This window comes from Piliocolobus tephrosceles, chromosome 6 (assembly GCF_002776525.5).
Source record: "Piliocolobus tephrosceles isolate RC106 chromosome 6, ASM277652v3, whole genome shotgun sequence".
Taxonomy (NCBI): Eukaryota; Metazoa; Chordata; class Mammalia; order Primates; family Cercopithecidae; genus Piliocolobus; species Piliocolobus tephrosceles.
Window position 1 is genome coordinate 26,063,591 of NC_045439.1, and position 72,089 is coordinate 26,135,679.

The window sequence follows — 72,089 nt, forward strand, 5'->3', positions numbered from 1 at the left end:
ACATAGCACAAAGGCCATTGGGTTGTGATGTCATTTAACAACAAAACAAGTCAACTCTTTATTGAACACTTACTCTGGACAAATCATTGTGCTTGGTACTATGAAATGATCAAAAAAGAATGGGAGCCTGGGAAGGGCAGTGGGGAGGAGTGTATGAAGAGAAGTTTATTAATGGGTACAAATACACAGTTTGATAGAAGAAATGAGACCTATATGTTAGATAGATCAGTAGGGTGACCATAGTTTTCAATAATCTATTGTACATTTTCAAATAGCTAGAAGAGAAAAATTTGAATGTTTTTAGCATAAAGAAAAGACAAATATTTACTGTGATAGGTATCACAAGTATGTTAATTTGATTTTTACAGATTATATGAATGTATTAAATTATCACATGTCCTCTGAAATTATGTACATCTATAATGCATAAATTAAAAAATAAATTTTTAAAAAAGAATAAAATAATTTTGCCTGTAACTCTTTACCCTAGCTTCAGATTTAATTAAGGAGCTAAGATTAATAATTTGGAAATTAGAGCATTTATGTCCCTTCTTAATTGTTCCTTGTTTATACCTATTAAACTCTAGAATCCTTGAGGATGGGTTCTCTTTTCGTTATTGTTTTTAAAGTTCTTGTTATTGCTTCTGGCACACAGTATGTGTTCAAAAGTCTTTGTTGAAAGATGAGTGAATAATAAGTTTTCAAAAAAAAACATAGAAGATCAGTGTTGAAAGCACAAAATGAATGGCATTGCCTCTCTACATATTAATGAAGATGAGATGAAGAAACAGTCACTGAAAGAAGATTTGGATCAATCTGAGACATAGGAAGGATTTGAGAAAATTAAGGAAATGATAAAGTCATGTCAAGGATATAGAAACAAATACGAGAAAATGCATTTTATTAGTTAGGTAATGTAACATACTTAGTGTCTTATAACAACAAACACTTATTTCACACTTGTAGAACTGCTGATTTAGGCTAGCTTAGCCAAGTGACTATTTTGGGCTGCAGGTCACCTGAGTTAGGGTTGACTCTGGGTTATGTTTCGGTTTAGGTCTAATCCACGTCTCTCCATCCTTGTGGCTGATGTCTTGGGGAGGGGCTAATTGTATTTTTGATGTGGTAAATACAGGAACAATTATGATCAAGAGAATATGCTGTGGCATATTGATTCATTCATTGTTTACAATTATGTCCCCCTTTCATTCAAATTATGTATTTGCAACTTTTGCCATATGGTTTTGTAATACCTTTCTCTAAAATAAATAGAGTATGTTTCCTAGCCCTACTGATGTTGGAATTGGCCATGTGATTTGATTTGACCAGTGAAATATAGGTAGAAGTCATGGTGTTCCAGTTTCAGGCTAACACCTTATATTAGTTTGTTCTCACATTGATATAAAGAACTTCCTGAGACTGGGTAATTTATGAAGAAAAGAGGTTTAATTGACTCCCAGTTCCACAGGCTTAACAGGAAGCATGAGAGGGAGGCCTCATGAAACTTAAAATCATGGCATAAGGGGAGGCAAACACCTTCTTCCCATGGCAATAGGACAGAGAGAGAGAGAGAGCAAGTGAAGGAGGAAGTACCACACACTTTTAAACCATTAGATTTCATGAGAACTCACTCACTATCATGAAAACAGCAAGGGGAAAATCTTCCCCCATGATGCAATCACCTTCCACCAGGCCCCTCCTCCAACATTTGGAATTACAATTTGACATGAGATTTTGGGTGGGGATACAAATCCTAACCATGTCATTCGACACTTGGCCTCTTCCAAATCTTATGTCCTTCTCACATTGCAAAATAGTTATCCCTTATCCACAGTTCCCCAGTCTTAACTCATTTCAGCATTAATTCAAAAGTCCATAGTCCAAGGTCTCATCTGAAACAAGGTAAGTTCCTTCCACCTATGAGACTGTAAAATCAAAAACAAGTTAGTTACTTCCAAGATACAATGGGGGTGCAGGCATTTGGGTAGATGCTTAAATTCTAAATCTGAGAAATTGGCCAAAACGAAGGGCCCACAGGCCCCATGCAAGTCCAAAACCCAGCAGGGCAGTTATTGAATCTTAAAGCTCCAAAATATTCTCCTTTGACTCTATATCTCACATCCAGGGCATGCTGATGCCAGAGGTGAGGTCCTAAGGCCTTGGGCAGCTCCAACCCTGTGGCTCTACAGTCCCTTTAGCTGCTTTCATGGGCTAGCATTGAGTGCCTGTGGCTTTTCCAGGTCCACAGTGCAAGCTGTCAGATCTACCATTCTAGGGTATGAAAAACTGTGGCCCTCTTCTCACAGCTCCACTAGGCATTGCCCCAGGGGGAACTTTGTGTGGGGTCTCCAACCCCACATTTCCCCTCCACACTGCCCTAGTAGGGGTTCTCCATGAGGACTCCACCACTGCAGCAAACTTCTGCCTTGACATCCAGGTGTTTCCATACATCCTCCAAAGTCTAGGTAGAGATTCCTAAACTTCAACTCTTGTTTTCTGTCCACCTGCAGGTCCAGCACCATGTGGGAGCTTCCAAGGCTTGGGGCTTGAACCCTCTGAAGCTGTACTTTCATCCCTTTTAGCCATGGCTGGGGCTGGAGAGGTTAGGACACAGGGCACCATATTCCGAAGCTGCACAGAGGCCCTGGGCCTGGCCCTCAAAATCGTTTTTTCCTACTAAGCCCTGGGGCTGTGATGGAAAGGTCTGTTGTGAGGATCTCTGACATGCTCTGGAGACATTTTCCCCATTGTCTTGGGTATTAAAATTCGGCTCCTCTTTGTTTATGCAAATTTCTGCAGCAGGCTTGAATTTCTTCCAAGGAAATGTGTTATTCTTTTTACCTCTTGGCTGGACTGCAAACTTTCCAAAATTTTATGCTCTGCTTCCCTGTGAATATAAGTTTCAGTTTCAGATTATCTCTTTGTTCAGGCTTATGGGCATACAATTTTAGAAGCAGCCAGGTTACTTCTTGAATGCTTCACTGCTTAGAAATTTCTTCTGCTGGATATACTAAATCATCTCTCCCAAGTTCAAAGTTCCACAGATCTCTAGGGCAGGGGCAAAATGCGACCAGTCTCTTTGCTAAAACATAGCAAGGGTCACCTTTGCTCCAGTTCCCAGTGAGTTTCTTATCTCCATCTGAGACCACCACAGCCTGGACTTCATTATCCATATCACTGTCAGTGTTTTGGTCAAAACCATGCAATAGGTCTCTAGGAAGTTTCAAACTTTCCCATATTCTCCTATCTTCTTCTGAGCCCTCAAAACTATTCCCCTCTGCTTGTTACCCAGTTCCAAAGTCACTTCCACATTTTCAGGTATATTTATAGCAATGCCCCACTCTTCTGGTACCAATTTTCTGTATCAGTTTGTTCTCACAGTGCTGTAAAGAACTACCTGAGACTGGGTAGTTTATGGAGAAAAGAGGTTTAACTGACTCACAGTTCTGCAGGCTTAACAGGAAACTTGACTGGGAGGCCTCAATAAACTTACAATCATGGCAAAAAGTGAGGGGGAAGCAAGTGCCTTCTTCAAATGGCAGCAGGAGAGACAGTAAAAGAGGAAATGCCACACACTGTTAAACCATCAGATCTCATGAGAACTCACTATCATGGGAACGGCAAGGGGCAATCTGCCCCCAGGACTTAATTGCATCCCACCAGTCCCCTTCTCCAACAGTGGGAATTACAATTCGACATGATATTTGGGCAAGGATGCAAATCCGAACCATATCAGACCCCAAGAGGCATTGTATTTTTCTGTCCACCCTCTTGTGCTCCTGTCTTTTGCTGGTACAGGGAGAATGAAAGACATATAATGTAAATTGCACTGTGATTCAAAGCCCGAAGCCCGGCCAACTACAAACTGAAGCAGATCCTTCCATGGCTGACCCTCAAACTGGGGAGCAAGAAAATTATAGTTTTATTGTTGTAAAACTCTAGGTTTGCAGCAATAGTTGACTAATACAGATGTGGAAGTAGGCAGAGATATGGAGCATTCAGAAATTATGTTGGAAAGAGGGCTAAGGGCTCATTGAATGGAGGCATGAACAGAATATAAGAACGATCACATAAAGAGGTAGCAAGGGAGAAGAGAGTCAAAGCTGACTAAGTGGTGAAGTACAGGTTGAATGCTGGCACTACTGGCTAAAATGACTATTTCGGTAACCATGGAATGGTAAAGCTAAATAGGATCTTGAAATTATTTTTGATATTGCAATCTCCAAGGTAGAATTAGCATGCAGAATTGTTTTGTTTACCTAACATAGATTTTTTTTTAATTTGAATTTGAATGCAGTGGACAGGTCATACATCCTCCTGTTCTTACGTTATCTACTTCTCCTTTTTCACCTTCCATACCTTCAAAAGCATTTGAGATTATGCTCCCTGGCATTCTCATTACCACATATCCCCAGGCACATTAAAGATGACTGAGAGATATGCAAATTATATGATGACAATAGCTGTATGAACTGAACATTTATTATGGGTTCAGACATTGTTCTATGTGATTTATATGTTTCATCTCAGGAATCTTCATTTTGAAGATAGGGCAAAAGGAGTTTAAATGACTTGCCTAAGGTCAACAGTTGGAAGTGGAAGAGCCAAGATTCGAAAAGTCCATTTTATTGAGCAGTTTCAACTTGGTCAGCTTAAACATAAAAGAGATTATTGTTTGGTAAATGCTTTCTGCAGCTAGCCTAATGCATCCTGCTTTGTTTCCTGAGAGCAAATCTCTTAACTGCAACGAGTGATTGCAGAGGATAGGTTTTTATTACACTCTCTTTGTTATATGGCCAAGGTAGAGAATCTACAGGTAAGCTACTTTAAATAATTTTTTTTTATTACTTAAAAAGTTAACTCTTCTGAGTTACTTTTTCTTACATAGCTGAACTGGACAATTACTGTTTTTGTAATATACTGTTAGCAAAACTGTGGGGAAACAGGTCTGATGATTCGTGGGCGTAGCATACAAACCTACATGAACCCTTTGCAGGCAGTTAGTTAATATCTATCAAAATTTCAAATTCATACATCTGCTTTGACTCAGCAAATGCACTTCTGGAAATTTGTTCCACAGAAATATTGCTTAGCTATGAAATGATGTTATTTACAAGGGTATTGTTTGAACAGCAAAAGTCTGAAAATAACCTAAATATCCATCAACTGTGGAGGGCTTAAATAAATATATGTCCATATAGTGGGATATAATGCACCAGTAAAAGACTATTCTTCATGTAATGATGTGGATATTTATAAAAGCTCTTGTTTAAAAAGTAAGGTGCATAAAGGTATGTAGGGTATACTCTTTTTGGTGTAAGGAAGGAGGAAACAGGTCAGGCATGGTGGCTCAGGCCTGTAATCCCAGCACTTGAGAAGGCCAAAGTGAGAGTAGCCAGGTGTAGTGGCACACACGTGTGGTCCCAGCTACTCAAGAGGCTGAGGCAGGAGGATTGCTTGAGCCTGGGAGGTTGAGGCTGCTGTGAGCCATGTTTGCACCCTGCATTCTAGCCCGGGCAACAGAATGAGACCCTGACTTGGAAGAAAAAAAAAAAAAAAAGAAGGAAACATATATATTTTTACTTGCATAATAAAACCCTGGAAGCATACACAAGAAATGAATAAATGTTGTTACCTTAGGATAGAAAGGGACAGGACAGGTGGGGCAGGTGTGGGAGAAAGATCTATACTGCATTTAAAAAATACATTTTTAAACTGCATGGATGTGTTAAAACATTGAAAAACAAAGTAACCGCTGTTATAAAGAGATACATTTTTTAAATGTTAGAAATAGAGTCTGCATTCAATTATTAGATAATTACTCATTTTGTGAATTATCCATTAAAAATGTTGATAGTTGGAGAAAAGCACCAGACTTAAGCATCAGGTGTTTTGAATCTGGGTCTATCAATTACTAATTGTGTGATCTCCAATCAGTCTATTGTTGGAATTGTTTTCTCATTAGGAAAATTTGTTCAGCCAGATGGTTTCTGTTCTAGTTCTGAGTCACTCTTTTCTCCCCCTTAGCAAATGACTAGGGAATGCAACACAATCTTGACATTTCCTTTCAAGAAACTTGATTGGAACGACCACTACTTTTGCATTTTGGCATCAGGATTCTTCATCTGGAAGCAAGTGAAACTGACCCTGTTTAGCTTAGGCACAAAGTAGCTCATAGAGTCAAGGAAGAGCTGGAACACCAAAGAGAAAGTTTGTGTATTTCCTTCCAGGGCACTCAATTGGAGGACTTCTTTTAACTGCCTCGTGCAACTGCATGTTTCCAATAAAGATTCAAATTCCCAGAAGAAAAAAAAAATAAATGGACTCTGAAGTTAAGGGAGCAGGGTTCTGCCATTGAAACCACTTCATGACCTCATGCCATTAGAGATAAATGATGCTGTAACGAAAGGATGTTGGGCAAATAGAAACAATACCTTTCCAGGGAAGCATTCTTCTTGTTGGAGTTGCTCTTCAGCCATCTAGTTGATTGGAACTGATAGACCCTATCTCATGTGTCGTCTTAGTCCCATTGTGTTGCTTAATGGAATACCTGAGGCTAGGTGATTTATAAAGAAAGAAAGTTTATTTGGTTCTGTGGACTGTACAAGAAGCACGGCACCAGCATCCACTTGTTGTGAGGGCTTCAGGCTGCATCCACTCATTGCAGAAGGAGAAGGGGAACCACACTATGCAGAGATCACATGGCAAGAGAGAGGGGGCGGTGCCAGGCTCTTTTCAACAACCAGCTCTCCGGAAAGGTAGGGGGAAACTCTTGCAGGAACTCATGGAGTGAAAGCTCACTCATTACAATGAGGATGGCTCCACAGTATTCATGAAGGATTCACTCCCATGACCCAAATACTTCCCTTTAGGCCCCACCTCCAACAATGGGGATCAAATTTCAGCATGAGATTTGGAGGGACAATTATCCAAACTAGATAATGGCCAAAACAGTGGCGTGTGTGAAAACAGTTAAAGCTTGGATAGATCTTGTTATTGCTGTGAGAAGAACCTGTGTCTCAAGCTGCTATATCATCATGGTAACCTACGGCTAAAGGAAGACTATCCTGGGGCTTGGGGAATAATTCTTAAAACTGGTAAACACGTAAAATTCACAGGTACTCAAAACTGTGACTGTGATATTCATCATCTCAGTGATGGTTAATATTGAGTGTCAACTTGATTGGATTGACGGATGCAAAGTATTGTTCCTGGGTGTGTCTGTGAGAGTGTTGCCAAAGGAGATTAACATTTGAGTCAGTCGACTGGGCAAGGCAGACCCAACCTCAATCTGGGTGGGTACCATCTCTTCAGCTGCCGGTGTGGCTAGAATAAAGCAGACAGGAGAAGTTGGAAAGAGAGACTTGCTGAGTCTTCCAGACTTCATCTTTCTCCCATGCTGGATGCTTCCTGCCCTCAAACATCAGACTACAAGTTCTTCAGCTTTTGGACTCTCGGGCTTATACCAGTGGTTTGCTGGGGGATCTTGGGCCTTTGGACATGGACTGAAGGCTGCACTGTTGGCTTCCCTACTTGTGAGATTTTGGGACTCGGACTGGTTTCCTTGCTCCTCAGCTTGCAGATGGCCTATTGTGGGATTTCACCTTGTGATCATGTGAGTCAGTTCTCCTAATAAACTCCCCTTCATATGTATATATATCCTATTAGTTCTATCCCTTTAGAGAGCCCTGACTCATACAATCTCAATAGTTTTTGAACTGAATTTCTGAAATTCAACAAGTCACTTTTGCAAAAGACTACCATGTGACACAGAAATTTTTGTCCTGAAAAAATCCAGCAGTTGGACTTTTTCACTGAGGTTTGCCCTATTGGTTATTTCCTGGTCTTTCCTGCAATGGTTACTCTTCCAGTTCTTGCTGGAAGTCAATTCAGAATTGTTTTCTGAATGGGAAGCAACATCTCTGATCAACCAATGTAATTCCTGGCTTATATAGTTTTCTCATCTATATAAGCTGAAAACTGAATTCCAGAAAGGTTATATAAATTGCCCCAGGTTACACAGCTAGTCATCCAGTCAGTCCAAGCTCACACAGACCATCAGCCAATGCTAATTTAAGTGCTCATTTTAGGTGGATCTAGCCTATGGATAGAGAGGTAGGGGCCACTCTGACAAATTTCTGAATATATCTCATAGTCCTTGTACTGTTCTTTTTTTCTTTTTAAAAATTTTAACATTTTAAATTTTTATGGGTACATAATAGGTGTATATACTTATGGGGTACATGAGCTATTTTAACACTGGCATATAATGTGTAATAATCACATCAGGGTAGATGGTGTTTCAGTCACCTACAGCATTCATCATTTCTTTCTGGTTATGAACAATCCAATTGTACTCCTGCAGTTATTCTGAAATGTACAAAAAAATTATAGCTGACTGTAGTCACCCTGTTGTGCTATCAAGTTCCAGGTCTTTCTCATTCTATCTAATTATAATTTTGTACCCATTAACCATCCCCATTTCACCCCACTTCCTACTAGTCTTCCCAACCTCTGGTAATCATCTTTCTATTCTCTACCTCCCTGAGTTCAATTGTTTTAATTTTTATTTCCCACAAATAAGTAAAAACATGCAAAGTTTGTCTTTTTGTACCTGACTTTTTTCAATTAACATAACATCCTCCAAGTTAACCCATGTTGTTGCAAATAACAAGATCTCAGTTGTTTTTATGGCTGAGTGCTCTATTGTATATATGTACCACATGTTCTTTATCCTTTCATCTGTTGATGGTCACTTAAGTTGCTTCCAAACCATAGCTATTGTGAATAGTGCTGCAATAAATGTGGAAGCACACATATCACTTTGATATACTGATTTCCCTTCTTTGGAGTATAGACATAGCAGTGGGATTGCTGGATCATATAGTAGCTCTGTTTTTATCTTTTTGAGAAACATCTATACTGTGCTTCACAGTGACTGTACTACTTTACATTCCCTCCAGCAGTATACAAGAGTTCCCCTTTCTCCACATCCTTATCAGCATTTGTTATTACCTATCTTTTGGATAAAAGCCTTTTTAACTGGGGTGAGATGATATCTCATTGTAGTTTTGATTTGCATTTCTCTGATGATCAGTGATGTAGAGCACCTTTTCATATACGTGTTTGCCATTCTATGTGTTCTTTTGAGTAATGTCTATTCATATCTTTTGCCCATTTTTAAATCAGATTATTAGATTTTTTTCCTATAGATTTGTGTGAGCACCTTATATATTCTGGTTATTAATCGCTTGTCAGATGGATGGTTTGCAAAAATTTTCTCTAATTCTATGGGTTGTCTCTTCACATTGTTGATTGTTTCTTTTGCTATGCAGAATCTTTTTGATTTGATATGATCCCATTTGTCCATTTTTGTTTTGTTTGCCTGTTACTTGTATTTCTCAAGAAGTCTATGCCTAGATCAATGTCCTGGAGAGTTTCTTCACAGTTTTCATGTAATAGTTTCATAGTTTGAGGTCCTAGGTTTAAGTCTTTAATCCATTTTGATTTGATTTTTGTACATGGTACAGGGGTCTAGTTTCATTCTTCTGCATATGAATATTCAGTTTTCCCAGCACTGTTTATTGAAGAGATTGTCTTTACTCCAGTGTATGTTCTTGGTACCTTTGTTGAAAATAAGTTAAACGAAGCAGATATATGGATTCATTTCTGGGTTCTCTATTCTGTCCCATTGATCTGTGTGTCTGTTTTTATGTCAGTACCATGCTGTTTTGGTTACTGTAGCACTGTAGAATAATTTGAAGTCAGGTAGTGTGATTTATCCAGTTTAGTTCTTTTTGCTGTAGATGACTTTGGCTATACTGGGTCTTTTGTGGTTCTATATAAATTTTTGTATTTTTTTCTATGTATGTGAAAAAAGTTATTGGCATTTTTATAGGGATTTCCTTGAATCCGTAGGTTGCTTTGGGTAGTATGGACATTTTAGCAGTATTGGATTCTTACAATCCATGACTATAAAATGCCTTTCCTTTTTTTTTTTTGGTGTCCTCTTCAGTTTCTTGAATCAATGTTTTGTAGTTTTCATAGTAGAGCTCTTTCACTCCTTTGATGAAGTTTATTCCTATGTATCTTATTTTATTTGCAGTTATTGTAAATGGGATTACTTTTTTAAATTTCTTTTTCACATTGTCCTCTGTTGGCATATAGAAATGCTACTGATTTTTGTATGTTGAATTTGTATCCTTCAAATTTGCTGAATTTGTTTATCAGTCTAACAGCTTTTTGGTGAAGTCTTTAGGTTTTTCCAAATAGAAGATCATATTATCTACAAACAAGAATAACTTGCCTTCTTCCTTTCCGATTGGGGTGCTTTTTCTTTCTTTTTTCAGATGGCTGTAGATAGGACGTCCACTACTTTATGTTAAATAACAGTGGTGAAAGTTGACATCCTTGTCATTGTTCCAGATCTTAGAGGAAAGGTTTTCAGATTTTCCTCATTCAGTGTGATACTACCTGTGGGTCTTTTGTTTATGGCTTTTATGGTATTGAGGTATGTTCCTTCTAATCTTAGGTTTTTTTTTTTTTTATCATGAAGGGATGGTGAATTTTATCAAATGACTTTTAGCATCAGTTGAAATGATCATATGGTTTTATTCTTCATTCTGTTGATATGGTCTATCACATTGATTGATCTGTGTATGTTAAACCATCCTTCTCTCCTGTGATTAATCTTCCTTGGTCATGATGAATGACTTAAAAAATGTGTTATTGAATTCAGTTTGCTAGTATTCTATGGAAAATTTTTGCATCAATATTGATCAGAGATGTTGGCCTATAGTTTTCTTTTGTTGTTTTGTGTTTATCTGGTTTTGGTATCAGGGTAACACTGGCCTCATAGAATGAGTTTGGAAGTATTCCCTTCTCCTTTATTTTTAGGAGTAATTTGAGTATGATTGGTATTAGTTCTTTAAATGTTTCATAGAATTCAGAAGTGAAGCGATTACATCATGGGCTTTTCTCTTCTCTTCTCTTCTCTTCTCTTTCTTTCTTTCTTTCTTTCTTTTTTTCTTTTTCTTTTTTTCTTTTTTTTTTTTTTAGATCATCTCATTACCATTGCCCAGGCTGGAGTGCAGTGGAATGATCTCAGCTCACTGCAGCCTCAATTACCCAAGCTCAGACGATCCTTCCACCTCAGCCTCCTAAGTAGGTGGGACTACAGGTGCATGTCACCACACCTGGCTGTTTTTGTATTTTTAGGAGAGACAGAGTTTTGACATGTTGCCCACACTGGTCATGATTGAGAATTCCTAGGTTCAAATGATCCATCCACCTTGGCCTCCCAAAGTACTAAGATTATAGGCATGATACACCATGCCCAGCCACATCTGGGGCTTTTCTTTACTGGATTTTTATTATGGCTTTGATTTCTTTGCTTGTTTTTGGTTTGATCAGGTTATGGAGTTCTTCATGGTTCAATATTGGTAGGTTTGTATGTGCCTAGGAGTGTATTCATTTCCTCTATATTTTCTGATTTATTGGCAGATAGTTTCTCATAGTAGCCACTAATGATTCTTTGAATTCCTGGGGCATCTGTTGTAATGTCTCCTTTTTCATCTCTGATTTTACTTATTTGGGTCATCTCCCTTTTTTTCTTAGTTAGTCTGGCTAAAGGTTTATCAATTTTATTTATCTTTCAAATAAACCTTTACATTGATTTTTTATTGTTTTCTTCATTTCAATTTTATTTATTTGTGCTCTAATCTTAAATATTTCTTTTCTTCTACTAGTTTGGGTTTGGTTTGCTCTTGCTTTTGTAGTTCTTTTAGATGCATCATTAGGTTATTTATTTGAAGTTTTTCTTATTTTTAGATGTAGGCACTTATGCCTATAAATTTCTTATTTAGTACCACTTTTGCTGTACCCCATAAGTTTTGGTATGTTGCATTTAATATTTCATTTGTTTCAAGTAATTTTTGTATTTCCCTCTTAATTTCTTCCTTTACATACTGGTTGTTCAGGAGCATATTGCTTAAATTCCATGTGTTTGTGTTGTACAGTTTTCAAAATTCCTCTTGTTATTGATTTGTAAATTTTATTGTGGTCAGAGAAGATGCTTGATATTATTTCAGCTGTTCTGAATGTTTTAAGACCTGTTTTGTGACCTAACATATGGTCTATCCTTGAGAATGATCCATGTGCTGAGGGGAAGAATGTGTATTCTACACCATTGGATGAAATATTCTGTAAATATCTATTAGGTTTATTTGTTCTATAGTGCATATTAAGTCCAGTGTTTCTTTGTTGATTTCCAGCCTGAATAATCTGTCCAATGCTGAAAGCAAGGTATTGAAGCTTCCAGCTATTATTGTATTGATGGTCTATATGTATAATTGGCTCTAGTAATCCTCTTTTGAATTGACTCCTTTGTTACTACATGATGACCTACTTTGTCTCTTTTTACAGGTTTTGTCTCAAAGTCTATTTCGTTTGATATAAGTATAGCTACTCCTGCTCTTTTATGGCTTCCATTGGAATGGAATATACTTTTTCATCCTTTTATTTTTAGTCTATATGTATTTGTGTATGTGAAGTGTGTTTCTTGTAGGCAACAGATCACTGGGTTTTGTTTCTTTATCCATTTAGCCACTCTATGTGTTTTGATGGGATAATTTAGTCCATTTACATTCAGTGATATTATTGATAAGTAAAGACTGACTCCTGTCATTTTGTTGTTTTCTTGTTGTTCTGTGGTCTTTTCTTCCTTCTTTCTTTCCTTCATGTCTTCCTTTTTGTAAAAGCTATTTTCTCTGGTGGTGTGTTTTAATTTCTTGTTTTTAATTGTTTTCTATTACAGGCTTTTTGATTTGAAGTTACCATGAGGCTTGCAAATAACATATTATAACCTATTATTTTAAACTGATGACAACTTAACACTGATTGCCTAAAGAAACAAACAAGGAACAAGAAAACCAACAACAATTTTCACCTTTTTCACCTTTTCTCCCTGCTTTAAAGCTTTTTGTTGTTTCATATTGTCTTTTTGGGTTGTCTGTATCTTGAAAAGTTATAGTTATTATTTTTTATTGGTTGATTGTTTTGTCTTTCTATTTAATATAAGAGTAATTTACACACTACTATTACAGTGGCATAATATTCTGTGCTTTTCTGTGTGCTTACTATTACCAGTGAGTTTTGTACCTTCAGATGATTTCTTATTGCTCATTAATGTGCTTTTCTTACTGATTGAGGTATTCCCTCTTCAAGCAGCTCTGCTTGCCAGCTCAAGAGTCCATGGGGGGTGAGGGGTTTCCTGTAGCTAGGATTCTGGAGGACTATGACATAAGTGGGCCACTTCTTACCTGCTTAACTCACCCCTTCACCCAGGAGCTGCTGGAAACCAGGAATAAGTCTCAGTGCTTGGCAGCTGGGTGCAGGGTTTCCAGCTTCGTCCCCACTTCAGTCTAGGGTCTGTGTCCTCCCTCTGTCCACTCTCAATGCCTTTCCTCCAAAGATCTGTTTAGAATATCAATCTTCCCAATGTCCTGGTCTCCTAATGGGAGATATTCTTTCTGGCTATGTCTGGTCAGCCATCTTGGCTCTGAGTCTTTACTTAAAGTTATTTAACATGCATTGTTAAGTTGTTTATTTGAATTTTTATTGCTTTTTTGATGGAGGTACTTATTGCTACAAACTTTCCTCTTAGTACTACTTTTACTGTATTCCATGAGTTTTGGTATGTTGTTTTTCTATTTTTATTTGTTTCAAGTAATTTTTAAATTTCCCTCTTAATTTTTTCATTGACTCACTGGTCATTCTGGAGTATATTGTTTAATTTCCATGTGTTCATATTGTTTCCAAAGTTCCTTTTGTTACTGATTTCTACTTTTGTTTTATTGTGGTCAGAACATATACTTGATTATATTAGGCCATTCTTGCATTGCTATAAAGAAATATCTAAGACTGGGTAATTTATAAGAAAAGAGGTTTAACTGGCTCATAATTCTGTAGGGTATACAGGAAGCATGGTGCCAGCATCTGCTCAGTTTCTGGTGGGGATCTTAGGATTCTTATAACCATGGCAGAAGGCAGAGGGGGAGCAGGTCCATCATACAGCAAAAACAGAAACGAGAGAGAGAGAGAGTGGGTGGGAAAGTGCCACACATTTTAAAACAACCAGATCTCATGTGAACTTAGAATAGAGCTCACTTATCACCAAAGGGGTGGCCCAAGCCATTCATGAGGGATCTGCCCCCATGATCCAAACACCTCCCATCAGGTCCCACCTTCAACATTAGGAGCTGCAATTCAACATGAGATTTGGGCAGTGACAAATATCTAAACTATATTATTGATGTTGTCAGTTTTTTAAAAATGTCATAAGACTTGTTTTGTGGCCTAACATATGCTCTATCCTTCAGAATGATTCATGTGTTAAGTAAAAGAATCTGTGTTCTGCAGCCATTGGATGAAATATTCTGTAACTATCTATTAGATCCATTTGGTCTATACTGCAGATTAGGTCTGATGTTTCTTTGTTGATCTTTGTGTCTGGATAACCTGTCCAGTGCTGAAAGCAAGGTGTTGAGGTCTATTATTGTATTGAGGTCTACCTCTTTCTTTAGCTCTAATAATATTTGCTTTATACATCTGGGTGTTCCAGTGTTGGGATTGTTAACATCCTCTTGCTGAATTCACCCCTTTACCATTATATAATGACCTTCTTTGTCTCTTCTTATAGTTTCTGTCTTGAAGTCTATTTTGTTTGATAAAAGTATTGCGACTCCTGCTCTTTTTGGCTTCCATTTGAATGGAATATCTTTTTTCATCCTTTTAATTTTCAATCTGTATGTGTCTTTATATATGAAGTGTGTTTCTTGTAGGCAACAGTTCATTGGGTCTTGTTTCTTTATCCATTTAGCAACTCTGTGTTTTTGCTTGGAGAGTTTAGATCATTTATATTCAATGTTATTATTGATAAGTAAGGACTGACTCTTATCATTTTGTTATTTGTTTTCTTGTTGTTCTGTGGTCTTTTCTTCCTCCTTCCTGTCTTTTTTTTAATGAAAGCTGTTTCTTTTGGTGGTATGTTTTAATTTCTTGCTTTTTAAATTTTTTTGTTGCAGGCTTTTTGATTTGAGGTTACCATGAGGCTTGCAAATAACATCTTATAACCCATTATTTTAAATGGATGACAACTCTAATTGCAAAAACAAACAAGCAAGCAAAAATAAAAACAATGAAAGCACTACAGTTTAACTTCATCCTCCCCAGTTTTTAACTTTTTGTTGTTTATGTTCATATCTTATTATACTGAATATGTCTTTATAATTTGTTGTAACTATTATTTTTTGATAGGTTTGTCTTTTAGACTTCCTATTTAAGATATGAGTAATTTATATACTACAATTAAAGTGTTATGATATTCTGTATTTGTCTGTGTACTTAGTATTACCATTGAATTTTGTACTTACAGATTATTTCTTAGTCCTCATTAATGTTATTTGCTTTCAGATTGAACAGTTCACTTTAGCATTTCTTGTAGGTCAGATCTGGTGTTGACAAAATTCCTCAGGTTTTGTCTGGGAAAGCCTTTATTTTTCCTTCATGTTTGAAGGATATCTTCAATGGATATGTTATTCTATGATAAAAGTTTTTTTCCTTCAGCACTTTAAATACATCATGCACTTCTCTCATGGTCTGTAAGGTTTCCATTGTGAAATCTGTTGCAAGACATATTGGAGGTCCTTTATATGTTATTTTTTTTTTCTTTCTCCTGCTGCTTTTAGGATCCTTTTTTTATTCTTAACCTTTAGGAGTTTGATTATTAAGTGTCTTGAGGTGGTCTTATTTGTGTTAAATCTTCTTGGTGTTCCATAACCTTCTTATACTTCAATATTGATATTCTCTAGGTTTGAAAAGTTCTCTATTATTATCTCTTTGTATAAACTTTCTACCCTGATCTCTCTCTCTCTCTACCTCCTTTTTAATGCAAATAACTCATATTTGCCTCTATGAGGCTATTTTCTAGAGCCTGAAGGCAAGCTTCATTATATTTTTTTTCTTTTTTCTGTTGACTTGTCTGTCTGTATATTTTTCAAATAGCCTGTCTTCAAACTCACTAATTCTTCCTTTTGCTTGTTCATTCTGCTGTTGAGTGACTCGTATTCTTTAGTTTGTCAGTTGAATTTTTCAGCTTCTAAATTTCTGCTTGATTCTTGTTAATTATTGCAATCTCTTTGTGAAGTTTATCTGATAGGATAATACCTTCCCTGTGTTATCTTGGATTTCATTGAGCATCCTCAAAACAGCCATTCTGAATTCTCTGAAAGATCACATATCTCTGTCACTTTGGGACTGGTCGCTGTTGCCTTATTTAGTATGTTTGGTGATGTCATATTTTCCTAGATGATCTTAATGCTTTTGGATGTTCAGTGGTGTCTGGCACTGAAGAGTTAGGTGTTTATTGTAGTCTTGAAAGTCTGGGGTTGTTTGTACCCATCCTTCTTGAGAAGACTTTCCAACAATTCAAAGGGAATTGCCATAAGTGAATTAGGGGAACCCCAAGCCCAGTAACACTGTGACTCTTGGAGACTCATAGAGGTACTGCCTTGGTTGTCTTAGGTAAGATCCATGAGAATTCCCTGGATTATGCGGCAGAGTCTCTTATTCTCTTCCCTTACTTTTTCACAAACGAATGGAGTCTCTCTCTCCGTGCTGAGCTGCCTGCATTTGGGGGAGCTGTGAAGCAAGCACCCTTGTGGCCACCACCACCAGGACTGTGCTGGGTCACAGCTGAATCCACCACAGTACTGAGTGTCACCCAAGGCCTGTGGTGACTATTTTCTGGCTACCACTGATGTGTATTCAAGGCCCAATGGCTCTTTAATCAACAGGTGATTAATTCAGCCAAAAGTTAGTCTTTTCCTTCAGTGCAGCAGGTTTCCTTCTGGCCCAAAGTGAGTTTAGAAACGCCATTCAGGAGCTATGGCTGGTGACTGGGGACTTTAGGAATCTGCTTAGTACTTTATTTTGCTGGGGTGAAACTGGTACCCATGTTGCAAGAGTCCTCTTAACTTTTCCCTGTCCTTTTCTCAAGCAGGAGTCTTTCTCCATGGCCCCCACCATCCCAGGTCTGTGGTGAGTATTGCCTGGTTACCACTGATGTTTATTCAAGGAACAAGGGGTCTTTAGTCAGAAAGTGGTGAGTCTTGCCCGACCTGCGTCTTTCCTACAAGGGTAACACATTCCCTTCTGGCCCAAGGTGGGTCTAGAAATGCCCTCCAGGAGCCAAGGCCTGGAACTGGAATCTTTGGGGATCTGCTCAGTGCTTTATTTTACTTTGGCTGAGCTGGTACTCAAACTGCAAGATAAAGTCTTTTTAATTCTTCCCTCTCCCTTCCCTAAACAAAAGGGGTTATGACCACCACAGCTGGAAAAATGCTGGGTCACATCTGAAGCCAGTGAGGTTTTAGGCCTTGCCCAAGGCCCATGGTAACTATTGCCTGGCTACCACTGATGTTTATTCAAGACCCAAAGGCTTTTTAGTCAGCAGGTGGTGAATTCTTAGTCAGCAGGTGATGAACTCTGCCAGGACTGAGTCCTTCCCTTCAGGGCAGTTGGTTCTCTTCTGGCCCAGGGTTGGTCTAGAAATGTCATGCTGAAGCTATGATTTAGAATGGGGTCTTCAGGACTCTACTTGGTGCTTTTATTTTATTGTGGCTGAGCTGGTATCCAAGTTGCAAGACAAAGTCTTCTTTATTCTTCCATCTCCTCCTGGAACTGCAAGCTGAGTTACCTGGAGTAGGTGCAGGGGTTATGCAAGCACTCCTGTGGCTGCCCCAGCTGGTGTCTCACTGAGTCACCTGCACCCCAAGTTCACCAGCTCTAAGCTCAGCACAGCACCAGGACTTGGCCAGGAATTGCAGTCCTTTTTGCCTAGATTGGCTTTCCAGTTTATTCAGAACCCTAGAGCACTTTAGCCCGTGGTGGTAGGGCTAGTGAGAACTCAGGTTTGACCTCTGGGATCGTTAATGCCCCTCCAGCTAGGGTTTCTCTAAATGCTCTCCCCGTGGGAACTGGTGGAATTCTGCCGTATGTTGCTTTCCACTGTGACAGGGCAGTGCTGAGTTGCAATGTAAAGTCTCACAATCACTTCACTCCCCCAAGCACACAGATTCTCTCTCCATGTCATGCTGTGATGTCAGAGGATATGGGAGGAGTGGTGTAGGCAATTCAAGACCCTCTTCAGTGCCTTTTTTCTTGATGTAATGTTAAAACCAGGTACTGTAATTACTCACCTGATTTTTTATTCGTGTGAGGGTGCTTTCTTGTGTGGATAGTTGTTAAATTTGGTGTTCATGCAGTAAGGAACAATCACTGGAGGGTTCTATTCAGCCATTTTGCTCCACCTCCTCCTCCCTTGTGCTCTTCTTAATACATATAATTTTTTTTTATCATGGTCTTAACAACTCTCTTGTCAACATGTTACCAAGTATTCAGAGGTATGATCCTCTAACCTCTACCTGGTTACACTTCTGTACCCTTTTTTTTTTGAGACAGAGTCTCGCTCTGTCGCCCAGGCTGGAGTGCTGTGGCACGATCTCGACTCACTGCAAGCTCCACCTCCCAGGTTCACACCATTCTACTGCCTCAGACTCCCGTGTAGCTGGGACTACAGATGCCCACCACCTCTCCTGGCTAATTTTTTGTATTTTTAGTAGAGACGGGATTTCACTCTGTTAGCCAGGATGGTCTCGATCTCCTGACCTCATGATCCACCCATCTCAGCCTCTTCTGTACCCTTTTTAGCACAGTTTGAAAGCCTGTGTCACCTTGTTTATTATTTTCCTGTATATCATTGGGAAGTAATGCTACATTTCAGTTTTGTCAGCTCTTGCAGCGAAGAGTTGCTTCACTAGACCAAAGTCCTGATTAGAATGATCCTTTATTCCAGAACAAGCATACACAAAATAGGTTACATTTCTTGTTAATGTTTATACAAATTTTCAAAGAAGAGAAAAAGCATGCTTTAGTATGCTTAGCTTTACCTTAATTTTTGATACTTCCTTCAGAGCAGAATCGTATACCATGGAATATCCAGTAGTCAATGTAAATACAACAGGGATCAACAATGTTTGTTAGTATTTCTTTTATTTTCCTTTCTGAAAAAATATTATACTTACCTTGAAAAGACTATCATTTGTATCTCCAGTTATAGAATTCCCATCTTTTCTAGTAGGCTGAATTATTTCTCTTGTCTGTCTAAGCTATGCCTCAGGTATAAGCAACACATTCCCAAATGACTGTCCTTGTGTGTTTTTACATCTTGTCTGCCATGTTAGACATTACTACAGCCACTTGAAATTTCTGGCACATTTTATGCAATTATTCCTGTTGTCATTTTGTTGTTTTTCTGAAGGATCCTATTGAGACTAACATAATGTCATTATAAGAGTTAGATAAAATGCTTTACGTAATATCCTTAAGACAGTGTCTGGTAGACAGTATGCCCTCAACAAATGTTAACCATTATTATTATTTTGGTCAGAATAACCTCAAGTGTCTTACTTGGAAGAAAAAGATTAGAATTTTCAATATTGCACTACCGTTGGCAATGCCTTCCTTATCTTTTGTTCACAATTCATTCTCCAATCTTGTGGCTAACCAGGATAACCAGGATCTCTGCACCAAGTGATTGAGTTAAGGAACCTTTAGTCAGCATAGATGGCTCTATTATTTTCTTCTCATCTTGAGTCTGCCAGGTAAATATCATTTTTCTAAGGTTTATCTGTTTGTTTTTGAAGACTACTGTTCTTAATATATGTCCCCCCTTGATCTGTTTATAATCATACTCCTGTCCTTGATTTAATGGTAAACTTTTGTGTAACTGTGGAGTCACAGATCATGGGCTCTGGTTGGAAGCACCAACTCTTCAGAAAGATTATTGAAAACTTCCTTAAAACCAACTTCAGTGTTTTCATACTGCTTGAAGTCCATGAGAATTTTGCTTTTGTCTTTTTTCTTGCCAGCCATTCATTTGAATAGAATCTTGCAATGTTGTAAGTTTTTGAATTTACCTCTTCCTTGACAACTTTTTTGTACATATTTTTAATACATGTTTCTAAGTTCTAGCATCTTGTTACTCCCTTCAAGCAAGTTTTAGCTACTTCCTATCATAGCTAACACTTTTTTTCACTGCCATACAACTAATTTCTAAGTTTTTTAAGACTCAATTTCAGCTATATTGTCATGTGAACAGAAAAGATAGCCTTTTACATTTCATGTGGCTCCATATCTCTTTCCTTGTATATCCTATTTTTTTTTTGGATTTGTTGATTTTTTTCTATGTGTATACCAGAGCACACAGGGCATCCTAATACTATGTAAAGAGGTACTTTTTAGAGGTTGTGCTCCTGCTGTGTTTTGAAGCTTCTCTAAGATTTCAGCACTTTACTAGAGGCAAAGCTAATATCACTTTCATATTTTTCTTCCAGAGAGAAGTGAGGGCATATGCAATTTCAAACATTTTAGTTTTTTATTATCTACAGTTAAATTCACATTTGTGATCTTTCAGGTCTTCTTGACTTCTTGGGCCAGTGGAGCTTACTTCTCCACTGGACCAAGATGAAGACTAGCTTACTACGTGTCACATGTTTCTCTTTGTATTCAGATTTGTTGTTGTACCAAAGCAACATCAATTAGTTTTTCTTTTCTCAGGCCTAGACCTCTGGTCACCAATATTAATAGCCATTTGTTTTGTATTGCATGTTTCTATTTGTACTTTTTCCATTTTTAATTACTTCATCAAGTCTTCTTTTGAATATCTTATTTTTCTAATAACTTAATCAAGGCTTCTTTTGAATATCTTGTTTTTCTTTTTCTTTTTTTTTTTTCTTTCTTTTTTTTTTTTTTTTTTTTTTGAGACAGAGTCTCACTCTGTCACCCAGGCTGGATTGCAGTGGCACAATCTGCACTCACTGCAAGCTCTGCCTCCCAGGTTTATGCCATTCTCCTGCCTCAGCCTCCCAAGTAGCTGGGACTACCGGCACCCACCACCACACCCGGCTAATTTTTTCTATTTTTTAGTAGAGACAGGGTTTCATCATGTTAGCCATGATGGTCTCGATTTCTTGACCTCATGATCCACCTCCCTCGGCCTCCCTGAATATCTTGTTTTTCTATTTACTTTGCTTCTTCTTACAGTCTTTTTCTATTTATCTCAGGCCTGAGGTACTCCTATCCCTACAGTAGTTCTACCTTCCATTCATTAAACAAATACTGATTGAGTACTTATTACATGCTAGGTGTATTAGTCCATTTCACACTACTATAAAGAACTACCTGAGACTGGGTAATTTTTAAAGAAAAGAGATTTAGTTGACTCAGAGTTCCACAGGCTTAACAGGAAGCATGGCTGGGAGGCCTCAGGAAACTTACAATCATGATGGAAGGCGAAGGGGAGGCAAGCACATATTTACCATGGCAGAGCAGGAGAGAGAGAGCATGAAGAAGCCACACAGTTTTAAACCATCAGATTTTGTGAGAACTCACTCGCTACTATGAGAACAGCAAGAGGGAAATCCGTCTCCATGACCTAATTATCTCACACCAGGCTCTTTCCCTGACACATGGGAAATACAATTTGAGATGAGATTTGGGTGGAGACACAGAGCCAAACTACATCACCAGGCACTGTACAAGGCCCTTGAGACACAAGGGTGAACAAAGTAGGCAGGGTCTCTGCTCTCATGGAGTTTTCATTTTAGTGTGGACAACAGATAAAATCAAGTTAGCAAATACATATTAGTTAGGTGGAAGATTTTTTTTGCCATTACTTTCAATTCAATTGTAGAGAGTAATATATGCTATGAAGTAAATAATATAGCAAACAAAATAGAAAGCTGGGTTTAGGTGAGCATGCAAGCTATTTGGTTGATAGGATGATAAAGGCCTGTCTGAGAAGATAACTGAACTGAGAATAGAATGAAGTAAAACTAAGAGAAGCACATTTCAGGCAGAGAGAAGAATGAAGTCTTTGAGACGAGAAATGGCTGTTCAAGGAGAAAGAAGGCCTTTGTGGTCATTAGCTGAGCTAGAGAGGGTCAGACTGGAAAGAGGTGATGCTGGGGTAGTGAAAACGTCAGATCATATTGGATGCTGTAAGCTTTGATAATAAATTTGGATTATATTCTAAGGTTTATTGGTGGCAACTAGATGGTTGTGAGTCAGGGGAAGATAAGAGTGTAGAGGATCTTTGGCTATTGTGCTATTATGGCTATTGTGTATTATGAGAAGCAAGAGTAGAAGCAAGGAGATAGTTTGGAAGCCACTATTTTTAGGTAGAATGGTGTTTTTGTTTCTGTCTCCTTGTTGCTGTAAAGTCCAAGTAATATAAAAATAACAACCGCTGACTTAAACAAGGACATTTATTATTTTATACCTAAGAAGGTCAGTAGTTGGGTATACTCCAGGATTGGTTGTTTCAGCAATTAAATGGTGTCATCAGGATGTGCCCTCTGCCATTCATGAGTTTTATTTCATGCTAGTAGCAAGATAGTTGCTGTATCGCTAACCTTTTTGCCCCCAAATGACCAAGTCAAGAGATATGAGGAAAATTATTGTATCATGTGGCAATCTCTCTCTCTTTTTTAAAAATTATTATTATACTTTAAGTTCTAGGGTACATGTGCATAACGTGCAGATTTGTTACATATGTATGCTTGTGCCATGTTGGTGTGCTGCACCCATCAACTTGTCAGCACCCATCAACTCGTCATTTACATCAGGTATAACTCCCAATGCAATCCCTCCCCCCTTCCCCCTCCCCGTGATAGGCCCCGGTGTGTGATGTTCCCCTTCCCGAGTCCAAGTGATCTCATTGTTCAGTTCCCACCTATGAGTGAGAACATGTGGTGTTTGGTTTTCTGTTCTTATGATAGTTTGCTGAGAATGATGGTTTCCAGCTACATCCATGTCCCTACAAAGGACACAAACTCATCCTTTTTTATGGCTGCATAGTATTCCATGGTGTATATGTGCCACATTTTCTTAATCCAGTCTGTCACTGATGGACATTTGGGTTGATTCCAAGTCTTTGCTATTGTGAATAGTGCCACAATAAATATACGTGTGCATGTGTCTTTATAGCAGCATGATTTATAATCCTTTGAGTATATACCCAGCAATGGGATGGCTGGGTCATATGGTACTTCTAGTTCTAGATCCTTGAGGAATCGCCATACTGTTTTCCATAATGGTTGAACTAGTTTACAATCCCACCAACAGTGTAAAAGTGTTCCTATTTCTCCACATCCTCTCCAGCACCTGTTGTTTCCTGACTTTTAAATGATTGCCATTCTAACTGGTGTGAGATGGTATCTCATTGTGATTTTGATTTGCATTTCTCTGATGGCCAGTGATGATGAGCATTTTTTCATGTGTCTGTTGGCTGTATGCATGTCTTCTTTTGAGAAATGTCTGTTCATATCCTTTCCCCACTTTTTGATGGGGTTGTTTGTTTTTTTCTTGTAAATTTGTTTGAGTTCTTTGTAGGTTCTGGAAATGAGCCCTTTGTCAGATGAGTAGATTGCAAAAATTTTCTCCCATTCTGTAGGTTGCCTGTTCACGCTGATGGTAGTTTCTTTTGCTGTGTAGAAGCTCTTTAGTTTAATTAGATCCCATTTGTCAATTTTGGCTTTTGTTGCCGTTGCTTTTGGTGTTTTAGACATGAAGTTCTTGCCCATGCCTATATCCTGAATGGTATTACCTAGGTTTTCTTCTAGGGTTTTTATGGTATTAGGTCTAACATTTAAGTCTCTAATCCATCTTGAATTAATTTTCATATAAGGAGTAAGGAAAGGATCCAGTTTCAGCTTTCTACTTATGGCTAGCCAATTTTCCCAGCACCATTTATTAAATAGGGAATCCTTTCCCCATTTCTTGTTTTTCTCAGGTTTGTCAAAGATCAGATGGCTGTAGATGTATGGTAATATTTCTGAGGACTCTTCATGTGGCAATCTCTTAACGGTGTCCTCTTGTCTAAATTTTCTCTATACCACTTTACCCAGAATTAGTTATTCCTGAACCCATTACAGACAGGATGTATGGGTTTATCATTAAGTGCTTGGGCCAATTATTTGTGGGTAGAATAGATAATTGGGAGTCAGCCCCTATTGCTGTAGTCTAGAGAGAATTAAATATGCAATACCTAGCCTAATGTGTGCTATATAGCAGAACCTCAAACCAAAACCAAAATCAAACAGTGTTTTCTGGACACCTCAGAAAAACTTGAGATTTTTCCCTCCGAGGCACCTAACTTCACCTAACTTCAATGCTTATAGAGTGAATATTTGAGTGCCTCTTACATGAACTGCAATATTCTGGGAAGTGTATGTAGGAGAACTGCTTTAGATTTCACAACTATCCTATGGAGTGGGTATTTATAAATCCATTTTATGGAAAAAGCTGTTCCTAATTAAACTGATAATGAAGATCACATAACAATTTTTGTCATTCTCCAAAGGTCATATACATTATTTTATAATTTTAAGAATAAAATGAACATATATTTAGCCACAGTTGGACCTGTATATTTGAGCCTTTTTAAAGGATTCTGAAGGGCTCACAGGCAGTATGAAAAGCAATAATCTTCAAATTGAACAAATAAAGAACAGAAATGATAAATCACTTAGAAGCTGATTCCAGAGACATATCTCTTCTATTTGACAAATCACATGTAAAAAAGACAGTGCCTAATTATTTAAAAAAATAATTTGGTGGGAGGAGGGTGTTGTTTTGTGGATAGTAAAGTGACCATCTCTTTTGAGAAAGGTTTTATGAAAGACAAAATCAACAAAATTATAGACTTTTTCCACTTGAAGGCAAGTTATTTATTGCATTCAGTTTGGAGTTTTGTCTTTGTGTTTTTAACCTCTGCCTCAGTGTGTACTCTTCACTGATATTGACCAAACCAAAGCTGCTGAGATGTGAAATTAGGTGATTTAAAGACTCACTTCTGATTCCCAAGATGTGCTCCAGGGCATACTGTGATGTGCTTTAGGGCATAAAATGATCTCAAGCTGGGCTAAGGGGGAAAGAAAATCTCTACAGTAACAATAAATATTGCATAGTGGCAAGGTGGTTAGAAAATAATGTCCTTAAAAATTTTCAAACAACTATACTTTTTATAAAATCTAGTAAGGCAGGAAACTAAACTATATTAATTGTTGCCTTACACAATGAAAACTCTAAGTTGCTCAATGTGTTGTAAATTGTTCTCATCAGTTCAAAAGTGAAATTTATTTTTTAAAACTAGTTCGGGATCAATATGTCTAGCTAAAAATAAATATAAAACCTCTGAGAGAATTTTGTTACATCCAGATTTTAATTTGCCCATGGTAATGAGGAAAAAAGGAGACGGTTAGTCCTTGAATGTCCACTTCTAAAGAGTGGTGTATTGGTATAGAAAATAAGATAATCTTACCAGAGCTTTGATTGATCTCTAATTTGCATTATCAAGAGTAAGGGATAGTCTTGGAATATGGTCTTCCAAATAACTTTTATCTGTGTTACCAGAAAACAATGAAACATTGACTAAATACTTCCGGAGCGTGTTCCTTTCTATCCTCTGGCAAAGCTTCTGTAAGTGACATGATCAGAAAGTACTGGAGGAAAATAGGCAGAAAGAGAAACAAGGAATCTGGGTTTATTTCCAAACTGAATAATCAGCTTCCTACTAAAAAAGAGAATTGGCAAGGCTGTATGGAGGCTTCCATGATTCCTTCATTCCCATTGTGACAGCAGTATGTAAGCTGGCAAGAGAGACCTGCAAATACTATGGATAAACATAGTCATTTCTCAAAGGCTCACATTTAACTCACTGTAATTTAAGATTACACAGCCCTACTTGCCCTGCATACCTCTTCTTCTGTGTTGAGTCTACAAGTTTGCCTGAAAACCTAACAATCATTGCTCTGAATGGTGTTAACATGGAGTACTTTATAGTTGGTGATATACTTGGGAATTTACAAGCTTAGCCTGGGAAAGAAAATATCTGCCTTCCCTTTCTTGATCTTGGAAAATCTTGGCCCCAAGTCCAGTGGCCCATATCCCCTGATTCACTGGTCCTGCCTTCCTTCCTTTCATGATTAAAAAATTATAATAATAAGTAAACCTACTGATTTGTATTGCTCCACATTGGTACTCTGCAAAGACCTCATGCTCTAGGGCTCATGTCCCAAAGAGCTTACATACTTCCCAATGGAGCAAAGATTATTTGAATTCTTTTAAGAAACCTGTAGATCTGCTATTACTATACTGATTTTATATATAAGGAAGTGGAGCTCAGGGAGTTTGTTTATTTATTTATTTATTGAGCCAGAGTTTCACTCTTGTTGCTCAGGCTGGAGTGCAATGGCGTGATCTCAGCTCACTGCAACCTCCAACCTCCCGGGTTCAATCAATTCTCCTGCCTCAGCCTCCCAAATAGCTGGGATTACAGGCATGTGCCACCAAGCCTGGCTAATTTTGTAATTGTAGTAGAGACAGGGTTTCACCACATTGGCCAGGTTGGTCTTGAACTCCTGACCTCAGGTGATCTGCCCGCCTTGGCCTCCCAAAGTGTGGGATTACAGGCATGAGCCAAACCACTGTGTTCAGGGTGTTTAAATAACTTACCCAAAGTCATACAGCAAGTAGGGGTCAGAGCTAGAATTTGAACCCAGGTTGATGTGATGCTGATGGGCATGGCTTTTCCACTGCTGTGTTCTACCTCTCTGATTTGTATACTGGGAAAAACATAAGTACCAAGAGGGTCAAGAGGAGAAAGTTGTCTTCAAGTAGAGTGATGCTTGGCATGTAGTAAGCATTCAACAAATATTACTTAGATGAAAAAATGAAGTAATAAACAACTGTTTCCTGGATATTTTTTCTTCTTTACACTTGTTAAATGTTTTCAAATTAGCATTTACTACTTTTATACTTACTAAGTAAAGAAAAAAAGCAAGGGAAAAAGAAAAGTTACTCTTTTCTACAGATTCAGAAAATAGTTTCAGGAAAAAAAATTCCTATAAAATGTTTAGATGAGGAATGTTCTTCAAAGTTCAAAGCATCATTATTAGCACTGAGTCAGTTATTGTTGGTTTAGTAAATCCGGTTCTTAGAATGGTCAGTGTCACAAAGTGTCCTTGTAATTGTTTTCCCCTTGGTCTCCCCATCTGTGAACAGATTTAATCCCTGTCACCCATCCAGGAGAATGAGATGTTCTAATAAGGAAGGACATGTAAAGTACTCTCAGCTTTGGATAAAAGGCCCTGTGAGTAGAGAATGGTCTTGTAAGTAAAGTTGCAAGCCAGGACACATTCATCAGTTACTTGATTCATAGCCTAAAAGGCTTTAAACACATTACAGAGAAGTAGAGAAAGAAATGATTGCAGTGTACATCCACAGGCCTTCGTATGTCAAATTACATAATAAGAACTATACTCTGTGAAAAATCAGCCCTTGTCTTTTTAATGTGAGGCATGGAGCTGCACCTAATCTTTGGATCTCAAACCTAAGCAAAAGATGTACACACAGATTTTTGAAATTTAGAAAATAAAAGTTTGGAAGCCAAATCTCCTATCAATGATTTCTAAATTCAGGGATGTACTGTGATGTAAAATACTGGGTTAGGAAGTGAATTTGACGAATCACACATATGACTTAAGACAAAAATGCTCAACTCCTGCACTATAACAGCAATTGTGTGAAAGAGTTGTACCAATGTCTAGAGCAGCATTGCCCAATCGAACTTTCTATATCATGAAAATGTTGTATTCGATTCCATCTAAAATAGAAGCCACCAGTTGCTTGTTCTACTGAACACCTGAAATATGTCTGTTCTGGCTGAAGATTAACATTTTAATTTTACATAATTTTAATTCATTTGAATAAATTTAAATAGCCACATGTGACTAGTGGCAACAGTCTAGACACAAGTTAATATACCAGAAGTTCCTATTTCATGGCCCTTGGCCTGAGCATGGTTCATTCCAATGACCATACTGGCTTATCTAACACAGTAACATCAGGACAGCCTTCTCAGAAACCAGACAGCAGTATTATTCCATGACTGTTATTCCATGACTCTAGAAATTCTTAAGCCAGGATATTCTCTCACAGTAAAGAACCCAAAGGCCCCTTCAAGTGATTGTTGACTTCTTCATTGAGTGGCTACTTCACCATAGATAATGGCAAGGGAGAGATGACACAGGACTTTTTAAGAACATTCCACATGAGTCCCTCTATATCCATTAGTAGTCACATATGCTTTCACTCACTCAAAAAATACTAAGTAAATGGTCTAGTTGCTGTTCTCTCAAAGATAATTTTCCTCTGTTAACATTTTTATGTGTTGCCTTTCACCTTCTTCCCATATACATATCACGGGCAGCGTGGGATGGAGCAAGGAACTTTCGAGCAGACCAGCCTGAAATAACCCTATTTTCTAGGATAGGGGTCAGCAATTTTTTTTTTTTTTTTTGTAAAAAGCCACATAGTAAATGCAGTAGTTGCCACTTATCTGCAGTTAGGCTTTCAGCGGTTTCAGTGACCCACAGTCAACTAACGTCCAAAAATATTACATCACAATTCTTGCACTTTGGGGCCATTATTAAGTAAAATAAGGGTTACTTAAACACAAACACTAGGATGCCGTGATGGTCAATCATCTGATAACCTAGAGGGATACTATGTGACTAATGGCAATCCCAGCAGGACAGAGTAGGATGGCACAAGATTACATCACCCTACCTAGAACAACAGGCAAATTAAATCTTATGAATTATTTCTGGAAGTTTCCACTTATATCAAATGCATGTGTCATTCACTCACTTCATCTTATCACATAGGCATTTTATCAACTCACATCATCACAAGAAGGGTAAGTATAGTATGATAAGATATTTTGAGGGAGACCACATTCACCTAACTTTTATTACAGTATATTGTTGTAACTGTTCTATTTTAATATTGTTGTTGTTAATCTTTTACTGTGCCTGATTTATAACTTAAACTTTATTATAAGTATGAATGTATGGAAAAAAATAGAGTATATAGGTTCTGGTACTATCCATAGTTTCAGGTATCCATTGGGGGACTTGGAACATATCCACTATGGATAAAGATGGACAAGGAGAGAGTACTGTATTTTAGTCTCTGTGGGCCACAAAATTTCTGCCACAGTTATTTAACTGTGCAGTTGCAGCACCAAAGCAACTGTAGAAAATACATAAATAAATAAGCTTGGCTATGTTATAATACAACTTAATTTATGGGCACTGGAATTTAAATTTCATATTTGAAAAATGGAATATGAAATATGAAAAGACAGGATGGTTTGGAAAGTATAAATAATTAAAGATTTTTGCTGTTTATTGCCAGCTTTTTTTCCAAAAAGTCATACAATTTGTATTCCATGAGAGCACTGAGGAGCCTTTTTTTTTTTTCTTTTGAGATGGAGTCTCGCTCTGTCACCCAGGCTGCAGTGCAGTGGCGCAATCTCAACCTCCTTCTCCCGGGTTCAAGCGATTCTCCTGCCTCAGCCTTCCGAGTAGCTGGGACTACAGGTGTGCGCCACCACACCTGGCTAATTTTTGTATTTTTAGTAGAGGTGGGGTTTCACCATATTGCTCAGGCTGGTCTTGAACTCCTGACCTCGTGATCTGCCCACCTCAGCCTCTCAAAGTGCAGGGTTTACAGGCATGAGCCACCACACGTGGCCGTTTTTTAAAAAATGTCTTGAAATTCAACTATTCTGTAGGTAGATTTACAGTTTTAGTATGTAGGATCTTAATACATATTTTTAAAAGTCCTTCAAACCATTTTTTAAAGTTGAGCAGAATAAAATATCCTAGCTATAATTTTCCCAAACAACTGAAAAAGTGATTATTATTTATCAAATCAAAAGAAAATCATACTTTTCTACCGTCAAAATCAATGAACAGCCTGGGCGCTGTGGCTCACACCTGTAATCCCAGCACTTTGGGAGGCTGAGGTGGGCAGATCGCCTGAGGTCGGGAGTTCAAGACCAGCCTGACCAACATGGAGAAACCCAATCTCTACTAAAAATACAAAATTGGTCAGGCGTGGTGGCACGTGGCTGTAATGCCAGCTACTTGGGAAGCTGAAGCAGGAGAATCGCTTGAACCTGGGAGGTGGAGGTTGCGGTGAGCCGAGATTGCGCCATTGCACTGCAGCCTGGGCAACAAGAGCAAAACTCGCTCTGAAACAAAAAAACAAACAAATAAACAAAACAAAAAAAACTACACACACACACACAAATGAGCATAACTTTACTTGAAAGGTTAAACCTATGGATTTGCATGTACCATGAGGCACAGGAGAGTCTTCTCTTGAGACCTTAAAGAGCCCAGGCAGGCCAGGCGCGGTGGCTGATGCCTGTAATCCCAGTACTTTGGGAGGATGAGGTGGGCGGATCATGAAGTCAGAAGTTCGAGACCATCCTGGCCAACATGGTGAAACCCCGTCTCTACTAAAAATACAAAAATTAGCTGAGCGTAGTGGTATGCACCTGTAGCTACTTGGGAGGCTTGAGGCAGGAGAATCGCTTGAACCTGGAGGCGTAGGTTGCAGTGAGCCAAGATCGTGCCACTGCACTCCAGCCTGGGGACAGAGTGAGACTCAGTCCACCCCCCTCCCCCCAAAAAAAGAGCCCGGGAAAGAACTGGTCCTCAATGATTTAGTCACTCAATGTTCTGATATCAGGGCACAAGTTTAGATTCAAGTAATATTTATTAAATAGCTACTTTAATTGTGAGTCTCCAAGTGCAGCTCACAAACTCATAATAGTCTGAGATCAGGTTTTCATCCTTCCATGGAGAAATGCTCCATAAAGCTCAATGTATTCAATTTAAATGTAAAGATCTACTTCTTTGTTGTTAACCTGTCTTTTCTTTTTCTAAAGTAATAGTGTTCTATGGATTTTCTCATAATATTTGACAAAATAAGCAACATCATATCCCTGTGTCTTACCTAAATCAATTATATTGTACTTGAATATACACTGAATACCTAAATCAATTACATGTGTACTTTGAATACATATTTGAATATATATATTACCTATATCAATTATGTGTGCTTGAATATAATTAAAATTATATGTTTAATGTAATATGCATTATATATCACTTATAAAAAGATTTCATGTAATTCACAAATCTAGAAATTACTGTGTTTAATATTCATGTGTGCTGGTTGCATCACAAATATAATTTACTCTTCACAACCATTGAGTTATTATTATCACTTTAAAACAAATAAGGAGATAGAGGAGGAAGAGGTTAAACAACTTATCTAAGGTCACACAGCTAGCAGGTGGCATAGTCAGGAGTCAAAGTTTTGTTTTGTTTTTGAGCCAGAATTTCACTCTTGTTGCCCAGGCTAGAGTGCAATGGCATGATCTCGGTTCACTGTAATCTCTGCCTCCCGGGTTCAAGTGATTCTCCTGCCTCAGCCTCCCGAGTAGCTGGAATTACAGGAATGCACCAGTATGTCGGCTAAGTTTTTGTATTATTAGTAGAGATGGGGTTTCACCATGTTAGCCATGCTGGTCTCCAACTTCTGACCTCAGGTGATCCACCTGCCTGGCCTCCCAAAGTACTGGGATTACAGGCGTGAGCCACCACACCAGGCCAGGAGTCAAATTTAAAGATTCTTTCATTGTCTATGCTGCTTATTTATAAATTATTTCCATATAAATTACCTCCATATAAATCACTTTTAAAAATTAGTAATATCTTGAAGTCCCTTTCAACTAGGTGATTCCAATCATTAAAAATAAATGGATGGTTTATTATTATATCACAAGATATATCATTAAAATGTTAACTTCTATGATATGGCTATTTTTAATGAGCTTATTTTGATCTGTTTTTATACATATGTGCATAGTCCTATTTTGTTCATTAATTCCACCACCAGACAGGGGATACCAGATTATGTTACAACATGCAGTCATATGAACTGTGTCACTTTTCCCAGGGTGCATTTCTCTTTTAGTTATCATAGAGTTGTTCTGGTAGGAATAAGGCTGCCTGGGACAGTGGAGTCTCAGTTACTTTCTCTCGTGCAATGGTAATGCTGTGGTAATGCACCAGTTGGGATTGGAAGTGATGAATCATATCAATTAATACTAACATTAAATAAAATAGTGATGAGTACCTCAAAAGAAAAGGACAAGACGCTAAAGAAAATGTACATAATGTTGACAGGTTTCTTGCTTTTAATTGGATCTCTGGGAAGTGAAGCTTAATTTGAGATTGTTGGGCTATGCTGGGATCATCCTGGTCAAGAGTGAGGGAAAAGGAGGACCAACTAGCAAAAAAAGCAGTGCTTGAGCAGTCTGGGATGCAATGAACAAGAGGAGCAATGTTTCAAATGGAGCATGACATGTGGCATTGTAGGCAGGGACACTTAAAACCTTCATCCCAACAGTAACAGGAAACAAAGTGAAGTTTTAATCAGGGGAGTGACGTGATGTCACTTGGTGTTTTAATAAGGTCACTCTGGCTGCATCTAAGAGAATGGATTAAAAGAAGAGAAGAGAAAATATGCAAAGTAGCCATTTTAATAATCTTATTGAGCCGTGATGCAGGCTTGGAGTAAGATAGTGACAGTAAAGGTGGTTTTTACTATTGGTGTTCATGAGAGGTGTCCAGAATACAAAAGTAATGCTGTGAGCTTCTACAGGCAGTAATTTATCTTCTTTCTCTAACCTTTGAGTTTGGAATCAATTGAAAAAAGTGGACCTATGAACAGTATCATTCCAGGGAAGCTTAAGTGTATGGCCAATTGTTTCCTAATGCCTTTTGTCCAAGCCTAGGATTCAAAATGAACCTCTGAGGGAAGATTTCATTCTGTAGAGCCACTTTTTCAGGACTGTTGGAGAATGAACTGAGAAAGAGGGAGAATGCGTAATGGCCTGGCTCCTTCCAAATTCTCCAATAAGATAATACCTTCCCTTTCCCCATAAAAGAGGAGGATATGGAGAGGACCAGTGGAATGAAAACTAGAAGTGTTATTTCAATATTATTTTCTCCTAGGGCCAGACGTTCCTTTTGGACAGCACAACCAGAGGGCAACAGGGATTCTTCCTATTAGGGAGAACCTAATGGCTGGTTGAATGTGGCAGTTAAGGCAGAAGAAAGTCTGAAGAGTAATTCCCTTGTTTCTTGTATAAACAAACAGATAAGTACTAGTGCTTTTAGATGCAGAACACTTAGAAGAGCCACTTTTGGAAAATAGAGTGAGATTTCCCCATTGGTTTGGCAAGTTAGAGTCAAGATGCCTTTGGAATAAAGGCGAATAAAGATGAATGGGCAGTTGAAAGTATAGTTTTGGGCCTCATAGAAGACTAGCAGAAAAGTTAATTTGTATTTATTAGCATATTTCTGGTAAGTGAAGTTGTGTAGAACAGTTGAAATCATCTAGGGAGAGTTTGACACGAAAAGAGAACCTAGAACTAAGTTTTGGAAAACTCCATCATGTACTGGTCAGATAGAGCAGAAAGAATTGGGAAAGTTGAGAAGAGTTGGAACTGTCTGGGGTAGGAGGAAATCAAGATTAGAGCATGTTTCAAGCAGGAAGGAATATGTTGAACACCATAGAGAAGCCAGGTAAGCAGAGTTAAACTAATTATATTTGATAACATAGAAGTCATTAGTGACATTACAAGAGCTGTTTCATGGGATTTGTGGTGAGGCAAGGAGCTAATGAAACAGAGAAAAACAATAGAAGTAGTACCAGTGAATTAAAAATACAGAAAGAGGTAGCTTATAGGAGAAAAAGAGTTGAAGGAGATTTTTTTCTTTTTAGAGGAAGGGAAACTTGAGGATGTTTAAATGTTGATGGCAAGGAGGCCACAGGAGAAAAAAAAGGTTGAAGACAAAAAAACAAAATAAAGAGATGGGGAAATTCATAAGGTTAGGTTCTTCAAAAAGCTGGACTTTTAGAGGATTCATAGCACAGGTGGAGGGATTATCTGTTCAAATAAAGAGACCATCTATTTCTCTTTGTGGAAGGATACAATATACATCAATGCACGAACTGTGTAGGATATCCATTGGGAAGGCTTCAATTTTCTGTGTGGAGTAGAAGGATAAGGTCATTAACTGAAAAGGATTCAGTGCAAGGGTAGGGGTAGGGGAATGGGGAAACTAGGGATTTAAGGGGAGTACAGAGTTGAGCACACTTCTTTTTCATGAATGGAAAACATAAGGGTCCTCACAGTATTGCTAGATGGTATTGGGGTCTCGGTGTTTGTGTGTGCAGGAAAGGATATTACTGAAGGAGAGATAGGCAAATGATGCATTGGATCCTAAATGCAAATCACTGGGATGATGAACCTAATGCAAACTAGTGGTAAGTCTAGACTAAGGCCGCTTCCAACTCTTGCTTGTTTCCAAGAAGAGAACAAAATCAGTAAAATAATCTTCCATGTAGGTATTTCAGAAGGACTCAATGACTACAACTGTAACAGCCAAGTTCTTGTCTTTATTTTCCCTCAAGGCCAGACAGTATTTCCAGTTGTGTTCCGCTACAAAGAGCCAAGGACGGCTTTGTAGAGTGAGGATTGCTACCTTGGTTTTCTCCCCCAGCTGCCTGGTGATAACAGCCTGGAGTATTTTCTTACAGTCATATGACTGGTAACTACAATTCAGAATAAGACTCCCGATAGGAATTTGTGTCATCTAATTAGAAAAGGTCATTGCACTAATCCTGAGCTGGCATCGGGATGGAGAGAGATGCATTGGCAAGGTGAATTTTGTCATGTGGCCTGCAAGGGCATGTGGCAAGTTGGTGGTCCCCAAATGCTCTAAGATAAGAGTCTCTAATTTTTGGTCATGATGAAATATATGGGGAGAGACACACACTAAAAATCACAATGAGGTTAACTGCATATTCAAGAGTAAGCCCCCAAGCTTTCCCTAGCCATGGAGAATTCCAGAATGTCATAGGCAGCCTTGCTATAGTACACTCCTTTTCATCTCTGCCTGGTGAGACTTTTTGTGTGTGTGCCTTGGCAACCCCGCAGCTACCCTGTGAAGCACGTTGCATTGGGAACATTTATCACATTATGTGCTGAGGAAAATAAAAGAAATGGGAGTTGGCTGAACTAAGCAAAGTAAAGCAGGGATTGTTGATCAAGGAGTTTAATTGCTAACTCTCAGATAATACCCATGTGGCAAACACATTTGTCACTGGATTAAAATATTAGGTGTGTTTCTCTTTGGAAGTGTTTTAAAGAAAATTAGGAGTTGTCTTAATACGTTGTCAGGAAACACACTTAGCGATAGCATAAATCAACACTTCTGGTAGAAAATCAGAGTGCATTTGAATTAATATTAATTCCCATGCTTTCAGAATGTCCAATATTTAGAAGTGATGTAAGCTCATTTTTTATTATTAGGTTTAAAAACAATTTACTTTTGAGTAATTGACTCGGGGTAATAATGGTTGAAGGCATTACTGCTTGATCATTATAATAATAATCATAATAATAATAATAATTACTATAGCTACTGTTTATTACTGACTTTGTGCTAAGTACTTTGCAAGCATTATTATACCACTTAAGCCATACAACAACCATATGAGCTGGTACTGTTAGTTCATGAAATTTATTTTACAGATATCTACTTAGCTGGAACAGAAATCAGGCACTACTAAGTGGCAGGGCTGGAATTCACACCAAGATATATATGTCTTGGACATTTTGTCTCTAGGATTTGCTCTGTTATGACATTTATTCTCTGACCTTACTGACCATGCCTCAGTTTTCTCTGTATAAAATAAGAATAATTGATACCATCAATCTCATTAGGATTTAAAGATTAAATGAGACAATACCTGTAAAGCTCATAACAGTGCTGAGTACACAGACAACATTCAAGTGAATTTTTTAGTTACTATCATGACTGCTCCTAAACACATTAAATTATATATATTAGAAATTTTTACTACTTTTGTTGTTTTCCTGAAAATCAGTCAACTTGCCCTTGAACTACGTTTCTTGTAGTAGCTTGACCAAGAGCTGACTTACCCACAACCTCTTAATTGTCTTCAACATCTCATATCAGCTAGCTGGTGCACAGGGGCACAATCTATAAAAATAGAATAAAGCAAAGCCTAAATGTCCCATAGGGAAAATACATTCATAGCTACAGTTTTGTAGCAATGTACTCTTTTCAGCTAAATAATCAAAATCTGTGAAGAGGAAAAAAGGTTTTCAGCAACAGGTTCTTTGAGAAGAATATGGTTCATTAAAACCACAACTTTCTGAAGTAGGGCAGCAAAATCAGGACCAACGTAGGAAAATTCATGAAGGTCCATTGGTATGAGAATTTCCAAGATGGCAGGTCATCCTCCTGGTCTTTGCTTTCCCGTATTTTCAGGAGGTTGCCATTTTAAATCTCATGTGGGAATACTACTCAACAACAAAAAGGAAAGAACTATTGATACCTGCTATGATGTGGATAGTGTTAAAATAATTATATCCACACTTGAAGCCAGGAATTCAAGATCAGCCTGGACAACATAGTGAGACCCTGTCTCTGCAAAAAATTGAAAAAATTAGCTGGATGTGGTGGTACAAATCTGTAGTCCTTGCTACTTAGGAAGCTGAGACAGGAGGATGGCTTAAGCCAGGGAGTTCAAGGCTGCAGTGACCTCTGATTATGCCATTGCACTCCAGCCTGGGCAACAGAGCAAGAGTATATATATATATATAAATATATAATCTCCGGTGAAAAAAAATCCAGACAGAAACACAACATTATGTACAATTCCATTCATTTAAAATTCTAGAAAAATGAAAATAAATCTATAGTGACACAAAGTAGATTGAATGAGCATCTAGAAATGGGATGAGGAAGCATTACTAAGGGGGACAAAAAGATTTTTGGAAGGCAGTGGTTTCACAAGTATAAATTTACGTCAAAATTTAGCCAATCGTACACTTCAAATATGTATTATTTATTGTACTTCAATTATACCTCAATAAAGTTGTTTTAAAAAATCTCGTAGACTACTTTAGAGGATTTTTTAAAGTTGTAACTTTTATTATCTTTTCCTTAATATCTATTGTCAATTATTTCTTTTCTTTAAGACTATTTTGGGTATTATACCTTGCACTTCTACACTGATGTTCGAAATAGCTATCAGGTTTCAATTGTGTATACATGGCCGCACATTCACCCCCACCCCACTCAAATATACATGCTAACCCTTTGAGATTTTGATCAGTTGCACTGAAATTGTACATGAATTTGGAAACAAAAGACATCTTTATGATATTGTGTCTCCTGAACCATGAATGTAGTTTATCTTTATTTATTTAGGTCTCTACTGTCTTTCAAGTATGTTACAATTTTCTCCCTAGAGGTCTTGTACATTTCTAAGTATTTATAATTTTATTACTATTAGAATAATGTTTTTTAAAAATTAATGATTTTAACTGCTGATTGTAAAAACTGAAATTGATTTTTGTATATTCATTTATAAATCCAGTAACCTCTTATTATTTTATATTCTGTTGATTCTGTTTAGATTATCCATGTAGGCAATAATAGCTTCTCAGGGTATTGAAAGTATTTATGTGTACTGTCTTTCTGATTCTCATAACTTTTGTTTCTTTCTTTCGCCTTACTGCTTTGGCTAGGTTCACCAGTACAATGATAAATAGAAATGTGATAGTTTATTGTCTTACTCTCATTCCTTATCTGAAAGAAACTGATTTAATTACTTCATCATTAAGTATGAGTGCATTTAGTAGGAAATATTTTGAAATGCAGATTCACTTTTTAAAAAAAGTTATAGAACGATTAATGTTCTGTTTCTTTATTAGAAAATTTTGCTGTTACAGTTTTCTATAATTTTATTTTAAAATTTATTGGCAGAAAGTTGGTTGTGATATTCTTTTATTATCTTGGAAATCTCTGCAGCCTTTTAAAGAAATTATGTCCCCTGTTTTATTCCTAATTTTGCTTATTATAGAATTATTTTTCTTCAGTTGGTAAACTTTGCCAGTGTTTTATTAGTAAGTGTTTTCGAGGAACCAACACTTTTGGAGGTGGGGACGAGAGGGGATGGGTTCTCTCTCTGTTGCCCAGGCTGATCTTAAATTCCCGGGCTCAAGTAATCTTTCTGCCTTGGCCTCTACAGCAGCTGGGATTACAATCACATACCACTGTGTCCAGTGGAACAAAAAATTTTGTTTGTAGATTATTAAAATTTTATATATCCTAAATCTGTACTAATATTTTCTATCATCTCTCCTATTTCTGTGGATAAACTCTGTGCTCCAAGCTAAGTATAACCCTTTTATTTATGCATTAAATTTTATTCCTTTCTCCTACTCAAAACTATTGTCAAACAGTACTTCTCTCTGCATTATCATATTCCCCCCTTGTTTTTGGAATATTTCCTTTAGCATAGAAAAAAACACTGTTATGTCTACCGTATTACAACAATAACAACTAACAACCTTCTCTCCAACCCTACTTCTTCTCCTAGCTGCTGCCTTATTTCTTTTTTCCTCTGTAGCATAACTCTTTTAAAAAGTTGTCTGTACTTGCTGTTTTGAATGTATCCTCTCATTTCTTTGAACCTACTCTAGTCAGGCTTCTACACTAGTCACTGTTCTGAAATGCCTTTACTCCTGGTCACCACTTTGCTAAAATCCAGTTGTCATTTCTTGGCCCTTTTTGGACTTGCCTCATCAGCAGCATGTGACACACAGCTGCTTATTCTCCCTTTAGAAACGTTTCTTTCCATGGCTTCCCGGACATCGCCTTCACCTGTTATCCCTACTGTATTTCTGGCCACTGACTCTCAATCTCTTTTTTATAGTTCCTTCTCATATCATCAATACCTATAATTTGAAATGTCTCCTTGCTTCATGCTTGAACTTCTTTTCTGTATCTATGCCAATTTTTGGTGATGTCATCTAGTATCAGGGCTCTAAGTACCATCAGTATATGGATAGTATTTAGAGCCATTAGGATATATATCCAAATTTATATCTCCAACTTACATCTTTCTGCAGCACACCACTTTTAGCTCACCAGTGACATGGCAGCCTTAAACCTCTAATATGACTGGTGGACCAACTGGTACTTAGGGTTCCTAGAAGTTAAGCCAGTGCCTAATAGTTCCTAAAAGATCTGGGCTTTTCTTTTTTCCCATAGCACAATCAAACTAATAAATGGCTACAAGTCCTTTTGAAGAAGGCTTGAAGGAAAGTTTATAGCAATATGTGGCAATGTATCAGTCTCTGTCCTCAAATGAAGCTAACCCCTCCCCTTCAATCAAGGGGTTCCAGGCTTACATATGAAAACTAGGTGAGAGGCTATGACAATACATTGTGTCAACTAACATTTGGTTTCTAGCAGACCTGAACTTTTTCTTATTATAGATCAAGTAACATTTTTAGTAAACTGTCTGTGTATTTCATTCCTAGATACACTGTAATCAATTTACCACCTAAAGATATCTGCAGGTGATATAATATGGCAAGAAAAATATACCAGTTACCAGTTGATTCTTTCTGCCTGTTATGGCCACAAAGACAATGTGAACACATTACCAGTTCATTCCTTCTACCATGATGGACAGAAGGAATAAGCTGGTGATATGTCCACACTGTCTTTGTCAGTTAAGTTCTGATATGTCACTTGGCCTCTGCAAATCTGCAACTGCAGGATCCAGCTGAAATCAGGAAGTCCATCTTAATGACAGCATCTCCCACTTTCATAACTAGCTCACGCAGGACAGCAACCAGAGAACTTTCTCAAGATTTTGGTTTTGTCCTTACCAATATAAAGGGAGTGTCCTTTGAGCTCTTCAGTGAATGTAGGTGGGTGAAGAGTGTTGAGAGGAGGGAACGAAGGCCACACATGATAAATCTACTCCATCATTCTTACCTTCCTAAGCCTTTAGATCTACTCTTCCACATTTTACTAGGGATGTTACAGCATCTTAGTCTCATTAAATGTAGATTGTCAAAGAGTCCAAGTGTCGTTCAACCAAAGTAAACTCTTGGAGCCATTTCCAGCTAACATATTAAATACAAAAACACTCATAAGTGCTTCATCAATACATTTGACTCTTTTCTGAATTATTTTGCAGCCTGCTTGGTCTAACACCCTTAGAATCCATTCACAGTGTTCCTCATTTTCACTCTGAGTGTTCAGTGCACTTAGAGAATCCTCTCCACACTGCAGTCTTTGTTGTCATCTTTGTTCCCATAGTGCTGAAGAGCAGCAGCTGCTCGGTCTCCCCAGGATCTGCGTCAGTCGGCATTTCACCACAATCAATCCCAAGTGATACTTGATTAATCATAAGCCAGTGCATGATTAATCCATTTCTCATTGGCAAGTAGCTAGACTTGCAAGAGACAGGCAAGCCGAAGAAATGACCAAATTCAGCCTCAATTACTGTGTATGATGGTCATCTGTCTCCTAATATGAAAATATTTATCAGAGTCCATCAAAAATAAAAAAGCACATCAGTTTTTTAAAGAGAAATGATTTAACTTATGGAATTATTAACTATGTCTAAATATATTACTTATATAAAATAAAAAGAAAAAAAAAAGAGAGAGAACATGAAGGTGCGTGGAGGGAGCCACTGCAGGAAGCAGCCACCATTGTTATGACTGGGGGAACAAAGCATGGAAGGTAGAAATTGTAAAGCCTAGAAGCTGGAAGGAGGGACCCGTAGTATTGAAACTAAGAATTCTGACAAGGGGGCTTTGCTTAGCTGATGGTGATGGGTGATGAGGTTAGCTCTACAAGTATTGGAAAAATTGAAAACTGGATGCAACTTCTGTTACAGGAAGTAACTGCTGTTACCAAGATAAATGCACTGCTAGGGGAATGCTCATAGGAACAGGAACAGGTGGGAAGCAAACAATTTGCAGTACTTTGGTGCTCATGCTTATTTTGCAATCAAACTACATTTAGAAAAGTTGTATCACAGAAAACTATTATTAGGGTAAAATAAAGATTAAATACTGAAAAACAAGTGAAAATAGTATGTGCCCAACTTGTATAGACAAGAGTAGTAGAAGATGTTCCCTTTCCATCCCTCTCACTTTTTGTGCATATGCAAAAGCAAAACATTTGTATGTATGTGGACGTATCCAAGCAAAACATTTGGAGTTCATACAAATTAGGGACATAATTTAAATTTATTTCCATTCCTTGACTAGAAATTGTCATGTCAAAGAAATTTGTGAGTGTATAATGTCAAAATATCACTTTTTATTGCATATTTAGTTAATCTTGAGGGAAAAAAATCTGATAAAAGATTGTCTAAAATGTGATATAACTTCAAGAGTTGCTAAACGAAGTTATTATGTAAGTGTTCACATGAGTTTTAGGTGTAGTTGTGAGAAGAAAGAAGTAAAGTTGCCTATATTTTCAGACTACATGGTTGTTTATGTAGAAAATCTTAAGGAAAATCCATAATATTAGTGACTAATATGAATTTGGCAAAGTTGCAGGATAGCTATCTGTTGTATACACAAAAATAAATTGTATTTCAATCTATGAGCAATAAGCAATTGGAAATTGAGACATATAAATAGTATGATTTATAATAGTTTAAAAATAATAAATACTTTGGGATGAATTTACAAAATATGCCAGTCCTATATGCTTTAAACTGAAAAATATTAAAGAACATCTAAGTCAAGGGAGAGATATCATATCTTATGAATGAATTATTAGTCATCAGAGAAAGGTAAAATAAAACTACAACTAGATACTATACAGGTACAGTATAATGACTAAAATAAAAGATACTGATAATACCAAGTGTTGGTGAGGATATAGAATACTGAAATTCTCATATATTGCTGGTGAGAATCAAAATGGCACAGCCACTTTGGTTAGCAGTTTGGCAGTTTCTTATAAAGTTAAACATGTATCCACCATATGATCCAGCAATCCCAGTCCTATGTGTCCAAAGAAATAGAAACGTATGTCCATAGAATAAATTGTACAGGAATATTCATAGAAACTTCACCCATGATAGCCAAAACCTGAAGACAAACCAAATGTCCTCAAAAGCATTATGCTAGTAAAAGCCAAACAAAGAAGACTGTATGATTCTATTTATATGAAATTCTAGAAGAGGCAACGACGCAGTGATAGAAAACAGATCTAGGGTTTTGAGGTCTGGAGTTTGGGGGAGAGGTTTAACTGGGAAGGAGAAAGAAAGCTTTTTTTATGTAGTGGAAATATTCTTATCATGATTGTGTGGTCTTTTTCTTTTTCTTTTTCTTTTTTTTTTTTTTTTTTTTTTTTGAGACAGGGTCTTACTCTTGCCCAGGCTACAGTACAGTGGCACAGTCTCAGCTCACTGCAACCTTGAACTTCTGGGGTCCCGTGATCCTCCTGCCTCAGGCTCCTAGGCAGCTGGGACTACAGGCACACACCACCACACCCAGCTAATTTTTAAATTTTTCATAAAGATGGGATCTTGCTATGTTGACCAGGCTGGTCTCAAACTGCTGGCCTCAAGTGGTCCTCCTGCCTTAGCCTCCCAAAATGCTGGGATTATAGACATGAGCCACCATGCCTGACCAGATTGTATGGTATTTATACTAACTGTGGAGATTTATCCAAACTCATAAAATTGCTTACTTAAAACTGGTGAATCCTATAGTATGAATCTTGTAGTACATAAATTATACCTCAAAGAAGCTGATTGTTAAAAATTTACAAAAGAAAACTCAATTGTCTTTCATAAAGGTGAGAGTAATTTATACTTTGACTAAGAGCGCAGTCTTATGTCTCTGGTCCCTTTCTGAGAAGGCAAAATCAGAAGGCAAAATGAACAAGAATACGACTCAAAATTGTCCTTAGCTTAGGGGAAATATAAACACAAGGTATATTTTCTTGGGATCATTCACCAAGGGAGCAAGACTATCTTAAAGCATGATTTTTTGTTTTGTTTTTGAAACATGTCTCAGACTCTTTATTAAAACTCTTTATTAAAAATATCACCTTAGGTTTTGTTTCACTTGATATTTTGTCATTGGATGTCAAGGTTAACATCGTGTTAGTGAATATGAAGATATTCTGTGTGTTGTGTCACTGAGGAGAGTATACTCTCTAAAACAAAAAATGCCCTATGTTCTGTTGCTTCAATATGCACGTCAGAAATGACAAAAGCTACCTTGTTTTATTTTGTTATTATTTTAAAGTTTGGGGAAACCTTTCAGTCTACAATATAATCTTTTAGAGAAAGGCCTATTTATTTTAAAAGATAACTGGCATGTGCTTAACTATATGTACCATGCTAGGATTTTATATCTCATTCTAATTTAATTAAAATTAATTATAGCCTTATCCAGAGTGTAGGTATTATCTCTTCTTTTATCTTTTTCTTTTCTTTTATTGGATGAGCCACTGAGGCTAAGGAAGGCTGGCTAACTTGTTCAAGCTCACAAAGCCAGCAAGTGGTAGAGCTCGCAAGGGATATAAGCAGGATGTGGGAGTCTGGTTTCAAAGTCCATATTCTTTTTATCCCAGCCATCCTTCCTTCAAAATAAAAAAGTGAAGGATAAGGGGCAGAGATGAACAGTAATGTAGTGCTCTGGGGGACAGTACAATCTGTGGGTTTCAGAACACAGACCTGCTCCTTACATTAAGAAAACCTAGGAGTTCTGAGACATGGCCCTGAGCGTTCCAAGTGCCAAGAAAAGCCAGTGTTTATGCAGTGCAAATTAAATCGGGATCTCTGAGGATAGACCAAGGATTGCTACATATGCATTTATATGTAGATAAATGTGTGTGTCTCTGTATATATGTACACACACACTGTGTTAGTCTGCTCAGACTAACACAAATGTTATAGTCTGCTCAGGCTATAACAAAATGCCATACACTAGGTGGCCTAAACAACATACATTATTTCTCACAATTCTGGAGACTGGGAAGTCCAAGATCAAGGTGCCAGAAGATTCGGTTCCTGGTGAGGGGCCCTTTCCTGGCTTGTAGACAGCTCCCTTCATTCTGTGTCCTCATATGACACGCAAAGAGAGACAGAGAGCTCTGGTCTCTCTTTCTCTTCTGATAAGGACATTAATCCCATTATGAGGTCTCTACCCTTGAGACCTCATCTAAACCTAATAACCTCTCAGAGGCCACCTCCAAATACCATTGCACTGGGGGTTAATGCTTGAACATATTTACTTTGGAGATACAGACGTTTCATTCACCACACACACATGCGCAGATGTACACACCCCCCTAGGTGATTCTCATGTGCAGCAGTTTTGAGAACCATGGTTTTAGAACAGTTTCTCTCAAGCTTTCGTTTGCCTCAGAGTCACCTGGAGATCTTAATAGACAGATTGATGGCCACCACACCTAGAGTTTCTGACTCTCTAGGTGTGGGGTGGGCCTCTAGAATTTGAATTTCTAACAAATCACCAGGTGATGCTTAAGCTGCTGGCTCACTTGGAGAATTACCATTTTAGAACTTGCTAATAACTTCTGACATATACATCCTAGGGAAGAGTCCCATGTGTAGTAGAAGTTATATAGGTTTGACATTAAAGAGACAGACTTAGCCTGGAGATAAAGATCTGAAAGTCAAGAGTACATTTATAGCTATGGTATCTACTGGGCATCCAACAGTTTTGTAAATTAAAAACAGAAAATAATTGGAGAAAATGCAAGCAAGCATAGCTTAAAAAAGCATAGTTTAAGAGGAAGAGGAGGAAGGAGGTCTCAGGAGGACACTGCAAAAAGCAATAGAAAATGCTGCCTTAGGAAGAATACATGGTATGCCAGAAATCTTAGGTAGAACAAATAATGTTCACTGTTTTTGTGAAACTACAAAAGTAGATTCAACTTGTCTGTATTTCCTAAACCACAGAGGGAATCGAGTGTATAAAAGGAGAAATTTTTACCTTTAAAGTCACGATGACATTCCAGTGCAAGGTGACAGAAACATCACACTTGAATTTCATTTTTCCTTTGATAAATTTTCTTTGAACACTGGGGCCCAGGCTAATGTAGTTCCACTGTATAACACTACCTCTGTAAGAAAAGCTGACTTATGCTAGATGTTTTTTTAAAAACGATAAGTGTATCATTATGCGTATCATTATCATGGAAGACTATAGTGATCGAGAACTAAAGGAACAAATAAGAACAAAAGGGAAGGGATAAGTATAATTGTTCTGGAATCAAGAGTTCCTGTTCTCTTGCTAGAATTAGGTTAAAAAAGCTTTTAAAACTATTATAAGGGGTTTCAATTGTGTTTTACAAAGCTAAGTTGGCAAGACACATTTTGCTTTATTTTCATTAAATAAAATTAAATTTGATTCCAAGTTCCAATACCACTGATATGGCGGCAAATTCCCTCTGAGTTATTATTGGGACTCCTTCCCTATTACAAATGTCATGCAAGGAATCTTTAGCAAAGTGGGCTTTTCTGGGTTGTGGGCTTCATTCTGGTTACTGCTAAGAAGACCATGACCCTTAAAATTCCACAGGTGCTGTTGCACTTTCCCACACAACTCTCAGGGCCTGGGAATCTTAATCAAGGCCTTCGAACCAAGTCTAGACTCAACTTGCCCATCATGAAGCCATCACCAGCCCTCCTTCCTCTCCACACCAAATTCAAACTTTTGTTTTAGGTTTTTCAATATAACCTGACCCAAGGCAATGGCCAAAGGGAGTGGATGGGCATGACCTCGTAATAATACACATGGGCCACCAGGTTCTTCCACGAGACAAGAACTTATAGTGCATCTTAATCAGGGGCTATGCCAACATCCTAATAGATGATTATGATCAGACAAAAGGTTTTGTACAACTATACAGAGGCTCATTTTAAAAATCACTATTGGCTGTGTGCAGTGGCTCACACCTGTAATCCCAGCACTTTGGGAGGCTGAGGCAGGTGGATTGTTTGAGTCCAGGAGTTTGAGACCATCCTGAGCAATATGGCTAAATCCTGTCTCTGCAAAAAATACAAAAATAAGCTGGACATGGTGGTTTATGCCTATAGTCCCAGTTACTGGAGAGGCTGAGCTGGGAGGATCCCTTGAGCCCAGGAGATCGAGGCTACAGTGAGCCTTAATTGTGCCACTGCACTCCAGCCTAGGTAATCGAGCAAGATGCTGTCTCAAAAAATAATAAAATAAAATAAAATAGTGAAATAAATAAAAAGCACTATTTGCAGTGTGTGATGCGGACACACTTTCTACTCCTCACCCAGAAACACATACTTTAAGAATCACTGTGGTAACAGCTTCTATTATCTATAGGAGTACAGTATTTTTCTAGTGTGACAGAAAACCACAGCTCTAAGACACACAGTGGAATATGCAAACCCCTATGAGATAATTTTAAGTGAGAAGAAACCTTCTACCCAAAAGTAGACACAAAAATGTGCAGTAGCAGCCAAAGGTGAGGAAGAATCTCTGGATTACAGTAGAGCCTTAGAAAAAATTTTAAAACCTCAGGTACTTTTTAAAGATGTCCCAGTAAAACTTATATATAGAACTTCTGCTTCTGGGAAGATACAGGAGCTGTATTTTTCCCTGTTCTTTCAACTCAGCGCAACTAAAACCAAAAAATGGAATCCTAAAACCTGTTAAAAAAATCCATAGGAAGATAAGACAAATGAAACAGAGAGAACAACAGAAAACAACAACAACAACAAAAATCAGAGTAGATGTCTAATTTATTTTGTTATTGTTGCATGTGCTTTTGGTATCATAATTATCTATGGAATTATTGTCTGATCCAAGGTCATGAAGATTTACACCTATGATTTCCTCTAAGAGCTTTATCATTTAGGCTCTTACATTTAAGTCTTTCTTGGATCCATTTTTAATTAATTTTTGTGTACGGTGTGAGGGAGGGGTCCAACCCTTGGCATATTTTTGGAAAATCAATTGGCCATAAATATAAGGACTTAGTTCAGGATTTTAAATCCTATTCCACCTATGTTGGTAACACACTGTCTTAATTACCGTAGCTTTGTAAGTTTTGAAATTGGGAAGTGTGAGTCTTCCAATTTTGTTTGAGAGTTTTGACTATTCTGCAACCCTTGCCTTTCCATATGTGTTTTACAATTAGCTTTCAATTTCTGCAAAGAAGTCAACTGGTATTTTTATAGGAATTGCATTGAATGTGTAGATCAATTTTGGGATTATTGCCATTGTAACAACATTAAATGTTCTGAGCCACGAACATAAAATGTTTTTCCATTGAGTTATGTCTTTAACTTTTTTCAATAATTTTTGTGGTTTTTAGTACATGAGTTTTACACTTCCTTTGATAAGGTTATTTGTATTTTGTTCTTTCTGATGCAATTTTAAGTCCAATTATTTTCTTGGTTTTATTTTTGACTTGTTCATTACTACTACATAGAAATATAATTAATATTTGCATTTTCATGTGGTGTCTTGGAAACTTGCTGAACTAATTGACTAGTTTTAATAGTTTTTAGTAGATTCCTAGAGGATTTTCTATATACAAGATCACGTCATCTGAAAATAGAGATAGCTTTACTCCTTCCTTTTCAATGTGGATGCCTTTTATTTAATTTTGTTGCCTATTTTCCCTGGCTAGAATTGCTAATACAATGTTGAATAGAAATGACAAGAGCAGACATCCCTGTTTTGTTTCTGATATTCACTATTAAATGTGATGCTAACTGTGAGTTTAATATGCAACCTTTTGTGTCTATTTTTTGACACCAAAGGGATCATACCAAGCTTACTAATTTTTAGCCTGATTTTCCCCCAGTATACCACAAACATTTCTCCATGCTATTAAACAGTATTTTCTACATCACTTTAATCACTGGCTACATGCCAGTCTATTGTATGTGACCACCCTTTAAAATTAATTTTCATTGTTTTTCTAAGTTTAGTAATTCCAAAAATTATTCCATAAACCCATGTAGTTATTGCCATAGTTTTTTACTTAGGTTCGTATCTGAAAAGTAGCATATCTGAGTCAAAAGGCATGCACCATGTGATAGATTTTCATATTCAATTTAATTTTTATTCTGCTTATTTTGTTTCTCTAACTGAATTGTCAGCTTCTTTAGGGTAGAACCTGAATTTTACTTTTGGGTATCTTCCACAGGACCTACACAGGGCCATTCATTCACCTGAAGGTGCTTAGGGAAAATATTTAAAGGAGAAGACTTTTTTTTTTTTTTTTGGCAACAAATTATTTATTCTTAAACATCCCTTATTATATCTAAGATATTCCAACTGCTCTTTTTTGTGCTTTTATGATATAAAATGACACACACACACACACACACACCTTTAGATAAAATTAAACATTTTTGATATACTTTATCTAATTTTATTTTATAGTTATTATTTCTGTAAGTGTCTGATTATCAAAGATATTTCAAGTCTTTCTCTTTCTTCTTTTTATTCGAGACAGAGAAGTATATATCAGGAACTTGGCCTTTAAGGATACATTCTTTAAAGATGAGGGGGTTTGGTGAATAAATAAAGTTAGTAAACATTTTAGCTGCTTTTACATTAATAGCCAGACTGAGTTAATATCTTCATCTTGTCTAAACAATCATCACAGGTAGTAACAATAAAATTTTGCAGCTAAATACACACAAATTGAGAAATTGGGTATGTTTAGTAGGCAGTTTGTAGAGGCGGGAGACATCAGGAACAAGACCAGTTAAAGAATGACAGGGAGGAGACATGTGAAATATGAGATGACTCAAAAGAAAATTCATGGAGATCTGTGCCAGGTGGAACAAACAGGAAAAGATAATGCCTATTAAATGTGAAGAATCTAAGCTTTTGTCCTACGAGAGTTTACTATATTATACATTGCTATTTGCGTATTACTGTGCTAAAGAACAAATGACATTTTGCTTAAAAAAAAGAGCGAAATCTTTCTCATACTGGACTCTGTTTGACTTTAAAGTTGTGTTTCAAGGAAATGTGTTAGAGCTGTTTCTAGATGTGCTATTTCAAAGCCAGGAACTTTATGTATATATACAATTTATCTCTTAACATATATTAAAGAGATAACCTCTTTTATGAAATTTTCCTCAACTGTTAGCAAAGTCCATGCCTTTTAAAGTTCAGGGATGTCAGAGTTTATCATGACATCTACATCTGTATCTCCAGCTCCCTAGCAAGGACTATAAACATGCAAAAGATTAGCTCATTTGTTAATTTTTATTGAGATGCAAAATGGTAATACTGTGTTGGATGTAGTGCTTGGAGTCCTTGTCCTTGGATATTTTAGATTTCAAGTAGTGAGATAAAAATATAATAAAAAATGGTTATAGTGATGTAGTACAAATATCTATTATGCAGCCTTATATATCCAAACTGCTTAAGACCAAGACAAAACCAAAACATTGAATATCTATATAATCTGTGGAGATGTTTTTGAGGAGCTACAGGCACAGTGACTAGAGGAGTCAGATAAAGTAAGAATATGTTATGTTGTGCAAGAAGTCAAAGATTCTGAATGAGATGGGGGCTTGAGAGGAAAGCATGAAGTGGTCAGACATGATTTCAGATGCCCCCTTTTCCCCCATCGAATTATAAAGCAGGAGTTATATTAATTTCCTCAGTTCAAGAGAAAGAGAGGAAGATTTTAGGAGATGCTTGGTCTGTATATATACTGGGTAGGGGAACGGTTTTGTATTATTTTGTGATACGGTAAGTTAGGTGCAGCCACAGGGAGATAGAGGACAAGCTCGGGGGAAATTCTTTTTTATTATGCTCATAGGTCCTAGAGACAAGTAATATGATATGCCACATAAAGCCACATGGGAAAAGCACCAGGGTGGTAAGGAGGCAGAAAACAGGAGCAATGGGAGTCCTTAGGCCACAGCCTTAGGTTTCCAAGGGAAAGGGAGGGCAGGGTAGAGCCAACAGTTTAGGGTTGACTCCTTTGAATAATTTCGGTGGGCTCTAAACTACAGGGGGGGTCCCTAGTTACCTAGCACTTGGCCCTGGCATGATTAAGACAGAAGAATGTTGCTTCCTAGAGAGTATGGGCCAGATAAAGAAGACGTGGCTCTGAACTGCTTAGTTCGTATATCAAAGACATGCTCCTAGCTGGGTCCTTTGTTATATCCCTGAGTTGGGTAGCCCAGAAAAAAGCAGCCTCTTCTCAACGCAAAATTTTTTTAAGATGTCAAAACATCGTAATATACAGAAAATTAAAAATTCTTACAGTATAGGAACATAATGAAAAAAATGCTAAAAGCTATGGATCAGCAGGAGCAGTGGAACACTCAAAAGAGTTCATCCTCCTCCTCCAGGGGCATGGTGCTATCTTTGTTTGGATCCTGACACCACCTGCATATAAGGCTGGGAAGGGACATGCCAAAGCTCCATGAACTAGAAGGGTGTTACCCGCGGGTCTTTGTTCTTAGAGCTCCCAAATGGCGGCAAGCCTTTTGTTCTCTGACCTGGGCTTCTTGGCCTCACGGATTCCAAGGAATGGAACCTTGGGCCATGCAGTGAGTGTTATAGCTCTATTGGAAGCTGTGGGTCACAGAAGAGAACCATGGAACCCAGCGACTAGCATTCAGCTCGATTAGCACAGAACCTGGGCGCTTAGCCTTGCAGGAACAATGGCGAGCCTCTCTCCCAATCGGGAGCGTCAGTGGGCGCCTGGCTGGATCAGAAGCCCAGCGAACTGGCTGCTGGATCCGAAGGGATGGAAATCAGAGGCGGATCTGCGACCTCTGCGACTGCAGGGATCAACAGTGGTGGACTGCTGATCAGCCAGTGAAAGCTCAGCCTGAGCCAGAACAAACACGGACCAGAAGAGCATGCAGTTGCAAGATTAAATAGAGTGAAAGCAGAGCTCCCATGCAGCTGGAGGGGACCCAAAGGGGGTTGCCACTCCCGGCTGGAATGCCTGGGTTTATATATCCTGATCATTGTCCCTCCCCCTGTGCTCTCAGGGATAGATGATTGACTATTTCTTTACCTCCTGCTTTTAGCCTAATTCGTATGATTGATCAGGTGTGAGCTGAGTTACAAGCCCCTTTTTTAAAGGTGAGTGCAGTCATCTTCCCCAGCTAGGCTTAGGAAATCTTAGTCGGCCTTGGAAATCCAGCTAGTCCTGTCTCTCAAGGGGATCCAGGATGCTGAGAAAGATGCTATTAATCAACTATATGTGTGTCATTTCCATTGTGACCTCAATTGTTCAATTCACAAAGTCTCCCTCTTTATTTCCGTGGCTACTATTCTAGTAGGATTATTTTCTACCCATGCTAGGGCCACTACACTAGACCCCTACGTGGTAACCCTTCCAGGGCCTGCCCTTTTACCACTGATGATTAATCTTTTTATATCAATGATCAATCTTGGCAAACCTCACTTTCGGCTTTGGCTGACTCTGCCTCCTTGAAGTTCCACTTCAAGTTCATGCTTTACTAACATTGGGGATCAGCAAATGATACCCAAAAGTGTGATGCTTTGGCCTGCAGGACACTTTGAATTAAAAGAAATTGAGAGAAATTGAAAGACCTTAGAAGCTGCCTCAGAACCATGGACTTCTAATCTCTTGTTCCTCTCCCTGACTAATGCAGGGAGGGGCTTTCTCCCCAGAATTTCCTTATCTGATGGGGGAAATTTTATCCAAAAGAAATGCAGTTGTCTTAAACACCCTCCTTAAGAATCTCATTAAAAATCCAGGAAAGATTAACTAGTCATCACCACACCCAGACAGACTTTTCATCTATTCTTCTGAAGGCAGCTCTAAGAGATTAACCAAGATACTTTGTCTGTATGGTAGGACAACCTTTGTTTACAATGCAGTTCTGTCCCTCCTCATTCTGTAATTTGTAGGTTCCATTAAGGTTTCTAAGGGAATCATTTACCAACTATTGTCTTCTTTTGGGGCCTATTCATTTCCCCTGAAAATCATTAAATACTCCTCACAATTGTCTACATCCCCTATTTCCCTCTCCACCGTGAAGAGAGAATTTAAGACTCAACAATCTATCCCTTTTTTGAGTCTCATTTTGTGTGGCTTCTGTGCTTAGGCATATTAATAAATGTGTATGCCTTTTTCTCCTGTTAATCTGTTGGTTCATTTCAGCAGTCTGGAACCTTCAGAGGGGGAGGAAAAATACTTTTCGCCCCTAGACAGATAATTCTTCAAACTCTTTAATGAATTGTTACGAACCTTATTTCATACAGTTCTGTTACAGTAGGTAGCTAATGAGGCATGAACAGGGCAGGAGAGGGCTCCCCACACCCCACCAGGAATTCAGGCAACCATTAGGTGATAGTCAGGCAGTTGTCACAGTGTCGCACTAAAATAATAACTGGTGACAGGGAAGGGCAGTCTCCCAATAGAAACACCTGAAACTGGTGATCAGTAGCTTCCTGATAAGATCTCAGGAGTTGGGTGAGTGGGCCCAAGCATGCACATTAAGAGGCAACATGGTGGAGTTTAACTGGTAGATGAACTTGCAGGGACATTCGACAGGTAAGGGAAGAATACCTCAAGTGAGCCTGTGTACAACTCCAGTAAACACACTGCACATGCTCACCTCCCAAGTGCTGACAGGCCACTGCACATGCAGACAGCCCACCCCAGGGGAAGAATCAGGGGAGAAGGGATGCCAGACCCCAGAAGTATGCCAACATATAAAACCTCAAGTTAAAAGGTCAAACAGTGCACTTGTTTGTGCACTGCACAGTCACCTGCTTGAGCCCTCTACTAAGTGTACTTCACTTCCTTGCATTCCTGCTCGAAAGCTTTTTAATAAATTTTCACTTCTGCTGTAAAAACTTGCCTCAGTCTCTCCTTCTGCCTTATGCCCCTCAGTCGCATTCTTTCTTCTGAAGAGGCAAGAATTGAGGTTGCCACAGACCCACACAGATTCATTGCTGGTAACATGCTTTAGTGCCATGTCTCAGATACATTCTGCCGCTAACGGTTCTTTTATTTTTTTATTTTTGTTCTTTATTTTATTTTTATTTTTTATTTTTTGAGACAGAGTCTCACTCTGTCACCCAGGCTGGAGTGCAGTGGTGCCATCTTGGCTCACTGCAACCTCCGCCTCACATGTTCAAGTGATTCTCCTGTCTCAGCCTCCCAAATATCTGAGACTAAAAGCACGCACCACCGTGCCCAGCTAATTTTTATATTTTTAGTAGGGACGGAGTTTTTCCATATTGTCCAGAATGGTCTCAATCTCCTGACCTCATGATCTGCCTGTCTCAGCCTCCCAAAGCGCTGGGATTACAGGCGTGAGCCACCGCCACCAGTCTAACAGTTCTTTTATCAAATCTTTAGACCTTGCCTCACCTAGGTCAGAATTTTTAGTTTTGCTTCTGTGCTTTTGCTCAGCTGTTTTCTTAGCCCTACTTCCCTTGAATTAGATTCTACTTATTATTCAAGACCCAGTCTAAATTCTATATTTAAAAAATCAATTTTAAAAAGCATTAAAAAATGATTCTGGGGACAGATTATGCATTCTATTTTTAACTGAAAATCTTGGGCTACATACTTCAACTTGTGACTGCATATTTGTTTTTTTTTTCTTTGTTAGTGTGGGGAAGACAAAAATAATTTTCTCTCTACCCTTCTGAGTTCTTAGTTGGAATGAGCTCCTGTAACAAAAGACAGATTAACAAGGAAAAAGCCTGTAGAAGGTTGTTAGAGTGTATACCTCATTTATACATGGGTGATACCCAGGGAAAATAAGTCAATCTTAAAGAAGTGGCTTTGAGTTCTGGCTGAAATACCATCTTCAGCTGAAACAAAGAAAGGAGGATATTGAGGAAGGTTGTAAGTAGGAGATGATCAGGAAAAGTTTGGTGCACAAGGGCAAGGTTTGTTATACAGATTTTTGTTGGTGCCTTCTCTGTTGACATTAGTTTCTAGTAATTTAAAGCCATCCTTCTTTTCTTGGTACGAGAGAGACATACCCTTACACATGGAGATTTCCTTTATAGATATATATTTTCTTTACAAAAAAGAAACTTCTACTCTGTTTTCAGAACTTCTCAAAATAAGTTTCTCAAAATAATCAGCACAAAATATTTTGAGAGCACTGTTTTGGGATAGCATATTTAGGTCACCGATAGTCATCTTTTGGAATGATATATTCTAGTCTCTCATTCCAGGAATAAGTCTATTAACTAGGATTCTGAGAAAGAATTGATCTCATTTAACATTCTGTTAAATCCAGTATTTCATGTATTTCCATTCTGCTTTCCTAATTGTATTGTAAACATTTTGACAATGGCAGCCACTGGGCACCAAGCAGTAACCCATAGTACATGCTTGTTGACAAAGGAAGCCGTATCGAATAAGATAAAATAAAATGTCACAACCGTGTAATGTATAGGGAAATGATCAGGAATTGAATGGCACTAGTCAGACAGTTTCTAAACAAGGTAATATAGTTTTGCAAAAGTTTTTGTTTCTTTGTTTTTCAAAGGCTTAGAATGCCAGCAACGGGTAAGAAAAATTCCAGATATTATGTGGCCCACTGTGTTGTTTGGTGCAAACATCCTAGGGAAACTGGAACCTGGAATATTTGATGAGCCCTCCAACTACGGCATGTTAACCTGGAGTGTCGTGTATTTTCTTTTATTTCTCAGAATCCCTGTAATTATTAATAGTGGAAATCATCCAAGGGCAAAGAATGTGTGGTCCTTCTGACGAGGGACCAGGTTCCATAAATAAAAGAGCTTACTAATTATCATCTCTTCCATCTCGAGTCCATTTCTGCCACCCAAAGCAATGAAGCACTTCATTAAAAAACATTACTATTTTATTTAAAATGCTAAATTAATTTAGTATTCCTTTTAATTTCCCAGGAGACTTTGAAGAGATTACGGAACCATCTGTGTATGCCCAGAAGTGGTAATAATAATACTAGGAGAACCTGCCTCACTCTTGGTGGCCTTTTCTCTTTCAAAAGTGGCCCAAATGGGACCATTGCTTTTACTGATTAGTTATAGTTGCTTTCTTTCAAACTGGTAAGAAAGGAGACTATACTTTCAATACTCTTTTAGGACATAGGTGTGTCAAAAATGAGCTATACTGAAGGGAATAGTTCATGAAGAGTATTTAATGGGGTTATTCAGTAATCAGAGTTCATGAAAAAGTTGAGCAGGTTCATTCTTAGCTTGTTTTTATTCACTGAATATCCTTTGGTAGCTTAGTGAAGCGCCTGAACCACTTGTGTGCCAGTTATAAATGTGTTGTTTCTCAGCTCCAAGCCAACCTTTCTAAACTCCATGTTGTGATGGTGGGGCTAGGACTTTGTAAACTACATTTCAGCATGGCCAGCTGGCCTCTGCTAGGTTCTACCAAAAGGAGACACTACAGGAAGATGGCAAGGCTGGAAGAGGGAGAAGGAATTTTCTTCTTCCTGTTTGTTTTGCATGGTCTTCCCACTGTGCAATACTTCACCTTTGCAGCAGCAATACCTTCCCATAACAATAGCTGAAGTCATTTGTTGTTTTTGTTTTTTCAACCCTTGCAGAGTTGGGTTATCCTGAAACTGCCTTTGCAAAAATTATAACTGAGTCAAATATTACAGTGAAAGATACCTGACCTAACTGACTCCATCTTACTTCTAACCTCCATGCTGTCCTTGTTCATTGATGGTGGGCCAAACTTATTTTGGGAGAAACTTTGTTTATAGTTTACCTTTGAAGCAAAGATAATAACAGCTCCTTTCCCAAAACAAACCCCTTTCCTGCCTGGGAACTCTATCATCTTTACAGGACTAACAAATTTGCCACCAGATTGTAAATTACAGTTTAGGAGTCGGGTAGCCAGTGGCTGCAAGATTCGAAACCTCCTCAGATTGCTTCTAGGGATAACGTCACTGTTGTAAAACTTAAGATCAGTGCTTGAGATATTTTTGCAGACCTTGTTCAGTACTTGACATCACATGACTGCAAAGCTGAAAATAGTTACTATCAGTAATATAGTAAAATATTTGCTAACAGTACTTTGTTTCAAAGTTTACTGAACAATAACTCAGTGTTCTAGTCTTGCCTTGTTAGTTAACACGTTTATACTGAGCTAATTTTTTAAATATTAATTTCCTTCCGTTCAAATAACTGATATAGTTTCTGTCTCCTGCTTGGACTCTGACTGATATAGAAATTGATTCCACAAGTGATCTCAGGTAACAGACACTCCAAAATGGGATTTGAAAATTGGTTTCTTCATGTTCTTGGGTTTGAACACAATGCTGAAATTATATACTAGTAATCTGTGGCATGCAGTAGGAACTCATTCAATCAAATTACCACTATTAGTGATTGTGATGGAGTGCCTACTAAGGCAACTGCCTAAGAAGCTGCTGAACTTGACCATTATGGCAGTAACAACAATTATAAGAACTTTGATGTGGAATGGATTTTCTGATAGCACTGAATCTCTTATAAAAAGAAAATGACAAACTCATAGACTCAGAGAGCTTCTACTCCTCCCCTAAAAGAATATTTTATTTCCACAGGGCTAATGTATTAGTTCATTTTCATGCTGCTAATAAAGACATACCCAAGACTGAGTAATGTATAAAGGAAAGAGGTTTAATGAACTCACAGTTCCACATGGATGGGGAGGCCTCACAATCATGGCAGAAGGCAAAGGAGAAGCAAAGGCATGTCTTACATGGTGGCAGGCAAGAGAGCTTGTGTAGGAGAACTCCCCTTTATAAATCCATCAGATTTCATGAGACTTATTCACTATCAAGAGAACACTATGGGGAAGACCTGCTCCCAGGATTCAATTACCTCCCACCAGGCCCCTCCCACAACACATGGGAATTATGGGAGCTACAATTCAAGGTGAGATTTGGGTGGGGACACCGCCAAACCATATCAGCTAACAATGCTAAAAATCAAACACAATTTAATTGGGCAGGTTAATTATAACAAAAGTAAATTTATACCTTTTCCAAATCCCTCATGTCTGATCTGAGGAAAAAATTCATCCCTATCAGTCTGCTGAGATGTATCAACCCCTTTTCTGACTATTGCTTTAGATGCATAAAATAAAATGAAATATATAGAAATAGAAAACAAAATATGAAACAAATTATATTGGAATATAGTAACCAAATGTTTAAAAAATGTTATTTACATTAATGGTTTAAAGAACAATATCTAGTGGTAAGTCTTATAAGGGAAATACATTTGAATATTTTTGACATATCTGCACCAACTGTAATATGAAATATCTATGATTTCTATTGTTGACAAAGTCATGGGTAATGATAATACAAATGCTCCTCAATTTATGATGGGGTTATGTCCCAATAAACCCATAATAATTTGAATATCTTAAGTTTAAGATGCATTTAATATGCCAGACTACAGAACATCATAGCTTAGTGTAGCCTACCTTAAACATACTGTGAATACTTACGTTAGCCTACAGTTGGACAAAATCATCTGGGAACATAGTACACTGTAGAGAATCAGTTGGTTACCCTTATGATCATGTGGCTGACTGGAATCTGAGGCTCACTACCACTGCTCAAAATCATGAAAGAGTATCATACTATGGATTGTTAGCCTGGGGGGAAAAATCAAAATTCAAAATTTGAAGTATAGTTAATACTGAATGCAAATTGCTTTTGCACCATTGTAAATTTGAAAAATCACAAGTCTGGTATAAGTAAAATCCTAAGTCTGGGACCCTATAGTACAGACTGATTATTTGCCAATATTTTTATTATTGAAAAAAAATCTTAAATTTCAGTTAAGTGTTAATAAAACAAGGTAGTTTTTATTCTTTAAGTTTACTCATCTTCTGAATTATATTCATGTACTCCAATTTAAGAATTCCTGTTTTAGCAGTATAAGTATTCTTGAGAAGTTAAGTAAATTAGTCAAAGTTAATTCGAGAAGCACCAAGGTTGGAGGGTTCCTTTAGTCTTAAGTCTTTCTACTTAAAACTCACCCTTACATCTTGGTTTCTTACCTCAGTGATCTCTTCATCTAGGAGACTGGATTAAGTACATCTATGTGCATCTATATTGTTCCCCAGGACTTTTGCTATCAAAGCACTTATGATACTTTACTATTAAAGTACTTTAGGGTACTGTACATTCCCCATCAAAGGGAATATGACACTGCCCATTTGTCTTTATGTATTCTCTCCACTCGACTATAAGCTGACTCCTATTACAGATCGTGTCTTGCTTGTTCTTGTTATGTCTAGTACAGGGCCTGCTCAATCTATATTTGTGAATAAACAAGTGAATGAATAAAGGAACTTCAAGGTGGAAATAATTTTTTCTCTTATTCATGGCCAAAGGCCTTGACTGGGTATTTTATAAACATGTGGCCATGAGTGGAGATAGAAGAGAGACTATGATCAATGTGCCAGTACAAATCTGCCCATGCTTGGAACCTACTGACAGTGATGCAGTAGATTTACCACTTACTGGAGTGGGCACTCTTGGTGTCTACCCAGTGTTTCTTCCATTTTTTTCTTACAAATACACTTATAATTTGATTTTCAATATCAGTATGGCATGCATGTACATCAGGGGAGACTGAATCCCTCCTTAGCCGTGGGAGTGGAGATGAGTCTTGATTAGCTCTCTAGTCACAGTATTGCCATTGAAAGAACATGTTTGGTTTAGGCATGGGCATGTGATACAACTATGGAGAAAGAAGTGTGGTGGCAAGTGTGCTGAAGGGTTTCTAGGAAAGGATAAAAGGACATGCTTGGGAGGCAACATTCCTCTTTTCCTCCCTTTCAAAATGGTTATGAGGAGACGATGCCTAGAACTGATGTAACCACAGTGTGATGATGAGAGGAGCAGCTGACTGTCTGAGAATGGCATTGTGGAAAAATCGAAAGAAAGTAGGTCATTTGATGTCATTGAGATATTGTATTCACTGCTGTACTTGCTATATGACAGCTAGTGTCTTTGTTGTTTAAGCCAGTTTTTGATCGGCTTTTTTTTTTTTTTTTTTTTTTGTTACTAACATCTCAAAGTGTCGTATCTGCCTGAGTTTTAATATAAGTGAGGGGCAGCTTCTCTAATACCCATGCACAGATGTGATAGGGAATTCATTCTGCTGAGATTTTGATACTTCAGAGTAACAGAAGTCTGCCACAGTATGCAGGGATTCTTTTAGAGTTACAAAACTCTAGCAGACTAATTTAGAAAGTGGGTAGGGTGCCGGCAACTTCTGAAGCTCACCAAGTAAGAACATTTAAGTCTGGGTGATAAGCACATAAGCATTTGTAGATGAACTAACCCCAAACACCCTTTTCAAACCAAAATATGCAATGGAAAGGCATTCTTCTGCAGCATGTTATGTGTTACCATGTTATGAAACAGGCTTTGACATTTGGATGTCTACCACTTGGTGAGTGGTTAGTTATAAAATGCTATTGGTTCAACAGATTATACTTCTGGAATAAAGCCTGGACTTCTGGGATCTCTTTAGTGGCTGGTTTATTTGTATTTCCAAGGCCATTTTTCCAATAAGCCAACACAATCAAATTACATGCAGCTTTGAAGACATTCTACCTTACAGTTTGACATTTTAATTAGGACTTTAAAGAGATAATAATCACAGCCCACAACTTCCCTAATGTTACCTAGAAATGGGCCAGTTAATTAGGATCCCAGAAAAACCACCGCATACATTTCTTTTTAATTGTTTTTCCAAACTTCCATCACCACATCTCTTGGCTTCAACTCAGACCAAATCAAACAAACAGCAGGGAAATGTTTGATCTCTCTGGCCTTCAAAAAATCTAAGGGTGCAAATAATTCAGTTTGTGTCTACCGTCTAAAAATGTATATTTACCCCAACATAAGACATTTTTCTTTCATTTCAGGATTGCTTTTGAAAGGAAAACCATGCTAGTTCATTTCATTAGATTATTCTCTATGAACATTATTAAGATTCTGTTCACCAGATCCCTTTGATTCTTATATCTAGATTTCGTTTTTCTTTATCTTTTCTAGGGTAGCATTATGAATGGGTGGACCCACTAAAGAATGTTTTAATGCTCTCTGACTGCATTTAAATTCCTTCTAGGGGAATTTTTATAAGGTGGAAGGAAAACTGAGTCCATCTATTATTGAGAAACAAAGAGGCCCAGAGTGTCATAGCAATTCAAGAAATGAATTCTGTACTTTTGGGCGGGTTATGTGTAACAGGATGCTCTCTGTCTCACCAAGTCTTGTCCCTCCCTATCCCTTGGGTCAATATACAAGAATGGAAATGTGGTAAATGTCTGAGTTGTTTGTCTAATGCTCTGATGTGTTTGGACACATTTAGGAGGGAGATGTGACTGTGGCTTCTCAGAAAGTATATAAGGAGTGTTTTTGCCACTTTGTCATGCTGCCAGGCAAGTACTTTTAGAGTCACTTTTGAACCTGATTACACGTACCTCAGTCTCCGGTTGGATGATCGGTTATGGCATTTATCTCAGTTTCTGAGTCCATATATTACAAAGTTTCTTTAGTTAAGTAGTTGGGCTACTGGTCGTTAATGTGAAGGTTATCCTAAGCTTGCAATTTCATTGATGACTTCGTTTTCCTCGTCATGCTAAATGGATTAACTTCAGTCTTGTTTGTTGTTAGAGGCAGCTATACTGTGAAGTAAATGAAACTCAAGCCTTAAGCCTCCTCACTTGCGTGGGTCCCTTCCAAGTCTCAACAGGAGCTCTTGAGGTGCATTGATGTGATCATATGTTCTTGTAAAATTCAAAAGATAAAATACTAGCAATCGGTTAGAAACACTGTGTATTTTCACAACCACTTTGCATCCACAATTTTGAACTCTTTTTCTTAGAGAGGGGACTCCCAAATTGCATAACTGTTAAGCCCAGCAAACCTGGATTTGTCTCTGCTTCTTATATAGGTAATATATTTATTTAAGGTTGTAGGTTCTTGGTTAGAAGAGTGTGATGTGTCCAAATAGTTACAGGGTCACTTTTCAAGGTATCAGTCTAGGCAAAGGAATGTCCCTGAAGTAGGAAGAGTTTGTTTGGTATGTTCTTATTTTCCTGTCTACTTGTTTCCCTGAGATTTCTCCAAATTTGGTATATTTCTCTGATTTTAAAGGCTTAAATGAGTTAAGATATGTGTAGCATTTAGAACAGTGGATGCATATGGTAAGTTTTCAGTGAATGCTAGCTGTTATTATTATATTTGTTTTCTCCAAATCTTGCAGTCTTGTGTGTCTTTTTCTAGCTAATAACTTTATTTAGAGAACCAAGCTCAGTTATTATCACCTTGAGAAATGCCCCATTTCCCAGATATATCACTTGGGGTTTTTTTCTACTATTAAAAATATTTCTGGCATTATTTTCAAACATCTTGAAGAATAATCTAATAAAATTTTCTACAATGGACCACTGAAAGCTGATGGTGGCTGAATAGAGTGATCCAAGATGCCATAGTGAAAGAGCATAGGGTTTAAATGCTGGGTCCACCACATCCCATCTAGGTGACCATCCTCATTTCACTTCCTTTATCTTAGAAAAAAAAGAGATAATACTTTATAAGAATGTTTTAGATACATACAGGGAATCACAATATCTGAAACAGCCTAGACACTGAATAAATAGCTATCATTATTGTAATCAGGCCATTCTTGATGACTGTGCATCTGAAAAAAGTATCTTCAGATACCCAAGTATTTTTCAGATACCCAAGAAAAGTATCTTTAAGAGAGAAATCCAGAAGATGATTTTCTGTCAGTTGGGGAGATATTCAGAGGTATGGTGATGTGTCTAGTGTTTCTTCAATCTGATGTAATTAAAATGTCTATGCCTATGAACAGCTTTGTGTTTTCTAAGATATGGGAAGGAAAGCAATGATAAAATAATAGTCTAGCATACTTAGAAATACTGGTAACTCATAGGTCACTTTATAGGGTCTTACAAGAAATGGATTAGAAATTCTAAATCTAGCTAATGGGCTTTGAAGCCTATTAGAATTTGATAAAAATATAATCAGAAATGAAATTGAATTTATTTGCCTGATTGATCTAACTTTATACTAGATTTCTGTACAAATTTAAGTAATGATTGGTAGTGGTTAAAGATTTGTGACATAGCACTTCCAGGCAAATACAGTTAAGAATTAGTGAGAAAGAACTTGCAGGAAAATATGTTGCTCCAATCTCATTTGGATTTCATTCCAACCATCTTCACTCACAGTCAGGCACTTAAATTACTGATTTCTACCTTACCTGAAAAATGTCATAAAAATAGCTATAGTATTCCCTTAATGTGCTTGGATAAATTATTTTTTTATTATTGGTTTATTTGCTTTTATATGAAACTGTCTCTTAATCTCTTTGTCTAATAGGTCTAAAATTGACAAAACGTTCTTTTGAATTTGAAAATATCTGTAGTTTCAAGGGTGTTAGACCTAGTTGAGCATGTCTACACTAACACACATAAACGAAATGGAGAAATTACTACATAAGAGTATGTGGAGCTTTTAAAAACATAAATATATATCAGATATAAAATATGTAAAATTATAGATTATGAACTTCTTCAGGGCAGCATCTAGCAAAATGTCTGGAACATACAAATGCTCAATATGTATTTGTTAAATGAGTCAATAAATCAATTGGTTTAAACGGAATTGAATAGAGTAGTTTGGACCTTATAGAAAAAACTCATGAAATATGTTGGAAAATGTGAATATCTGATCCTCTCAGAGGAGTATCAGAGATTTCAGGGTATAGAAAGGAATTTAGTGAACAGAAAGGCCAACTGCCCCATTTTACACCAGGGAGTTAGTTGGCCAATTTGGTCTCATCCCCTTGATACTACAGATATCTTCAAGTTCAGAAGAATGTTTTATCAATTTGGGTCCCATTAGACAAAGAAATTAAGAGACAATCTATCCATTTCATGTAAATACAAAACAAAACAAGAATAACAAGTAGTTTATCCAAGTAAAATAACTTGTTTAAATAAGGGATGGAATCAGGAGATGATAAGGAAAGCAAATTGAGATTCACATGGAAACATTCCCATATGTTGTATCTCCATGTAAATCAGTAACTGATAAGCAGAACTTCTGGGATAATATTGAGAAAATAAGTGCTATGTCAGTGACAAGACTTGGTTTCTTCTAAAATTATTTGTGCTTACTTATAGTTACCAATTTTTTTTAGATTAACTCCCAAGGATTGTCCAGATAATTTTGTTAAAAGGAAAACCTATTGTATTGTGTATTGCCTAAATAAAAAAAAAAAACTCCATAATCATAGTTAAGAGGTATGAAAATGTCTATCTTTCAAAGGTTTTCATTGTAATAAGGTTTGACATACATCATGCCTATAGTGAAAAGTGCAAATTTAGAAGAAGGTGAACAATGGAAAGCCAGTTTTATACAATTGACAAAACCTGAAGGACAACCACCCACATGGCTCTCATCACTGTCAAAATCCATTTAGCTGAAAAGGAAAAAAAGAGAACAAAACAAAAGAGCACCATGCTTCTGAGGGGCAGACATGCTGTGCTACAGGAATGCGGGGTTTCTAGACTGTATATGTCTGTGTTTGTATGTGACATCATAGTCTTGACTCACTAGGTACCTGGGTCCTCCTCTGTTTGAGGAATTTGACTTTCTTAACCCTATGCAAAGCTACTTGCTGCAGATCACAGCAAAGCTGGCTATGTGCCAGCTCAAATAACAGGTCAACTTTTTAAGTCCCAAAGGAAATTTAGCTTTAGCCAGATTCTTGAATTCCTTTGAGCAGCCCTCTGGGCTGATGCTTCTTAGAGATCTTCCCATCAGTAGCAGTTATGAGGCTAGAAAGGTGTGAACTAGTTTCCATACCATATTATATAGCTTTGAAGAGCGTGGGGAATGAACCACACTAGAGCTTGGGTTGATGATCTGTGGAAAGGATATGGTACCCCAGAGTAAAACTGCATTATCTTAAAACAAGTGATAAACAATTTTGTCTGTTCTTGGTGGTGAGTATAAGATAGTAGGGAAAGTTACAAAATTTAGGCTCATCTAAAGCATTATCTGTGTTTTGCCAGCATAAGAACAATACTAAAGGGGGATTATAACTACAGGTTGAAAATATTAGATTATTAATTTTGCATATTTCTTTTCAGTGCCCTCAAAAATTTTGGCAGATATATGACCATAGGCTGCCATCCTTGGAAGGAAGGAAGGAAAGAGGGAAGAAAGAAAGGAAGGAAGGAAGGTGAATGTACAGAGAAAATTGAATATGGACTCATAGATTCTTGGGCCTGGCTGAGCAAATGTTAGTTTTTCAGTGAAATAATTTCTATATTCTGGATCTAAATTGATCTGCTGGCTCTGAAGCTAACATCTTTGGTTGTCTTTTTTTTTTTTTTTTTTTTTTTTTTAAACAGAGTCTCTCTGTGTCGCCCAGGCTGGAGTGCAGTGCCGCAATCTCCGTTCACTGCAAACTCCGCCTCCCGGGTTCATGCCATTCTCCTGCCTCAGCCTCCTGAGTAGCCGGGACTACAGGTCCCCGCCACCATGCCTGCCTAATTTTTTGTATTTTTAGTAGAGACGGGGTTTCACTGTGTTAGCTAGGATGGTCTCGATCTCCTGACCTCGTGATCCACCCGCCTCGGCCTCCCAAAGTGCTAGGATTACAGGAGTGAGCCACCGTGCCCAGCCTTGGTTGTCTTTTTTGAAGGATCTTTAGAAATGTCTATTTGTGGGAGAGATAGGAGGTTCACAATAATATTTGAAAACCAGTTAGGCATATCAAAAAAGAAATTTTGTTAGAATATTCCCAGTCTTTTCAAAATGTAATATTGTACCATTTTCCAAAATAGGAAACACTGACTAAATACAGTGTTTCTCAAGCATGACTGGTATACCAACTTTGAGGGTTGCTTACTACTTTTTGCCAAAACATCCATTTACTTTTCTAGCCTGGGGGAACTGGACTAGCAAATGGATGTCACTTTTATAAGCACCCAGTGCCATTTTAATCTACGCTAAATGAAAGAACTTAAAAGAAAAAGGAAACTTCCATTCACATAAAACTCTTTCTTGTTAATATCCCAGAGTTGCTTGTAATATTTGGGGTGGTAAAGAGAATGAAGAAATCTCTCTGGCACTTAGCTTTAGGTTGGACAAACCCCATTCACTCTATACTCAAGCTTATTTTATGTACTACGTTTTTCCCTTCTTGAATTTTTAATGTCTTCAACATGCTCTTTGACCAGTGACCTCTGCTAGGAGTTTCTCTAGATATGTAGAATAATTAGAAAGACAACACAATGTAGAAGCATTGTGTGTTTCTTATCTGCATCTCATTTGCTTGTACTGACTTAGCCAGTCCATGATCAGAGGATATTATAATTTCCAACCACAAAGAATGTATTTTAATAACTCCTTTTAAAATTCTTCTCACTCAGTGAACGATTCAGAGGGAAAATACTCAGATTCAGGTGAAGAGAGTCACACCAAATACTTGCCAGACCACAAAAACTTCAGGCTGCCTGGGCTCAAGGCTGATTTCAGTCACTTAAGAATTTGGGGATGAAAACACTGCTTACAGTGAATTTGTAGAAATTCTGCAAATGTCACAAGGACAGGGATCATGTCTGTCACCCATTCAGTTGAAAAACAATTTAAGTTTACTTTAATGAGTTTCTATCTCTTTATCAGCATTGTTTAGGTTGTTAGACTCTAATAATTTACAATGAGTTTCCATGTCTTTATCAACATTGTTTAGATTGTTAGACTCTAATAATTTACAGACTCCAGGATTAGGGTTTCTGTCCTTGGAGACATTGAAGTTCTGCCCTCGTAATCCTGCTTAGGGGACGATGGTTCGCTCCGTCTTGCTTTTCTCTCTCTTGTACTTGGGTCTTCGTGTCCTAATTCAGATGCTTTCAAACATGAGTGTGCATCAGAATCGCTAGAAAGCTTGTTGAACTATGGGTTGTTGAGCTCCCTCAAGAGAGTTTCTGGTTCAGTAGGTCTGGGGTGAGACCTGAGAATTTGTTTTTCTAAATAGTTCCCAGGTATGGCTGATGCTGCTGGTCCCAGGCCTAGGCTCTGAGAACCAGCCACCAACCTCCACACCCAGGACATTCCACTTTTCTTACAGATAATTTGTTTCTGTTCACATTTTACCCTTTGGAGATCATATTCCTTCTCCTCACTTTTACACATGATGCTAAATGTGCTAAACATGCTTCAGCCTTCCCATTTAACATAAAAGCATTAAAAATATCTAGCTTTCATCTCAGGTTATTCACCTGAGCATTGTAGTGATGCATCCACTTATCTAAGGATAGTTTGACATCCTTAGGTAAATCAACTACCACATCTACGTTTTGAATCATGCAAACTCAAGCAGACACAGCTGAATCAAGGGTCGTAGAATTCTGTTTTGGGATGCAAGCTTATTTTTGTTTCATGATGGAGTTCTCCACCCCACTGGTATAATTTTCTCATCCACATAGCCTCTAGCTATCAGTAAAGGTGTTCTCTGAATAGTTGTTTCAGAAAATAGAAGTGTTCATGTTTTCATACAGTGATGTATTTATTGTTTTAAAGATATTTTTGAATCAGTTATGCCTATGTTGTTTGAGTGACCTCAAAGTGGGTCATCCAAGTTGGTCATCACCAATAGGCAAAAAGTATAAATATAACCCATGCTAAGTGTAAAACTAAATGCCAAGGAAGCAGTTTATCTTGTTAAATTCTGCCAAGGGCAAGTGACACAGCAGCTGCAGACCAGTTTGTAGAGGCCTGGGGGGCCACGCTGGCACTGGGAACCCTGGCTTTATCCCACCTGTGGAAAAAGCTCGCATGTGATCCGAGAGACAATTATAATGTGACTTAACACAGTAGCTGAGAGAGGCAGCTTCTTTTGCAACGTTCAGGACTAATTCAATGGATTTTCTTCTCCCTGCTCAGCGGCATTCGGCAGCTTCTCTGGTGACCAGCTACGTCATTTGGCAGCAGGCTAAACTGCTTGCAATTGCATAGAGCAAAGAGCATGCCGAACAGTGATGTTCCAGTTTAAAAGGACAGAGCTGCAAACAAAGGTAGGCTTTTATTTTGGGCAAGAGCCTTTTAACTGCACAGAGTCTCATGCCTGACCACGTGCCCTTCACCACTGCCATGTCCACAGCACTAGGCACATGTCCTCACTCCCTTGTTCTTGAATCCTTAGTGCAGAAACCTGATGTCAGCGTCTTCTCCTGAGTTTCCTACTTCTTTATGTCTTCATGTCCCACTTGCCTCTCTACTTCTCTTCTTTACCCCTTTCAGCTCCTTCTTTTTGGGCCCATGTTTTATTCATGTGATTATTTTTGACGGGTAGTTTGGTGCCTGAATCTAATATTCAGTGTTTTCTTTTGATGGGAGAAAACTCACAGTACTGCAGCTTTACATGTAGAATACAGAGTATGCCCAGCTATGCCTGCCCACAGTTCCAAGGGGAAGTAACTGCCTGCAGAGTATGATGCTACTTCTTCATTGCACTTGTCACAGTTAATAGTTCTATGTATGTGAGTGATTAATCATTTTCTGTCTTCCTTGGTAAACATAAACCATTGTGAAAACAATGGCTACCTGCTTTGCCCACTATTGGATCCCTGGTGCCTGTCTGTGTATTCACAGTAACACTTGTTGGGGGAAGGAAGGAATATGCATCTCAGGTTTACCAGTTGAGTCATGGAAGTCCTGAGCTGGTCTTAAGTAAACTTTGGAAATGATGCATTGCTTTGGAAATAATTGTGCAGAAAAGACCAGGATTTTATCAATGAGTGTGTTTTTTTTTTTTTTTTTTTTTTTTTTTTAGTTTATTTTGAGAGATTCAATTGATGATATTTGTTGGGTATAGATAAACAATGTGTCACCCAGTAAGGAGAAATAGTCACTATTATGAATTATACAAACCTTCTTCTATTCTAATAATGTGTTCCTGGAATATACAGATCACTAGAGCTTTATGTTAAGTATCTCAAAACTTTGGAAATATGGTCTGTATTTGTTTTCCAGGGTTCCCATAACAAAGTACCACAGACTGGGTGGGTTAAACAACATGAATTTATTGTCTCACAGTCTTGGAGACTGGAAGTGCAAGATCAAGGTGTCAACAGGGCTGGTTCCTTTTGTGGGCTATAAAGGAGAAATCCCTTCCATGCCTCTTTCCTACCTTCTGGTGGTTCCTGGCACTCTTTGGCATTCCTTGGCCTGTAGAAACATCACTTTGACTGCTGCCTTCCCTTTTGCAATGGTGTTCTGCCTGTGTCTGTGTCTTCTTGTGAGAACATCAGTCATATTGTATTGGGGCTGATCCTACTCCAGTATGACCTCATCTGAACTAATTACATCTACAACAACCCCATCCAAATTAGGTCACTTTCTGAGGTGCTGGGGGTTAGGATTTCAACATATAAATATTGGGCAAACACAGTCCAATCCATAACATGGGCAAGTAAGCTATAACTGTTGAACAAAAGACTTGTCTGCTGCCAGAATCACTGCACCAGAACCACCTCCCTGTGTTTTCTGACACCTCTTTCCAGTGGCAGGATTTTGACCTTTTTCTGATGGAAGCATCAGGGTCATGACAATCTGGACTTGGCAATTAACTGATTTTACTAGTTGAACCTGTTTCAGAGAACTGCTGGCAAGTGCCATCCCAAGTGGCAGTTAGGGACATGATGTGGATGAAACAGTCACTGCCTGAGATAGTATGAAAAGACTTCCAATGGCTACAGAAGGCACAAACCCCCCACTCTTCCTCACTGGTACTTGCAAAGAAGTTCCTTCTGCTCGTCCAGTATGTGAAGAAGGCAAAAGAAGTTTCCAGGGTAGTATCTGGTATTGGCTGCTCAAATCGTGACATAGGTTGATGAACACCATTGATCTGTTGAGATGGAGGAGTTCCTATGTAAAGAAAGGACTAAAGTGAGGAAACGCCCTGGAGACATATGACACAAATATTTTACTTCGCCATAGTAAAGGGGGAAAGTAATGTTTGACTTTTGGCTGAATGTTCATGAGAAAGACCAACATTTAATCTTGTCTCTGGCTTGTTATCGAGAGAACATGTGACATCACTTGCCTGTGGTTTCTAGGTGCTTAAAAAAGTAACTGGCTGAGAGACAAGGGCTTCCCGAATTGTGAAATTCAGAGAGAGAGTCAGTTGTCCCTGTTGATGCAGCCTGTGCTCTAGGGTACATCCATCAGCAGTGCAGACATTGCCCTTGTTTGGGGACCAATGAGACAGAGAGGTAGCTGAGCAAAGTTATAGCAAGGGAGCACCAGGGCAGACGCTTTGTTCCACAGGGAGCTTGTGACAGAGGTGGAACTTGAATGTAGATCTTTTGCCGAATGAGCCAGCATGCTCTTTAATGAAAAACTGCATTTGGTGAAGAGAATGAGGAAACAGGGTCAGAGAGAAAACTAAATAGGAAACAAAAAATGCAAGAGGAGAAGAAGTAACAAGCTTGAGAATGGATGGCAAAATCGGGCCCCGATTACTAATGTTATCCTAAACAAGTTACTTCCACACTGTGGGCCTTATCTTTTTTCGTGTGGAAACAAGGGTAATGGGAAAACTCATTTCTAAGGAAATTTTAGGATAGTATTTCCATAGTATTTTCATTTGAAGTCAGTCTTGTATCTGGATTGTATACATCTTTATTTAGCTGGATCTGTCTTAATTTTTATGGATAAACTTTCATCTAATGTACTCTTGTCTTTTTATATATAATATTTAAAAAGTTATTTTACTTCTATGGTTTTGGGTGTCAGTATCATAAAAAAACCTAAAACTTTTATGCAAAAGTGGCTAAAATTTAAAAAATAATAATTTTACCATGTTTTGGAAACTAAAGACCTTAACAAGATTAGCCTCAATGACATAAAACAAAATTGAACTCCCTCCTCCTAACAAAAACAACAAAATCAACGTGTTCTAAAGCAAGACCCCTTGTACTTTAAATAAGATCCTGCCTCCAGTTCTTCAGACTCTACTCCCGAGGATGATTAGCTGTAACTAAATAAGCATATGAGGAGAGAAGAGATTCCTATGAAAGATGGGCTTCAAGACACATGCTATGGATTCAGATCCCTCAGATGGCATTTGGAGATGTCAGCGGACTGAATGTTTACATCCTCCCAGGATTCATATGTTGAAATCCTGGCCCCTAAGGTGATAGCACTGGGAGGTAGTACCTGTAGGAAGTAATTCCATTATGAGGACCGAGATCTCCTAAATGGAATTAGTGTCCTTATAAAAGAGACCACAGAGAGCTAGTTCACCCTTCCACCATGTGAGGACAGAGCAATAAGGCACCTTCTATGAGCCAGGAAACAGACATCAAATATGTCAGTGCCTTGACCTTTGACTCCCCAGCCTCCAGATCTATGAGAAATAAATGTTTGTTGGCTGGGTGCAGTGGCTCACGCCTGTAAGCACTTTGGGAGGCTGAGGAGTGTGGATCACCCGGGTTAGGAGTTCAAGACTAGTCTGGCCAACATGGTGAAACCCCCATCTCTACTAAAAGTACAAAAAATTAGCCAGGCATGGTGGTGGTCGCCTGTAATCCCAGCTACTCAGGAGGCTGAGGCAGAACAGTAGCATGAACCTGGGAGGCAGAGGTTGCTGTGAGCCTAGATCATGCCACTGCACTCCAGCCTGGGCAACAAGAGCAAAACTCTGTCTCAAAAAAAAAAAAAAAAAAAGACATGTTTTTTGTATATAAGGCACCCAGTTTATGATATCTTGTAATAGCAGCCCAAAAGGACTAAGACACCATATTTTGCAATGCTGTGTTAATTGATCACATTGAGATGGTGGGAGGCCATGCTGGATAGTGGTTAAGAGGCTCATTAGAGTCCAGTGGTTGTTTGTAAGTACTGGTTTCACTACACACAACTATGTTACTCTCAATAAGTTATTTAACCCTCCTGTTTCAATTTCCTCATCTGTAACCTGGTGATGGCTTTCAGTACATACTTGGATTTTCTTTTGTGTGTGAGGATTAAAGGAAAGAAATGTAAAGTGCTGAGTAGAGTGGCACATAGTAAATGCTTAATAAATATTAGGTAATAATTATCACTCTACTTGTTATGATGTCATCCCTCATAAAGAAACTGATTTCATTACAATAATGGATTTAGAATCTAATGACTTTTCATCAGTGTGGAATATATTTCTTCTTAATTTACGACTGAACACAAGGTTCCAAGTATGCCAGAACCTCACATTACCCTATAGATCCAGATCTGAAGAGCAGGAAAACACCCCTGATGTGATGCTTGGGTGTGGCAGTTCTGCTTTTATAGGAGCACCCAGTTCATTACAAGTTTGAACAACATGTTCCTCGCTCTGGGCAGAAAACACTAAGCCAGGAAATGTCTGTTTTGTAAGAAGACAATTCAGACTTGTTTTTCAGAGCCTTCCATAATCTCAAACTTCTCAGCTGTAGAAGCAATAGCAGCAGAAGGAATTATTGAAAGTGGCGTCTACATATGGTGAGAGAATAAAAAGGGAAAAAGAAAACCCAGCAGTTTGCAATCTCGGGGTGAGTAAATAGAAACCTGGTAGGAAAAGGGAACAGAAAAGACATGAAAACCAATGCAAATGAATATAAAGCATGTATTCCTAGCTATATGGAAACATAGAAATAACTTTAAAAGGGTATCTCATTTGAACAAATGCCTGGCGCCTCCTTGACCGTCTCCCGTAGTAGGGCATTCCATGTCTTTTTAAGCATCTCACTCCATCTCTAGGGACTAGCTGGTAATAGGAGAAAAAAATAGTTTCTTTATTCTAACCCTAGTTGGGATCCTGGCTCCATCACTTAACAGTTTTGAACTTTGGAGGCAAAATAAAAACAATGTATCAATGGACATCATAATAGTACCAACTTCGTGGCGTTGTCGTAGGGATTAAATGAGATCATACATATAATTCTATAACACAATGCTTGGTTCATAACTAACAGAAATTGAACTAATTAAGTATTCAATTGGCTTTATTATGATTATTGAGCAGGACTGTCTGCATTCTAATCCTGGCTCCAACATCCTAATCTGGAACAAGTGACTTTATTCCTCTG